The sequence below is a fragment of the Coffea eugenioides genome, chromosome 1 (genome assembly GCF_003713205.1).
Source record: "Coffea eugenioides isolate CCC68of chromosome 1, Ceug_1.0, whole genome shotgun sequence".
Classification (NCBI taxonomy): Eukaryota; Viridiplantae; Streptophyta; class Magnoliopsida; order Gentianales; family Rubiaceae; genus Coffea; species Coffea eugenioides.
This window is the reverse complement of record NC_040035.1, coordinates 42,491,029-42,552,923: the sequence shown is the minus strand read 5'-3', so window position 1 is coordinate 42,552,923 and position 61,895 is coordinate 42,491,029. Positions and strand designations below refer to the sequence as shown.

Here is a 61,895-nt window from a genome sequence, read left to right as displayed (position 1 = left end):
TCTGAGTTTTCAGCAGCATGATCAAAAACACGAGCCAATGAGGAGGGACCGATGTTCGATTTTTTGAGATAACCCCTACATAAACTAATGTAAGAGTACTGGAAATCCTCGAAAATTTTTCTCTCATTTCCAGCAAAACTGTTAATAATTTAGACTCGGTCAGTTTTTAAAACTTCAAAGGTTGAGAGTTTACTAGCTCAATTTATTCATATGTTAGCTTCATTGTCAGCGATATGAACAAGCCAAATGGCCATTCTTTTATCCGGAAAGAAAGGATTCTGATAAAATGTGTTGCTTTCATGAACAAAAAGTAGTGTATATTCAAGAGTTGTAGAAACGTAATCAGGATCTGGATCAACATTGTTGTTCTCATAAGATTTGGAGTGGCAAACTTGTTCCAATTCCTATAGGATTTCACGAGGGTGAAACTTTTTAATTTTCTTTCGATGAATGTAGTAGCATCTGTCAAAATTTTAAGGGTCCAATTTGACAAAACTCATGCCCCGAAACACACAAGAAGAGACCAATGTACAGTGGTAATAACCAAGGGCTTTTGTTCATAATGCAACCAACCATTGAGATTTTCTCCCATACATTACTTCTTTAAACTTCTATCTTCCTAAACTTGAGGAGCTGAAGATTCAGAAACTTCTCAACAAATTTTCACGTTAGTTTAAAAGGGGGTTGAAAACCCTTTCTTTCCTTCATCAATCACCTCGATGGTTGCATGAGCAACAATGAATGACCAGCATTGGACCAACTTCTCATCGTAACCTAGTATTTCTGTGAAGGAAGTATTTTCAATTATTTGGTCGCTGTGAAGTCCGTCAAGATTGGAAGGAGGAACATGTGCAAATAGACAAAGCATGCTTTGAGTCCCAATCCACATCCCCATCACCTTATGCAATTCTCCATCAGCATGGTAATAATTTTGGCGTGGATTCATGAACTATGAGCAGCAATGGCCCCTAATAATGCTGAACATTTACTGCATCCTTTGCCAAGTTGCTTCACTGCTGGTACAGGGAACATGACGTTTTGTCATCATTTCATTGGTCCCATATGTCTTGGACCTAACCACGATCATGTCAACTTCACTGATTTACCATTTGAAACTTGAGTTTTGCCCTTAGCCCTTTTGAGTTTGGACCCTTAAATTTCAAGTGCCATGGTGAATTTGCAGAAAGGACTGCTCAAGTCTTGAAGGTTAGAAGACCAATGTATGTAGTATGCACCACTGTATGTTATCCATGATTGAACAAATCTACTAAGAAATTGTAAACCTGCCATCTGCAGGGTGGAGCTGCAGAAATTGTGGGAATTTAGCTGCTGCTGCAAGCAGCAAGAGGTTCCATCCATACTGACGGGGTCCAGAGTGAATGAATGTCTTGTCTCTTATGTCTAGATTGTTTAGGCGCTTATGATTCGCGTGCAATCTTGAATTATTCACATGTTTTTGCTTCTTAATATTTACAAGAAAGTCATTAAGCCTTCATCTAAGTTCCAAGAACTCTCTGGTATTTTCATTGTGCGGAAAAGAGATAATAATTGAGAGTTTCGACAAACCATACCTCCCAACAAGACAGGAACTGTTTTCTGTCTTTGCTAAAACCAAGCAAAATATCACATCATGTAAATATTAGGCCAATTACTTTACTACTTTTGCCATGTAGCGAACTGAAAATGACAATCACCAGCGATAAGAAAATTTTTTTTCTCAAGGTAGTGCTTTTGGTTTGTACTACAAACGATATGCATCCAATTGAGACAGCCCAGAAAGAGATTATTGTGCCATTTGCTGCTGCCTCGACTAGGAAAAAGCACTACACATTAAACACCACCTAAATGTCAAGCGAATAAAATAGCCATGGAAACCGGTGGACAACCCCAAAGGCATGAGTTTCAACAGCCTTCGCCTGCATCCTTTCATGAAAGTAATCTGTGAGCTAAAAAGAATAATAACTACAACAGCAATCAATGAAAAGAATAAGAATTCAAGAATGTTTCTGATTGCCTTAATTCGAAGTGAGGAGCTACAAAAGTACAAAGTTGAGTGAAACAGAAGTTCTCAATGAGCGACTGGCTCTGCTCAAAATATTGGCCGCAGACATTACAAAATTGATCGTGTTTGTACAAAAAGTCAAGAGTGAAAGGGATCAAGTTTCTACCCAAAAAATAAAAAGTGAAAGAGGGAATAGGACGTTCTAAATTTGTATTGGTGTGTGGAAGGATAATATATTGTAGCTTTGCTCTCCATATTTTATCTCTTTAGCTAAGCCTTTTTGTTTGGGACAGTTTCTCAGGCGCGATCTAGTGACTGGAGTGCCTTGGCGATGTTTTTGTGCCACAACTCTCAAACTCCATTTGTTACCAACAGCTGGTGAAAAACGAACTACATTTGAAGTCTGTCCCTTTAATGGCAGCTCATGAAAGGGCAGCACAGGGGAACAAGGAGTAGGTGTTTTCATCTCCAATTTCCCCCGCTTCCAAATTGAAAGTGACTGCTGCAGCTTGGACGGAGCCTGAGAAACACATAACACGGTCAGTGATCTGAATTTTGTCCGTGATGAACAACAAAATTGAAATAAGCTTAAAGCGGTATTCAAGAATACCAATAATGATATGAAAATTGATTTCCGTATCTCCCAATTAAAGTAACAAAACTGTTTGACTATGACTGATACCTGCTCGAGCTCGTACATCCAATCATTTGCAAATTCATGTAATTTTAGATCACCGAATTGTAGTTGACATAAATCGTTGGATCACCAAATAGATTCAAACTTCGGGAAAAAATAGAAATGCAAATGCAATGTGTTCAAATGGAAGAGGAACAAGGAATTTTTCTTTTCTGTATTTCACAAGCTTCAGGCACATGCTAAGCAATGTATGAATAAACCCTTTACTTTGAGCATCAATATTACTCGATTCAAAGTAATCCAAGAATGTGATGCAAGGGTTATTAAACTCACAGCAGAAAGAAGCCCAGAACCACCAAATGACAGGGAAGCAGCAGCAAATGGAGATTTTCCAGCTCTTTTTCCTTTCTGGTCATTTTCTTGTGAATCCTGATCTCCAACTGTACCAAAACTGGAAGAAGTTATATCTTCTTCGTTGTCCACCTCCTCCTCCTCATCTTCCTCGTCCTCTTCCTCTTGTTTGGGTTTAATTGTCTCAACTTCTGTTGGTTCAGATGGTAAAATATCATCATCATCTTGCAACCCTAATTCAACTTTTTTCTCCTCCTCTTTCTGCATCCTCTTCAATTCCTCATCCATATCTTCAATGGCTTCTTTCAGACATATCTCAGCTTCTTTTAACTCAATCTCTTGTTGTAGTAGCTCAATTTTAGCTTCACTAGCTTTCTTCTTCTCCTCAGTCCATTTCTCCAGTTTGTCAAACATTGGTTTACATGCATTCTCTATGGAGGTAATAAGACGCATCAAAAAGGATTCCTTTTTGACATTGACTTCTCGTCCATAGAACTCATCAAATCCAAGGGGTAGGAATTCAGCCTTTTCTGGATCAACATCTTCTCCTTCTTTGAGAGGAGGTTGCCAAAACAGTCGAATACCATGTTCCTTGTCATCAATATAGTTGATAATCCTCCCAGTTGGTGTATGCAGGATGAGGGGATCTTCAGTATATATGAGTTTTGACGGATCCTCAGGATCAGGCTCAGGTTCTTTGTTAATCAAAATAAATTCTGGCTTCTCATCTAAGTGAAAAGAACACATACATTAACTAGCAAACCAGATGGACGGTTTACTCAGTAAGGAGACAAACTAGTGAAGTGAACATAATCTGTATAGCAGAAAAACTAATATCCGTGCAGTGAAAAATCTATGCATTCGCCTCGATTAATTCAACAAGTATTTCCAAACTCTAAATCCAACAATACCTTTCCAATTCCTCCAACAAAAAATCAACTATATTATTTTATAGCAAAAACCAAGCCTCGCGTTTAAATAATGCAGAAAGCAAAACTTATAACTTGCTAGTTTTCCACATTTTGTTACTTTGCTTATTTTCCTAACTAACATCATAAATGAAAAGACAATTTCATTCCTATATCAGAAGAAACTTACACAGATGCTAATTGGGCTAATAAAAAATTATCTTCCAGACAAATCTAGAACAGCTTAGAGAGTATCGAACTGCTAGCCAGTCCCAGAACATTAGGTAAATTCCAGTTATCTTCGCATCTCCTCTCCATTTCTCAAGTAACTGATGGGGAACCTTACTTGAATTTAGATAATTACATCGTGTTATCCAAATTCTATGCTTGACAACTTCTCCCCATTTTGTTACTCTGCTTGCTTTTCATCCTTACTGCTATAGCAAGACTTAATTAGATAAGCAAATGACAACTTTGTGACATCAGGGATCTATTCTGCTCCAAGTGCAACTGATTCACTGGTAAACTAGTGACCTGAGATGAATCAGTTTTCTGGTTCTATGAACAACCATGTCGAAAATATTAAGTACCGGACTCACCTTTCAGGCAAGTCCACACATATCTACACATGGTTCTTCAACATTCTCAGAAACAAAAATAGGGCTAAAACAAAGAACTCCACCACCAATCAATCCACTAAGATAAAAATGTAAATATGGAATCAACACATTGTAGACCAGATATTAAATGTTTATCTGTTTTCAGAAACAAGCTCAGAGAATGAAATTGGAAACTGAAATAGTCAATGATTTTGCACAGTTAGAGCCTGTGCAGCATCATACTCATTTACCTGAAGAAAACAGTGAATGTGTTTAAATATGAGATTATTTCAAAAAAATTATTTGGAATAATAATGCGGTACTTTTTGTGACATGATGCATGTGAGATAAAAGAAATGGTTGAAAGTTGTATTTATGATGCAAGCAGCATAAGATTTGCAAAATTTTTCCCCAAATTATGCTATCTAAATGGACCCAATCTACTCAAAAGGGGATTGGAAAAGTCATACCCTTGGACCACCAATATTCAAGTTCAGCAGGCATAGGCAACCTCAGTGGTGCTTTATAGAATGAGTTCAGCCACATTTCCCTCTCCTCATCCACCTCATGCACATACATTTTCCAATAATCAGGAACCTGCCATCCAAAGGCAAATTTTAATTTTCTGGAAAGCTCTAGTACTGAATATTTGACTACTGATATGCATCATCCAGCTCACTTCATAAAACTGATTGATGAAGCCTGGTGCCATCCACACATCATCTTCTTCATATAAATAGGGATGTTGAGGATCACTATATGGACCTCTCTCTTCTCTAACCACTACAAAGGCAAATCAAAGCAAAAACTGTATAAGTAAAAAGCAAAAAGAAAAAATGAAGGTCAATGATGATATATTAAAATGGTTATCAGTAAACAAATGTATATAAGGTCAAAGCAGCTTTAAGAGAAAATAAAGGCAATTCACAAAATTTCCACGGTGTTGAATATTTATACTAGTATTGCTCATGATGGGTTAGTTAGCATTCAATTAGACGGGTTGGTTAGCATTTCATATCCGATCAACACCACTTCTCCTCTAGAACATTTAAAGCACAAAAAGTAATCTTCCAAAATTAGCCATATCACCTCCATACTGCAAAAAAAAAAAAAAAAAGAGGACCAATAATGAAGGAGGCAAGAAGTACAACATACTTCCGTCAGGTTTATTGACAAACATCCTAGCTTTAGCTGCTGCTACTTCTGCTATGGCTGCATGCATCTGAAATATCATGGTGTAAGCAACATACAAACACCTGGAGTTAATATGTCGAGCAGATATGCATGTATATACATAAAAACTCACAGCTGATATATTGGCGTCACAACCATAAGTACCCTCCAATAGTTCTCCAAAATAAAAACGGCCCTGAAGTGAAGTTCACTGTCTATCAATAGATAATAATAGGTAAGATATGACAGTAGACACGAACATTCATAGTACACTGTCTTTACATGTTTACTACAATGATCAGAGAACTCAATACTTGAATATCAAGCACAATTACGTGCTGAAATATGCCTATTTGCATATGCAATTCAAAGAGAGAAACTCATAATTTATTGTGCACACACAGACAGACACCCTCAGACAAACACAAAGATAATAACTTTCATGTAATTTTTCTAAGAATGCAATTGCTTAGTTTAAGAGATGCACGAGATTAAGTGCCATGAACAAAAAGAAAGGAATAGAAGAACAGTCAAGTTCACGAAGAGCCACATTCATGTACTTACAAATATTGTACGCTCATTAACTTCATATACACCGCAACCATGCATTCTACCATGTTTCCATTGACCAGCATAGCGATACCGACCTTTCTCCCTGGGATCAAGATGAATCAATGTAATAACTTCCTCAGACACGAGAAGCCAACTCATACTACATAAAAAATTAAACTTTGTCTGCCAGGTTGTATTTTTTTCTGCTCTATGGAAAAGAAAGAGTTACATTACCATAAACTGACTCTTTATTGAAATTGCACAACCAAACCAAAGAAAGAAAAACTCACGGTTTTGCTCCAAATTGTTTAACCCAATCATCTCTCTCATAAAAAGGGATTTCATAATTTCCACCAATTAATTTCATAGTATCCTCAACATCCATTTCAAACCATTTTTTGTCTTCTGGAGACATATAATCTCTTTTTATTATTTTCCCTTGTGCTCGCATCTTTGCTTCAAGCCTGCGAAACAGACAAGGCAAAACTGAATACGGAATAAAAGGCTACTTGCACTATGGTTGCAGCTTATAATAGAACTAGATAGGACTGAATTAGGAGGTTTAGAGAACCATGAACATACTTGGACCCTGGCACAGGTTCTATACCAGGTATCTCAACTTCAACAACACCATGACCTTCCATGTTGTTCTGAAGCCATTCACCTTCATACCTGTTAGCAGAAACAGAAAATGTCTAAAAGATTTTCAAAGCATTATCCCATCCATCAAGCAAAGTGGACCATAAGAAGCAGAGTTACTATGGGATAAAGGTGTTTCATTACAATTACAACTAACAACAAACCTGACTAGCTCATCCTCAGCAACATAAACACCTTTGCCATGTGCTAAGTCATCCCATACAGTGCCTTCATACCTTGAATTAACAAAGAGGTTAGCATGGACGAAAATTTTTTGGAGGAAATTAATTTAGAATAACAAACTGGCTTATAAACAATTTCATCAGACTGTCTCTGGTCTCTGCATGTCAAAGCTTCTACATCACTTCAACTACAAAAGAAGAGACAAGAAAGAATAATTTCTAATCTTCCACATAGCATTACTTGATGTAATCTCTGCTTCACAAAGAAATATCACTCTCCAAGCTATATTCAAGCTAAAAGCCCAGAGCTTGTGGTCAATACTTAGGGTAAATAATAATTTGTCATATAATTATTAGATAGTTCAGTTCGGTAAATCTTTAGATTGCGCACTGCTTGTGATGAGGAATTTTATAGTCTATTATCAAGATTTTCAGCAAATTTTCCTCAAACTCAGCATTTTTTCCTTATTTTATTTTTTAAATTTTAATGTGGTACTAAGCAGTCAGGAAAAAAAGGCAGGAAACTGTATAACACGAGTAATTTGGACCACCAGTAATTAATTAAGCGAGGATTTCATTGAAGCTCACATGTTCTGAGCTCTGAATGCTGTAAAAGTTGAATCACCCAAGCATATGAACATGAAGCTTGGGGACAAGATAAATACTTAAGCATATGAGGTGGTACTCAGTACTCAAGACCACACTCAGTTCAGTAGTTCCAACTTTCTTTAGTTCCCTGAACTGCATTAGCTGTAAACAAGCAATGGAAAACATGTCGCTTCAGCACTCCGTGATATCAAAATTCCAATATATCCATCTTCTACCTTCTACTATAATGTACCAAATTAGCAGAAGTGATGGTGAACATATAATCAAATGAAGAGTATGATCGATAAGTACTAAAATGCTGCCCAGCTGCCCATTCCAATTTCATGTCCTACTCTACTCACACGTCCTATACGTTATGCATATCACCATGAAGCCAAAAAACCATGATCGTCTCAGGTAAAGAATACACAACTAATGGCTTTACAAAGCCCAACTATATTCAACAATCAGAAAATACCCAAAGGAAACTTTACTTTCTTATGGAAATATCCAACACAATCCAATATCAAGAACATTTATAAAAATCAAACTTTCTATTACTAAGTTAATCAAAAACCAAGAAACGAAACAAGCAAGATATTACTAAAAGACTTCAAAAACCTTTTATCATTACTTAACGACTGCTACTAGTGCTACTTACGAGCTGCCATCGGGGAAAATGTAGCTAACCCAAGTCAAGAACTCCTCAATTCTATCAAGCTCTTCAATAGCGGCCTTGGGATTGGAAATATCATAATGGTCATCAGGAATCACAGGAAAATGCTTCCTATAAGGCACGTAAAAGGGCGCAATTGGCGGGTCTCTTCCCTCGCTCACCATGTCCTTAATAGTTTCAATCTCATCTTCATCAGCCCAATTGGGGTCCCACCCCGGTTTGGTCATTTCCACAGGAGCATCAGCCCAAAGCTCCTTCAAGTCTTCCTCAGTCCAATTTTCTTTATCCTTGGGAAAATCGAAGAGGTCTTCGTGGTACACTATGTCTTCTTCCTCCTCTTCTTGCTCTCTTCTTAACCTCTTCGAAATCAAGACTTTCATGAACCTCTTAATGTTAGCTTCCGGAGTGTTGTTTTCTTCATCGTCTAAGTCTAAGTCGGCCTCCCCCGGGCGGGTGTATATTTCGGGTTCGGACTCGGAGTCCGAATCCGAGTCAGAGGAGGATTCTTCCTCGGGTTCTTCTTCCTCTTCTGGCTCTTCTTCTGGGAATTCGTCATCTGGGTTCGGGTCATTTCCGGGCTCTTGTGCTGAGTTTGGGTCGGCCATTGCTGCTGCTGCTGCAAGAACTGAAGAAGATAAGGTGCAGACTGCAGAGTGAACAAACAGTACGGCGTATTATATATAGGCGGGATAATGGGAATGCGAAGGTTGTGGAGGGTGATTTAGTAATTTTATAATGCGGATTTGAAAAAGAAACATGGCAATAATATGTTTTCCTATTATTCGAGAGAACTTTTGAGATTTTTTGGTCTATTCTTTTTTAGCTGACATAAGTCAATTTCAAAAATTGTTCTAGTATTATAATAATATTTTAAAGTGCTTCTAAAGATGCAATTCAAATAAAGCAATAAAATGTTTTCCTCTTTTAATCATAGAGAATTAACCTTCTTCTTAATTCATATAAATAAATTAAATTAAGATTTTTTTGTCTGTGTATGTTAAGTGTTTGTACAGGTTTAATTAAGTAATTTCTTTTGGAATTAATCTTTTATACACTGACAATATATACACTTTCACTATTGCATGCATGATACATAATCTAAATTTGAATTTGAAATCTAAATTTTGCACATGTGTCGTGCATCCAATCGTGATAGTGTATATATTGTCAGTGTATATAAGATTTACTATTTCTTTTTTTTATATGTATCCTTCATATTTGAATTTGACACACTTTAATTAGACTGAAATTTTCTTTCTTTTTTTATTTTTGAGGAAATTATTAAATTTAAAACTAACTATGTACTAAATCTGACCCTTTTCGCTTGTTAAATAAATTCCATGCTTCTCTTGCTAAAATAATAATAACAATAATAATGGATCATGGACGAAGCATCTAACCAAACTTCCAAAGAAATGTATTCGGTGCTTTCTTGGTTCAAGATTCCTCATCTTTATTATCAGTTTTATGCCTGTCTGCATGCAAGTATTCATTCGTGTTCTATTAAGAGAAGTCGTCCGTCATAACATAAGTAACAAAAAAACATTTTTTTTAGGGTTAATAAACAACATAAAAATACATGTGCAGAAAAAAGAATGACACGGATCCTGTTCTCCAAGCAGTCCTCTTATTGACAAGAATCTACAACAAACAATTGAATCGATTAGATCAAAAAAGGACCTTCCGTTGTCAATAAACTTTGCTTCAGTCATAATCCTAGTCTAGTTACGATTTTTTATCAGTTTGTGAATCAAATTATTTTACATCGTACAAAGTTATCTTCAATCACTAGAGTCGGTTCAATGGTCAGGAGAGGGTCTTTAAAGTCTTTATCACTATCAGATTTAAATATTTGAATTCTATGTCTAACAATTGAAAGTGAGAGAAAAAAAAAAGAAGAGTACATTGGTACTTATGCATCCATCATTCGAGTGTGTCGTCGTCACAAAATTATTCTTCTCCTCCTAATTGTTGTTAAGAAGACATGTTAACGGTACAACAGTGTCGTGAAACAAATCTACTTTAAGAAAGAGCTGAAAAGGAGCAGCTTTTAACTTGCTAATGTTTCTCTAGGAAATCCCGTAAATGTAAGCTATTAATTACCGAAAACGTGGGGCAATTTTATGAGTCAAATTAAAAAGAAGCATCAACGACATAAATAGGGATAAAAGCAGGGATTTTCGCACATTGTCTCTGAGTGAAATTTCTGATTTTTTAAAAAAATAAATTTATCATGTTAAAAATCTACACATTTCTCTTCTTCTTTCCATTGCTAATCTTTACTTCTAAATCCAAATGCTCTCCTGGTTCTGTCTGATTCTTGAAAACAAATTCTACAATTACAAGATGTTACGACAACAACACAAAATAGAGACCCCGCATAAATCTGGTCACCTGAAACTGCCATAAATGCCAAGTTCTCTAGTCGTCTCTGCAAGAATTTCAGTACGATGACAAGAAAATCACACATGCTTATAGGACCTCGAAGAACATATATATATGTATAGATTTCTAATAGTCTAAAATCACCAGGCCAAAGCCAGCTATATAGTATATGATTTCTTGAAATTTAATCCTTCCTTCAGTTTATATTGTTGGTGAATAACGTGATATATGCTCCTTCAAGACTTGTGATTTGCAATTCTGAGAGGACAGATGATCCACAGAGACATATTTAACATTTATTACCTCGTAAAGGTAGGTGGGCAACCAGTTGCTACAGGGATGATCCTGGATTTCCACCTTCAAAAACACTGCCACGACAACATTCTCAAATAAACAACTGCAGCAGCAAGTAAAAAGCACATATTGTAGTGAATCGATCAGTAAACTCAAAAGGTGTGAGAAGCAGAAAGTGTAGAGCATAGAGGTTTTTCTTGGGACACGCAGGTCGACTGATGAAAGACTGAATTGGTTAACCTATCCAAAAGAATCAAAGTTGGATCGGTGTCAGTTAAACATATATTCAGCTAATGCTATCCAACCCATGGGAAGGCAAAAATGAGGTTAATCCAAAAGGTAAGAGTAAGACTCCTCTAATCCTTGCAATTTAATTTACTCAAACCTGTATCCTGCAACCTGGTGATCAAGACAAGAAGTCCTAATTGTGCAATGCAAAAACTGGATGTACTTCTTGTAATCACGCATTCATCACTGCCAAGTGACAGCAACATCATTCTCCAGGTTTTGACCTACAAGTTGGTGACAGAACCTACAAGTTAGCTAGGACAAAACTATTACCTCCATAATTATACTTGTGCTGACAAATGTTTGGTGAAGATATGATGCTCATTATTGCATCGTACTTGCATTTCCTTGGGTTTACCCTCCTAAGATGGACCTCCAACTGCAACACATGGAACAATATTGTTATATATATTCAGATCTTTTACGCCTGAGGCTACGTTCCAGTTTCGTGTGCATGAAACTCTAAGCTTTTCAATTGCAATAACTGATGCAAAATTTTATCATCAATCGTTTATTCCCAACAATACTTTTGGGTTTTCAACTGCCTCTGTATCAATCGTTTGTCCCGCTGCAAGTCAACAGAGGTGCAGTAATTAACATCAACTTCGACAAGACAATGGCATACAAGCGAACAGTAATGTCAATACATTTCTCATAAAAATGGTTAAAAGTTCCATCGAGATCAAGGAGTTCATAAGATTGCGGAATTGGGGAGAAATCTGATAAAACATAGTATTAAAACGAAGTGGCTCGCTAGCGGCATAAGGGCTCCTCGTTTTTGTAGCTTTTAATCGGGCGTTTATCCTATTAAGTTATTATACCTGCGTGGTACAGAAGCCAAGGCACGTTAGAGGTGCCCCAAGAAACCACTGGACGCAGATTGCATCGCCCCCATACTAGCAAAAGTTGCCAGTACAAACTTCAGGAAAGTTTGAATTAGGCTGACCTATTTAGATGGTATCGCTCCCTACACCCAAATCAACCAAATCCATTTGGGTTGCAGTAGTCATGACTCATGAGTCCTAAGCGTTAATAATTTTGGTTAATCTTGATGAAAGTTTGAATTAGGCTAAACCATGCCAAAAAAGTTAAAAAAAGGACTTACACGCATAATTCTCAAACTCATCACAGAGTTTCATCCTGATCCAGATTGCCAATCTTCATTATTGCATCCGAATGTTCTCGTGGTTATGTCAAGTTCTTGTTTTGAAACCAAATTCTACTGGTACAACATGCTATGGCAACTCATCAAAATGAAAAAGGAGAGAGATGGATAGTACAACAAGGATACAAGATCCAAAGGGAGGAGTCATGATTCACGCTTCATCATCCCACTCCAATTAGCCCAGTGCACAAACAGCAGCCCGCCATATATATTGCTGGCAAGTCGCATGCCCAATGCAAAAGCCAGTGCAGCAAGTGGAACCTGCTTTGCTAGGGGTGATGCTTGAACCAATCGATCCAATCCCTTGACAATCTGAGAGCGGGAACCAGAAGAAAGTGGAAGGAGAACACCTGGTGACCAATGAGAATACTGAATTAAAGCATACGAATGCAGAGCAGCAACTCTTTGCAGGAGCAATTCAGAATGTGTCCTTTTCGGCTCGGAGTTTTATTCACAATGGTAGTCAATTGTGTGACATCACATGGTTGGTTGGATTAAACCAGAAAATCACATTTACCAAGCACCTAAAAAGTTCGATTTTTCATGCATCTAGATGGCCATCAAGGAAAAATTTAGGAAAGGGAAACCGTTAACTAACGAGGAACACAGACAAGTAATAGAGAAGAATCACAGATATATAGGAGATTGAACTGCTCTGTTTGGCTTATAAATGACTAAATCATCATCAGAGATAAATCTGCAGAGAAATGAATTTCTTAGGTTGAGTAGTAAGAGGTACCCTACCCCAGAAGGCAGCATTTTTAACTATGTAGGAAACAGGAATGCCCTCTTCTGACTTCTTGGTGTTCCTGCAACATCAAAGTAGAAATACCGCATAAATCTGTTGCAATTTGGAACAGCCATAATGCCCAAATTTCTAGTCATCTCACAGTCAGTATATAACTTCTTAACAACTCAATTCTTCAGTTTGCCAGCTGCTTAAAGGGAAAGCATGGAGGTGGATATGAAGGTATTCTTTTAATAAATTCCTGACTGAGGAAAATGTGATTACATTGTAACAGCTTATTGGGTCCTCAAAACTTTGCTCCTTTAAGTTTACCGTTCAAAATCCAGATTCTAAGAGCAAGATGAATTATTTAGGTTCATTTAGGTTCTGCTAATGGCACTGAACAAGCTGAATTATTTGAGACATAAACCAAAGTTCTTACTGTTTAGATTTTGAGTAAGAACCTCAGAATGAGTTCCAACGATGATGATAGTTTCTTTAACTCAGTATCCCCATACATAACAGTATAACCAGACCATCAAATGCTTAAAACCACTTTGTTTCTTAGTGTAATATTAAGTGGTAAGAAGAGGTTGTCCAATTAGAATCTTTACCTATTACCAGTCATGACAAATTTAATTATGTTGTGACAAGTAAGCCCACAACCAAGTCCAACAGTGCCAAACAAGATACCCTGTATTAAGCATGAGAATTATGTAGTCAATGAAACAGAAATAGGAAACAAGAATCACACCCTGAGACTCCCATTAGGTATCACACAAGAACTAGGAGTGCAAGAATGCAATACAGAGAAATCTCCAACAACCAAGCTCGGCAAATATAAAGGGAAACAGTCTATATACAAAGATTTATTTAATAGGGGATGTGATCCTTTACTTCTTCTAATCTGCAATTCCTGAAAGTACTGACAGTCAATAGATACATGTAACATTTATTACCTTGTAAAAATAGGCAGCAACCTGTTGCTCCAAAGAAAAGTTGAATCCTGGACCTCCACCTTCAAATATACTATCATAAAAACATTCACAATTAAGACGTTTAAATACTCCGTTGGAACAGCAAGCAACATGCACAGATTACACGAACTTAGCAAACTCAAAATGTCCAATAAGAGAAGAGGTTATGAACAAAGAGTTTTTTCTTGTGAGATTCAGGACAGATGCAACCTTATTGGGGTGAAATGGTCAGTAAATTTTAGTTGAAAACCTAATTAAAGAATCAGTATTAGGGTCCATAACAATTAAGATGTATACAGCTAAATAGCTTCCAATGCTTGGGGGTGGCTAGGGGAAAAATGAGGTTATGTATTTCTGTCATTGAATTGGAAAGGGAAAACTCCCTAATTCTTGTACTTGGATGTACTCTGCCATTTACTCATAAATGTATCCTGCAAACTGATAACTAAGCCTATAAATCCTGATTGTCCAATGCAGAAACTGGATTTACTTCTGCAGGACATCACCCAATCATCACTACCTAAGGCAACAACCTGCGGGATTTGACCTACAAGCTATGACAATAAATATTACCTCAATAATGCTCCTTCATATGTCATACATATATTCCCTGGATTTGCCATCATAAGATGGACTCCAAACTGGAACATATGGAACACAATTATTCACATCTTTTATGCCTGCCAGTACATTCAAGTTTGTAAACATGAAACACTGAGCTTTTGAATCACTATAACTATGTTTCAATTCATTGCTCAGTGTTATCATCAGCAGTTCATCCCAACAATACTCTTGGTTTTCAACTACCCATTTACAGATTAAAAACGATGTTTCCATACAAGCCAACATGTACGCGATCATTATTACTGAGACAAGATAATAGAATCAAACAGTAGTAATGTCAATGTATATCTCATAGAATTAGTCCAAAAATCCATCAAAATCAAGGAGTTTGTAAGCTTGCAAGATCAGAGGAAAATCTGATAAACAATCTAAAAAAAGTGGCTTGTGTCCAAAGAATATTAGTTTGGAAGCTTGTATTTGCACGTTGGCCCTAAAAAGTATTATTATACCTGCTTGGTAGAGAAGCAAAGGCACTTTGCAGGTGCCCCAAAAAACCACTGGAAGCAGATGATAGTGGCCCCATACGAGCATAAGTTGCCAGCATTTTATCCAGAGCAATGTTGGCTGCCACCCCAAACAGAATGTCTACAGCGAACAATTTAGACCAAAACTCCTTCCCCTTCTTCTGAAGTCCGGAAAATATTGAAGAAGAATAGCGAGTGACCACCTACAACACATGATGATAGCAAATATTAAAAAAATAAAAAATTGGATAAACTAGTGAAACCAAAATGGAAAGTTGACTACAAAAGGCCAGTGTACAAGCTAGATTTCAACCTTCAATCAACAGCTTGTTCCTCGAAGTTTACATAAGCCGCATTTTAGCATATTTCAATACTTTCTAGCAAATGCAAGGCAACACAGTTGCACAAAGAATGGTAATCATGCTGGCTGAGATCACTAAACTTTAAGAATCCCAAGTATATCATATTGAGCATTTTCACGAGAAAAGTAGGCCGTGACAAGCAATGAACAGACCCCAAGCCCAAGCCCCACGTCTCCTTCTCTCATCGTCAAAATAAGAAGAGGAATAAGAAGCTGAAACAACAACGGCTAGGGACACCGAACAATGCTACAAGAACTAAAGTGAGCAATTTAGTCTTGCCAAGCAACAGAATGAACAGACGTGAATAAATTGCCCTACAATTTCTTCACATATTTACCTCTGTCACAGCTTTAAACAGAAATGGATCAGCAAGCTCAGGATTTCTAAGTATCCAGCAGGACGTCATCAAGAAACCCACAGGCCCCATCAACCCCTGCATTTCATCGAACTAATTAAAATCTGGGCATCCGAAAACTCTTGCACTAGAATTAATTAAGCAACAACAGTATGCAGATGTATGAATTGGTAAAAGAACTAGAGAATTTCGAGCCAACAAAAAAAATTTACCAGAATTGGGATTTCCCTATTATCTTCTCCTCCAGGACCACGGCCACCACCTCCAGACGGCGGCGGTCTCCCGTTGCCGCCATTTCCTCCGCTTCCAGCGTTGCTGGTTTGCTGACTCACTTGGCCACCCTGAATAATTATTTTACAGTTTGATTGCGAAATATTAAAGGTATAAGCTGAGTTACAAATTGAGGGAAGGTGACGCCCAAAGCCGCCAAATCCAAACATCCCATTCTGGGCTGTAGATTGGCTCGTTGAGGATTGGGGCTGCGTTAGGAAACAAGAGGATTGGAGAAGGTAGGACATTTGTAATAATTAAAGAGGGAGCACTGCAGAACAGAATCTCTCGTGGAAAGTAGCTTTTTAATGTTAAACTGAAATACGGCGGAAATCCTGGGACAGAGCCTTTTTATAGAAAGAATCTGAATATTTGTCCTTGCGTGCGGGCAGTTTAGTTAATGCTCCTAGATTTTGGAAACCCGGAAAAAGTCGGCGCAGGAGTTGGATAATAATAATAGGCCCCGCTTGAGTTTGACGCCAGATTGGAATTTGGTAGACGTGGAGTTTCGTTTCGCACCCGGGCACAAGCCACCAGCCATGGGTTTTGCTCATTTATTCAACACAAACTACTTACCTAACTCCATTTGTTTAGAATGTGTAAATTACTTTCACTACTGTTTCAACGCAGTATACATACTGAACAAAAAATTTTTTGTGCATTAATAACGAGTAATCCAGTCTCCACGATTTTGTTTTTGGCCAATCTTGCAACTGTCTCTACACTTAATCCTGGCATTTTGGGTTCTAACTTTCTGAACTTGGGAAATGGATATTGGACACTTAAACGGCCTGGACTTGCCAAGTTTACAGCTTTTTTTTTTTGTTTTTTGTTGGGGGGAGGGAGGGGTTCCCAAATGAGTTTTGCAGGGAGAAAAGAAAGAATTCGAGGATCTCGACGACTCTGTTAAAATCCCTTTGCATTGCAGGGACAAAGGGAAAAAGAGTTTGAGATTCTTGATTTCCTAAACAAAATTTTTATCAGCTCCTAAAGTCATGTTTTGAGAGGTTAAAGTTCAGAGTTTATTCGGTAAACACATCATAGATGAGCTTAAACGGGCCGAATCGACTAGGGTTGGAGTAGTCTCATTCAATATTAGTGTTAAACATTTTGTCTAATTGAAGAACTTTGACATAAATTTCAAGATCATATGGCAACAATACTAAATATGAACCTTGCACCTGTGGGTGGCTGAGAATGGCCCCGGACTTGATGAATTTTCACTGTCTAAGCATGTAGTACTTTGTGAAAGGTACATCTCTTTCTCCACTTGGCTGGTTGTGCATGCATATAATATGAGACTAAAAGGACCAATTTTGTTTGCTTCTTGAATGCTACTAATGTGTTACTATATTGAAATTAGTGTATTTTTTTTTCCATCTTTAGACAAGAAATCTTTCTATTCATTGAATTTTCGCCAATAATATATTCATAGTGCAAACATATTGGTGGCTGAATTTTAAAATCATGGCTCGTGTATACTTAAACGGAGTACAGATCACAAAAGAAAGAAAGTAATACCTAAATGATGATTTTTTTTTGTCAAAACAATAACATTTGTATTGATTTAAACTTGATATTACAAGTATGCTTTACAAAAGAGGCAACCTGCCTTCACAATCCTTTCGTGCTAGATCTTTTATCTAGCCCGGAAAATTTGTTTTCCGATATACATCATTAACTGACTTCAAAGCGAATTTTGCTAGCCTATGACACAACTCATTTCCTTCTCTATATATAAAGGAGAAATTGCATTCATCAAAAAACTCCCTCAACTTTTGTATATCCTCCAGAATCACAGCATAGCTGCAGTCGTTGCAGGAATCTGTTGTAATGCAGTCTATCACACTTTTGCAATCCGATTGTATTTCAATCTTCCTCCAACCTGCTTTTTTTCCTAATTGCATAGCTGTTCTGATTGCCAAAGCCTCCTTTAGTCCTGGTTCTCCTATCCTTTCCTCCATTATGGCCCAGGCTTTCAGGATCTCTCCTTTTCGGTTCCTAGCTGATGATGATGACGATAACTAAACCGGATTCCAATTTCGTTGGATCCTTGGACGGCCCAGAGTTGAGAGGTCATAGCTGATTGCACCAGACCTACGTGAGCCCAATCCAATCGGGCTGGTGTAGTCATTAGAGTTAATTATTTTGTTTAGAGTATGGATAGCTTGTTTGTAATTTACTGTGTAGGTTCAACCTTTAATTTTATTTTATTTTTTGTGTTTTTAGTGGCTAAAGTTGATTTTTCAGAAATTAGATGTTCTACGTTCAAATTCTCTCTTCCTTGTGGGTCTCTAAACGTGTAACCAAAACGTTAATGTTCGTGTGCACCAGCAAATGTGCATATTTAATCTTTGAATATTTTCTTAAAATTCTCTTGCACTTAATATTATTATTGAAAAGAAATTGGCCAAATATTAATTGGTCATACGTGAAAACCTGTCACCAATTTGCCAATTGGAGCTGTCAGTAGTTCAAAATGATGATGGTTGAGATTCACTATGGACTAAATGATTGGTTATATACTCCACTTGATTCTTTGGTCAAAGGACATTGATGCTAGTGAACTAACAAATTGTGATCCATCATAGTACCCAGTTGGGGGAGTACCTCCGAGAAGGTTCGAATCCCGAGCAAAACGGTCGGTGAAAAAGCTAGACAGCCTCTCCTGACCTGCAGAGGATTAGTTGGGTCATTAGATATTACCAATCTGAAGACCCAGATACCTCTGTGTTGCCAAAAAAAAAAATACACCTTCTTACACTTTCAATTGATAAGAAAAAAAAGAATTCAATTTATCACCACAAAAAAAAAAAAATGGAGTCAAAAAATTACTGCACATCCTTACCATTGTTGAAATTAGGTGCCATTCCTCAAAAACAAACTATTACTTTCCTATAATACTAAAACACTTCCCTGGCACAATTGAACCCTTTTAAACTGCTAGTTTAAAAAAAAAATCTACTATTTTCTGACAAATATAATTATAATCATTTTAATATCTTTTTATTAGTTGCATACGCATTGGTGTGCGCTCAAGCACCAATAATAATAAGCAATTCTAAGCTCCTTCTAACGTTAATATCCAAAGTAGTCGTAGTTTTCATTTTAGACAAAATTTCCAAAAAAGAAATAATAATTGGGGCATTGAAAAACCCCTGAACTTTAACATATCAGAACCCTTATCATGTTGGGCTTTTCCTATCCTATCATTGGTTCTATCCCTCATCGTCTTGTATGATGGCATCGTCTTTTCTGTCTCTCTCAATCAGAACTTTCACAAGAAATAGTTTTCCAGATTACATGAATAATCTCTTATAAATAATCTTTTTCCTAGATTTTGTCTTTGAAAGTGTACAAGAACTCTTTGTAAAATCAGAACTTAAATAATTTGTAATTCGTGCATATGGTAACTTATGAATTATGGTAACTTATCTCAAAATTTGATATTGGAAAATTAAAAAGGTGTTTTATAGTAACTTTTCATTAAGGATGACCAATAAGAAAGGCAAAACAGTTAATAGAGAGGAAGGAAAAAATAAATAAAATGAAAATGATGGAAGTTTGGGTTATGCCGCTTTAGCTAACTGTAATGAAAAATTGGCCTTTATTCTGATTTCTGTTAGATTGACATACCAAACCATTATTTCCATCTAAGCTCAAAATAATTTCATCATCTATCAACTCATCCTTCCTTCCTCCACCCCTAACCAAAAAAAAAAAATCATCCTTCAAAACACTAAATACATGTTTTCAGCCCAAAGGGGTCCAAATCTACCAACCTTAAATTTTAGTTGGGAATTATGGCCATATGCTACGAGTTTTTTTCACAAATAATATGTCAATATACAATTTTAATTGAGGCCAGCATCACCAAATTTTATGTCCTTTATATATAGGATAACTTCTTTATACGCTATCAGTGTATAATTTCTTTTTTTACTAGCAGATTTAGGTCGTCTCACTTAATACAAAATTTAAACTTGAAATAATTTCTTTTTTCACTAGTAACTTTAGATCATGTTACATAACATAAATTTAAATTTAAAATTCAAATCATGCATATGTGATATACATTTAAAACTATTAGTGAAAACAAATCATTACACTGTTAGTGTATAAAAAGTTGATCTTTATATATACCATAAAACAATTCGTAAAAGTTGCCAAAAAAAAAGTAGGACATTGGACAACAAACTGCGTCTTTCATTTTGTGTTGTTACCCTTTCCTTGGGTTTTTTTTTTTTTTTTTTTGGGGGAGGGGGGGGGAGACGGGATTTAATTTGTATATCCCTATGTAGCAATTGCATTTCCTTTGATATTTTCTAATTTCGACTTGTTAAATTTGGTTCTCCATATTATACTCTAACGTAATTGGTTCGTGTAGTAGTTTTATTATGTTTAAACAAAAGGCAAAAAAGTAGTATGCGATTGAAATATGATTTTGACTAAATGAGATTAAATTTAGAATAAATTGGCCTTTGCTTTATAATTTAGACTAAATTTGCACCTCTCTGTGAAACGAAAATTAGATGAGAGTCAACTAGGGATTTATCATATTCTCCACATACTTTATGAGCTTAATCAAGTCTCCATATAATTTCTTTCAACAGCGCAAAGAAACACACGCACCCAGAATCTAAGGTAATTCCACCAGTTTACCCAAAAGACAATTGCTAAGTCTCCATATAATTTCTTGGGAATAAAAAAGTAGGCCACACAACTTTAGGAATAGTTTTGTCAGTAATGGTTTGGGCCAAAAGTGGGCAACAGGTTAAGAACTCAGACCAAGGCCCAGTTCGGTTCTTTTCCTTCACGTGATCTAAATAATATCACACATGTAGCGGAAAAACTGAAAACCTTCGAAGTCATAACCCAGAAAAGAAAATCATTTTGACTTTGGGTTAAAGATGCTCTATCTCAACATTCTTTGTTTTTATTTTTTCGTGTAAATTAGATTAATTCGAGATGTAATTATGATGATACATCTATTCATTCATGATTACATTGTAATTTCTACAAGAAAAATATAATTCACTTAAATTGCTCCAATTGTTTGGATTATTTAAAAGACATTTGAATTTATAATTCACCAATTATCAAATTATATTTTAAACAATATAATAATTTATTATTTACAAATTCAAATACATCCTAAATAGCCTAAACAATTAGAGGGATTTGAGAAGATTTCAAATCTTTCATCAAATTCTTAAATCCAAATGAAGCCTAAGTTCAAACTGATTTTGATCCAATTAGAAATAGTAATTAGGTCAATAGCAATATACTTAGACAACATTTGATTATTTCGCTTAAATAAAACATTTGATGATTTCACAAGATATCGACAAAAAATTCACAAATTCCCACAACTTTTTCCCACCACTTGTATGCATTTTAACGCGAAGTTCTTTTCATTATGTTTTTGTGTCTCTTTTCTATTAATGAAAAAACACAATCATATACAACCAAAATTCAGTTTGAGTATTAAATATGGCTGGTCATATCTAGCTTATATATTGAATAACAATTTAACAGAACAATAAAGAACAAGATTTTACCCCCAAAAGAAAAAACCATAGGTCATCGGAGAATAGAAAGATGGGGAAGAAAAAGGATAACTTAAACATTTTTCCTCTCTTTATTTCTTTGTTTAGGGTGTATGGGCTTGGAGAACAAATTCAATATTGGTACTCTGAGTGTGCTTGGGTAGTAGATTATTTGAAATAAATTTTTGAAAAAAATACTGTAATACTATTTTGAATGTGAGATAAAAAATGTATTTATAATACAAGCAAATAAATCTATCTTTTCATGTGCATCTATTAATAGCAACTAAAATTCGGAGAACAGTAAAAAAAAGAATGCAACAGTTCTTTTTTAACCCAGGATTTTTTTTCACTAATTGTTATGTGGCTTATCAACATATATAGAATAAGAGCGAGTGGGGGGTTTTGGTCTGAGGCTCTTTTTTCGTCGGCCCTCGTTTTCGTCGGCCCTCGTGCTGTTCACGTGCCAGGTTTAGGTCTGAAGTTTTCGTCGGCCCTTGTGCTTGTCACTTGCTCTTTAGCTGAGTTTCGTGGTACGATGGCGTTTTGTATTTTGGCTGTTGAATATGTTCTTCCAACCCTACTTTGTGGCGCCGTCTCTCATCTCCTCCTTTTCTTTTTTTCCTCTCTATTTTCTACCTTCATTCCTCTAGGGTTAGATACACCTCTTCTCCTCAGACTCTCTCCGTTCCCTTCCTCTTCGTCTCTATTTTTCATCTCTATTCCACTTCTCTTTTTCCCCAGCCTCCTCCACCACCCCTATCCCAGTCTCTTCTACCCCTACCGTCTCTCCTTCCCTTCTTTGAAGGCGTTGGCCTTTCTCTAGGACCCAACAAATTCTTCCCCACACTCATAGCACCTGCTTTTATCCTTATACACTGTCGTCCTTGTAAACTCCAGGCCGTGCCATTATCAGAAGCTATGGAAGCTGTTAGGGTTCTGTCATTTAGGACTTTCTTGTCAATTCCCTTCACAGCTTTTATGGCAATGTCTCGAGACACGAAGAGGATGAATGCGACGCCTTGGCTTTGGCGGGTGCCACTGTCTTTAAGGATGGTGACTTTGGCTACTTTTCCAAAGGTGGAGGAATTGTGTGAGTAGTCTGGATTGCTCACGTAGCCTGTTTTGATGGAGCTAGGCCTCTGCTGCCGCTGCGCTTATTGGTGCCGGACGAGGAAAAGGAGAGCTAATTATGCGGTGGTGCCGTGGAGGAGTAGTGGTGGTAGAAGGTGACTCCTTAAATTTGCCGGTTTATTTTCGTTTCCATTTTTTTCCAATTTTTAACCAATATGTCCTCCTTTTTTTTCCCTCTTCGAGATGATCTGAAAGAAAAGCTTCAACTCCAGATCTTCAAGCTAAAGTGGTAGAGTGAGGTATGCGTGATTTTCTCCATTTTTTTCCTAATTATTTCATTTCATTGGGATTTTTTTTCCTGATTTTTTCCTGAAGAAGAAAGAAAAAAGAAAATTTTTCTTTTTTCCCTTTTATTTCTTAGAGTATTTTTTCCATTAATTTGAACTAGGATTTACTTATTTTTCTAAATTTGTATGGACCATCTAATCATTTTCATTCGGTGCCCTTTATTTATTATTGGTGATTTTTATAAATTGAGTGCTTAACTTTTACTATTGTAGGTTTGACTGTAACAATTCTAATAGCTATATTTTAATTTGAGTGTTGATACTGCTATAGCTGAGGTACGTAATGTTTTTGGCCCTTTTTGGGTATTATTATTGAATTTTCCATTCTTTATGGGTTCAAGACGTAGTATTTTTATTACAATTGAGGTTGTTCAAGAAATCCGAGCCGATATTCGGCCTCTACTTTTTGTTACTTGTTCAGTCTTCTTTACTGACATTAGTGGAATGCTAATAACGAGAGTTGGAGTGCTAATATGCTAAACCTTTAAAGATGGATGATTATTTTCTGATCTTTGGACATGCCTTTGGTTCCCTTCTACATAATTTGTGTTTTTCGTCTAGGATTTTTGGGTAGGAATCTTTATTAGTTTTGGGAAATTTTGCTTACATTTTACTTCCTTAATTTTCTTGATTTGAACAGAGAGCAATAAACCTTTGTCCTAAGCTACAACCATAAAGACTATAATTTGGTGGATCTCATCGTATTACAATACCACACCAATAGCAAAACATGGTTTCAACAATCTATCCGAGGACGAAACTCTCTTCACCGAGTTCTTAACTCATTGAGTGGACCTTTTTAGGCTTTAAAGTTGGACTACTGGTATAAGGCTGCTGAATTACATTTGGTTCAGACTGCAGTTTTTCTTCCTTAACTTGTGAAAAAGAAAGTGTCAGACATTTTGTTGATGTTAGGATACTGCTGCAAGCACCTGATTGCACATGCATCAATCAAATACCGACTAAGACCTTTGGTTAGAAAAAGGGATGTTGCTCTATAATGAACTTGGAAGATATAGGACGGAAAAACTTGAATTTTCCAGTCTTGAACTTCTGTCATAAGTTAAATTCTATTCTTTTAGATCTTAGGAGAGTTCCCCAATTGAATTGAAATTGGCAAGTACAGTTGGGGTGAGATCAAATTAAAAGAAATAGAACTTACCGTTTGAAGTCAATCAAGCTGTCATGGATTGGAGACTGTTGGGAATGTACTCAGAAAGGGTAATGCTTTTGTGATATCATTTCTGAAGTCATTGAGGCATTTGCATACATTATTGAACTGGAAAGGTAGTAAGAGCAGAAGGATTTTTTTTTTTTTTAGTAAAAAATGTGGATAAGCGATTTGCAAAATCATAAGGATGAAATAAGAGAAATGAGATAGTAAGAAATCACAGAAAACCTCTAAAGAATAAGCTTGCTAGGCTCATAAATGTTACTTGAATTCATCTGTTTTACTTTTTAAATCAGTGTGTTTACTACTTCCTTGTATCTTTCTAGAGTAATCTATACACCACATCTTTGGCTGATGATCAACTATGGATGTAAAAGGCCATTGGTATTTCATTCATACGGTACTGAGGTTCTGTTTTTGGCAGGTTTATAAATCAAGTGAACGCAGTCGTGTTCTTGCTATTTGTGGTCCTGGCAACAATGGTGGCGATGGTCTTGTAGCTGCTCAACATTTATACCACTTTGGGTGCAAGCCATACATTTGTTACCCCAAGCGAACTGCCAAGCCTCTCTTTTATGGTTTTTGTTTTTTTTTTGTGTTATTTTCCCAACTGTTTTTTACCTTCTGGGGTTCCATAAACAAGAAAGAAGAGGAGGCGTTTCTTACTGTTTTTTTTAATTCTTGTTGTAATTGTTTGTTTTTTTTTGTGTTATTTTCCCAGCTGTTTTTTACCTTCTGGGGTTCCATAAACAAGAAAGAAGAGGAAACTAACAGTAACCTTCAATTAATTCTGCATTTTAGTAGTATAGATCTGTAGTCCTTTCGATTTCTGGACTCTTATTTTTCGTTTGAGAAAGAGCTGCTAACAGTGAAGCATCTTATGTCCTTTAAAGTACTGCCTTCATTATTTTGTTATTTTTCTTCATTTTTTTTTATTTTCCTTCATGTTTGAAAGAGCCTCCATGTTTGAATATAGCTATATTTGTCCCTTCGCTCTTATTTTTGAGGCTCTTCATCAAACACCACTATTCAAAAAGAGCCTCCATTTTTTAGCTATAAAAGCTTCGTTTTCTCTTATCACTATTTCACATCTGCCTAGCAAGTGTTTGATAATTGTTGTGTGTCAGGATTTACTTCCATGGCAGGAAAAGCTGCAGTGAAATCTGTGGTGAAGTCAGTTGGCGAGAGAGAGAGGAGGAGGGGGAGGAAGGTTCGATCCACTAAACTTGAAAAGGTTCGATCCTCTACCGAAATTTTTCTGGCTGCTTTTCAAGTTTATTATTGCTAATTAATTGGATTACTGGAATAGACAGGTTGTTGCAGTTAAGCAATTGGATAGAAATGGGCTTTAGGGTAACCGAAAAATTTTGTTTGAGGTTCTTATGTTCAGTCTTTTATATCACTCTAACCTTGTAAATTTAATTGGTTACTGTGCTAATAGGGACCAGAGGCTACTTGTCTATTAGTTCATGCCCTTGGGATTATTGGAAGATCATCTTCTTGGTATCATTTCAGGCATTCTTGTTCATTATCTTGTCAATTATTTGCGGTTTAGTTATTGCATGTTCATCAAGAAGTCCATTCCATTTTTATGTTGAATTTACATGTTTACTGAAATTTACAAACTGCATAAACTTTCTCAAGGAAGGCATGATGACTGTGTAAGTTTTGTTAGAAAGTTAATTGGGTTTTTTATACTTAAACTAACTTTTATGTTGAAGAGTCCAAATTTTCGAAAGAACTAAAAAATATATAAACAATCCTATTCGCTTAGGCATGATGTAATTCTAGAAGTAAAAGTTTGAAAGATTACCTTTCTTTATTGCAAGTAATTATGCTATGCCTGGTTTCAGTCAGTTTGAATATAAATTCTGTGCTGGGTTTCATTTTTGCTTGATGAAGGTGTCTAAGCTGCTGGAATCAGAGAAGTTGATGCTGAAGGATCTTAATCATGAATTTGAAGAAAAATTAATTCTCTGAGTCATTAAAAAAATAGTTATTAGGTTTTCAAGATCAGGTTGTAGCAACTTTTTATTTTTTGAAGCATATATGTCTACATAATCTACAAGGAACATATGGATAAGTGGGAGAAGGAGATTCAAGAACTACGGTTGCTTGGTGCATCAAATGAGAAGGCTAATGCTGGATATCTACTTCAGAATGTTCCTGATCAATCTTGGAGGTAAATTCTGGCACCACTTTGTCTATAAAAAGGAACACATTAATTGGATGAAATTAATAGCTTCTTATTAACATTGGCATCTTTTGAGCTGCAAAATTGTAATTAAGAACTTAGAAAAAGTGTTTGAGGTTGTTGGCTGCAACATGATGATCTTGACATCAATATACAGAAGAATGTGGCAGTATCTTCTTGTTGTTTTTCTCTTTTTAACAGATATAGCTGATACCAATATCAAATGATGTATTTGGACTTGTGGGATTGACGAATCTGTAAAGGATGAAAGTTTTACAAATTAGCTTTGCCATCTTCTGTTTAACATGATACAATACCAATCACCACTATTCAAAACACCAAACTCTCCATTCACCATTCAAAACACCAATCACCACTATTCTAAATATATGGAGACCACAACGTATAAAAGCAGATTTTTGACCATTTAGAAAAAGCTTATATCAGTTGCTTCTGGTGTATCATCTGGACTGACTGCCTGTATCTTGTGTAAATGTTTATCCAGAACTTGTGAAATTTGTGGTGCCCCTGCGATGAACATTGCTGAAGAACAAGCAATTGAGGTGAACAATGGCACTGGTATATAGCTACTGCAGCTTCAACAGCACCTATGGTCTTCTCCGACACCCGAAGTTACTGCCATGGTCGTCGTGTCATGAATTTTCTTCTTGGGTGCATGGTTTTTGCCTTTATAATCTCATGGTTTTTTCACTTTAAAATACTGCCATGAATCCAGAAGAGGAGCAGCATCTGGATCAGAGCACAAAGAGATCTTCACATGTGTGTAATAGGAATAGGCAGTATAGTTTGCAACAATAGAAGATTTTAAATTGTTTGCTACTGGGATTTTATTTATAGTGTGTAAATTATGCTGAGGACTCAGTACCATTTCTTGCTAATTGTTAGATTATATGCGAGAGATGAAATGATTTGAGGTGTTGTCCTGGTGATTGATGACTTCTTCCTCATTTGGCCACGCACTCCCTGGTGGTATGGTAGCCTACCTTTTTTTTTTGGTCAAATGTCAATGTGGTAGTAACCTCTTATCTTACTTTTGCCTTTTCAGATGTCGTGTTTATCTTTAGTTGATTTTTTCAATGTATAAAAGCGATTACAACATTACTATTCAATACAGAAAAAAGGCCTACCATGCATATTCATACTGATATACAAAAAAAAAATTTGCGTGCCATGCTGGATAAAAGAAGAATGTACCAAAATTTAATCACTTCCTTAATCAGTACATTTGGCAGGGCATATTGTCTTTTGGTACCTACGCGATGCGCGCGTTTTATACCTCCTAGTGTTCATATACAATTTTAGTTAAAGTCCGCATAGCCATAGGTACCTATTGAGTATTGACAACACTTCCTGTCCTTTATAGAGTAAAGGGCTAACGTCAGAACCCTCCCTTGAGGTTTTTTTCTAATATCATTTGGCACCTTTGAGGTTTTAAAAATATCATTTACCTCTTCTAATAATCGTAAAAAAATTATATTATCTCTCACTTGATATATAATTCACATATCAAATAAATGGAGTTCAAAAATTTAAAAAAATAAAAAAGAAACGAAAGTCACTTTCTTCTCTCACACATTCTCTCTTATTTATTTTTTTGGATAACTATGCAATATTTTATTTGTAAATTATAATAAAATAAATGTTGTTTATCTTTTATTTCTTGTGATTATGATAGAGTGGGATGTAATTTATTTACTTATTTTGATTTAATTTTTATAATGATCAGTACAATTTAAAAGTTTGAGCATGCATTGAGAAGAAGTTGGAAAAAAATATAAAGTTCATAAGAGATCGGTTTTGAGCATATAGAGTTAAACTGGCGCTAGTGTACTTCTCTGCAAATATCTTTTTATTTTTTTAAATTTATATTTTTATGGGTTATAGCATTATGATGTAATGGTACTACTAGAGATTGTTTTTTAGATGATAGTTTTCTTGAATTAGACAAAGTGATTTAGAAATATTTTTGTTTAGCAATAAAAGGGTAGTTTAGAGTTTTTAAAAATTGTGTGTTACACAAATAACAAAGGAACGAGAGGTAAGTGATATTTTTAAAACCTCTATTGCGGATACTGATATTATCCCTACAGTAAAACATATTTAAAAAAGAAAGCAAGTTGGCAACACGCAGTCTCTTCCCATCTATATATGGTGTTGTCCCTTTTTTCTCTTTTTCTTGTTCCGGTTCTTTTTGTTTCTTTCGGGAACGGGATTTATTATGTACGTCACCAGGCAGAGAATGTAGTTCCTTTTATCTGTTTTATACTCGTCAAATTTGTGGTTTCTGGAGTTTAAACTTGGACGTAATTGGTCTATGTGTTTCTATAATTTGTGATTTCATTATGTCTTCTTAACTGTACTCAAATGGAATGCACACAAAAAAAAAGAAAAAAGAAAAGAAAAGAATGGGATCGAAACATGATTGGCTAAACGAGATTAATATTGGACTAAACACCCTTTTGGCTTTCTTTGCTTTATAATGATTACAACAATTTGCATCTCTCTTTTTAAACGAAAATTGGATGAAAGCCAACTTCGGGATTCAGTCAAATTCTACTTTTAAGTCTTCATTTAGGATCTGGTCAAGTCTCCCTATAAATTTCTTGGCAATTAAAAAGTAGGCCACACATCATCTTCACATCAATAATGTTATTCGTTGCTCTGGGCCAAAAGTAGTAGGCAATACGGCGTAAGAACTTGACCAAGATGCAGAGTTTGGTGAGCTTCGAGATCGATCATAATGCAGTGGTAGAGGCTCAACCATATATGCATGCTACTTCCAATAAAGTGCAGCAGATGGTGATTTTATTCCTATCATATTGCAACTTAAGGTAACCCTCAGAATTGCAGAACCTAAAGATTTTTATTCTTCTGTATTTGGTTCTTCTTTTCACGTGATCTACAACGTCAAACATATATATATATATAGTAAATCTTATCTGCACTGACAGTATATACACTGTCATCGTTGAATTTATAACATATGTATAAAAGTTGAATTTCAAATTCAAATTTTACATAATTATCATTCATCTAACGCTAACAGTGTATATATTGTCAGTGTAGGAAAAATTAATATATATATATATATATATATATATATATATATGGTAGGGAAACTGAAAAAACTTCCAAGTCATAAGCCAGAAAAAGAAAATCGTTTTGACTTTGGGTTATAAGATTCTATTGGTTTATTTGATTGATCCAAGTGAGACCCGTATATTAAAAAATTGGACATTGCATTCTCACATAAATTTTTTTCACAAACCAATAGCAAAAGATCCCAAGAAGAATATTAGAAAAGAAAAATTCCATTTGCAGAGCCAAGAATCTATTCTGTGATTCACTCAACTAGAGAATATCGTGAATCACACTAAATTGTCGATTTTAAGATGCAAGAGGCTTCAGGCAAACTTCTTTTCATCTCGTTTCTGTGTCTCTTCTATTTATGTACACAACAATCATCTACTTACAATTTAACAAAATAAAAAGAACAAGATTTAACTCCCAAAAGAAAAAAGATGGGTGAAATGATGAGAATAGATATAAGGGGAAGAAAAAGGATAACATAAAATTCTTTTCTTTCTTTCTTTCTTTCTGGGACAAGTGGAGGATCAGCTCAACGTTGGTTCTCTATCTTTTCATGTGCAGTTAGAAATTGGTCCACTAAAAATCAGACCCCAACATTTCTTTGTTCCTAAAGCAATCCACGAGTATATTAATACAAGGTCGGGAATGGTCCGAATTGGGATCATATATTTCTTTATTTCCATTGCGACTTTTTTTTTTTCTGTCGACACCTGATTTTCCATGCAATTGCATCGTTACTGTATCTCACCATGGAATTCTTCTTCCATTATTGACTACTAGCCTACTTTATCCATTACAAATTGGGACCACAGCCACTCTCAATTCCTGACTGATGATCAATCCCACCACTCTTTTGGCAACGTTACATGCTACCCGCATTTTCTTTAGCATTGTCAAAAGAAGACCACACTGAACCAAGGCAAAGGTCAACAAATAACAAGTAGGAATCCAAGAAAACAAAAAAAAAAATTTCAAGAACTCAATTATCAACCTACCTACCCCGAAAAAAGGTTGGATTGAATTGAGTGATATGACGAGAGAAATTGTAAATAGAAGGTTCTGAATTTAAAATCTCCTACTTATTTTAACAAAAAAAAAAAAACCGTGCTTGGATTTTGAATTAGTATGTTTAGACACATGAAAATGAATAAGTTATTGCTGATTGTATGCGTTTCTCATAACAACGAGGCAGCTAAAATTATCTCAAAAAACTACACCATACATGTAGAAAGAAATGAAGGGAAGAACACGGTTTTATTTTTAGTTTGGAGACTTGTTCTACCAATTTTCTCAGTCAAAGTCTTCTTATGTACTAGTAGATATACTTCCCTATGCCTCAGGAGGAGGATATTCTTGCGACCACATTTCTCTTCTTTGATTTAATTTTCCCTTCTTTAATTCCTTTAAACGTGTGTACATTGTGGAAGGGTTTTTTATTTAGTTGTTTTGGACTCTCTGCAATATTATCCCAATATTCTATTCACTATTGTTATATTAAAAATAATCATCACTTTATATATATCCTACTCTACTCTAATCTATCTAAGAAAAGGTCCAACTAAATCCACGAACGATCGATGAGAATTAAACAACCATCGGATCAGACTGATACAGTGCGCACCTGCATGAATTTTTTAGCGGAATCACTTACTTATTATGACAACTGATGGAGGCAAATTTTGAAAACTTAACCTCCAGTCAATTGGTGGGAGCCACTTAAGACTTGGTGGTGGGTAAAAATTTGGAGCACCCCACTTTTTTAGTTTCTTCTTCCTGGCAATACTATCTGAGATCAGGCCGCCCCAAACCGAAAGACGATGCTTACAGGTTACCAAATACTTCCATGAAGTAACAGTACAATAGAGTATTTACCAATTATCACGCGGTAAAAGTAAATTGTAGATCATTGAGTCTAAATTCATATCCCAGCGAAAAAAAAAGGGGTCTAACTCCAGCTAGACTTTTCCCCAGATTTTTAAATTACAGAATTCACCAAAGGTTTTCTGAAAAAATAAACAGAGAAAATAAATACGGAGTGACACAATTATTATAAATTTTCACCTTAACCTCCGTTTATTGGAAACTATACTAGCCCGGTTTCTTGATGCCCGTGTCAACGGTTCTAGAACGGAGTCTCGATACTTGCACGGCAAAACTCGAGTCCTCCCCCGTTTCGATCGAACCACCGGCTCCATATCTTCGTACAAATCCACCGTCCAGCATTGGTTTCTCCGTTTATTGTCATTAACACATGGCTTTTCCCTCGAGTCCTGATCATTAAGATCTTCAAAAGTCTGCTGATTCTTCTCATCATGGCTTTCCTTAACCTCCCCGAAGATCAACTTAGCAGCATCAATAAGCAACCCCATGTTGTCAATCTCTTCCTTAACAGCTTGGACTTCTTTTTCTTCGACATTTGGCGCAAGCCCTTTATCGGAGGGAGTGGCGGCGGCCGGAGATATTGGTGGGTCCTTCAATTCTTCTTGTGGTGGTGGTGGTGGTGGTGGTGGGACATCTTTGATGTCATTTTCAGACAATGGTTGGTTTGGGATGGTGAGAATTATGTGAAGAATCTTTTGGAGACAGAGTTGAGCTTTGGACCTTCCGCAGGTGTCGGAGAATTTGGTACGAGGTTGATCGGAGTGTTTGATTTGTGGTTGATGAGATGATGGAGCCATTGAACTTGAACTCGACCTCGAAAAGCCTAGTTCTGAAATTTTTGTGTGTGTGTGTGTGTGTGTGTGTGTGTTTTTTTTTTTTTTCCTAAATGCGAATGGAGAGAGAGAGAATAAAAACAGAGGAAATTAGAGAGTCGAGAAATGTGTTGCTGCAGAGCAAACCCGATTCTCGTGGTATTCATTCTTTTACATCTACTATGGTACTAACTAGTACTATAATTGAATGCTGCCTGGAAATTATAATCGAACCCTCTAGTTTTAGATGTATTACGATACTTACACATAAGGTTCTAAATTTTGGCATTGCATCGTGAACAATTATGGAATCAGAATGTTATGGAATTTTAATAATCGATTAGAGTTTAAACTGTGTTGCAAACAGTGTTTTGATAATTGAAAATTGTGCATATTTTTAATTAATTTAACTTTATTTTCTATTGTTATCAAGATCATCTGATTCTGAATCGATAATAGAGTGTGTAATTCTGTTTAATCTTTTTTATTTTATTAAATACTTAAGCACGAGTACCATTCATTTCACCCCTCCGTCTCAAGCATATACACAAAATCTTCACATAAATAACAAAAAAAAAAACTCTTAATAATCGATCTGTTGCACAATTATATTGTATCAAAATCGATGAATACACTTAATCAAATATGAATACGTATAAAGTTTTATAGTCATTTACCTGAATGAACTTTTCTAAGCATGATGGCTTGGCCCTGAATGAGGGCAAAGTCAATCTACATGTTCAATCTCATATGGGATGGATTGGTGATAATCTCAAAATGTCCAATGGCTTGTTGCAATTAAAGAACAAAAGAATGAAGTTAAGCGTAATTTAGCTTCAGACATGTCGCCTGTTCGATTTGGAAGCTTAGTAGCCCCACGAGTCACGACGACTGATGTCGTATTTATTCCACTTGCCTTTTCTCCATTCTCCTCCTTCCTGTGACGTAGCTTCCATTTGCCAGGTCATCCGATACCTGGACGAGTGCAATTGGATCATATGCGACTCCTCGACACGAGAGCTGTACGATCGGTGGATTCAGGATTGGCACCAAAGCATTTTGTCATTTTATGCTTTCAACGTCAAATACATAAAAGATCAAGAAAAAGAACTGCGCTTTTTGGCTAATTAGGCATGTTTCTTCGTCTGGAGTTCTCTAGGCCAGTGTTCAGAAATCCTCTAATTTGTGGGCTCCTTTGAAGGAAGGCTTTAGGATTTTTCTTAAGATTTCATCTATATATATATATATATATATATCGTTGCATCATTTTTTTGTTTGAATTGTTATTTTTAAAAGTTTTAAAAATTGAATTGTTATTTTTAAAAGTTTTACAAAATATATATATATATACTATAGTGATTTGATATATGTGAAATAGAGAAATGATTACAAAATACGTTTAAAGAAAACATAAAAGTTTTTTAGATAGAAAATTGCAATTGTTTACAATCCCAAAATCTTTTTCTGCATTTTAGTGAGTATAACGTTTGTAAATTGTCCTTGAGATTCAAAATATTTTATGTTCACTCATTTCAAAGATTCTGTTTAAAGTTCCTTCTCTACCGTGGATAAAATTTTTCGTTTCCACGAAACGAGGAGGACTATGGATGAGAATTGACATTTCGAAATATCAAAAGTGGAGTAAATTCTTGAATTATGATGAAAAAAAAAGAGTTTCTACAAGTAAGGCTATTGGTAGAGGCGTTTCTAAAATGAGGTTGTTCGCATTTGTTGAATGCGAACTTACTTAGCTCGCATTCGGCAAATGCGAGCTAGGATTTTTTTTTTTTTTTTTTTTAAAAAGTACCTCGCATTTCTCGTCTCTTTCACCTAAACCCAAAAACAGAGCTCCGTTCTTTACGTCAAACATTCGGCATTCAAATCCATAAGCAGAGGGGCCGAAATTGGAACGAAACTTTGCACATCCAGCTCACTCTCTCGTCTTTTGCGTAGCTAGACACCAGTCCAAGCTTCCAAGAGGAAATTGCCCAAAATCCCTCAATCTCTTTCTTTCTCGTCGGTTGTTGTCCGCCATTGTTGAGCTTCCACCAGACGCCATTTGCACGCCAACCAGCTGCCATTTCTGCCTCAGCAGTCATCCCCAACCAATTTTGTCACCCTTTGCGCTGCACATTTTCTTTTCCCTTCACAAATGGCTTTCAAATTCGTGGCTGTGCATCGCAAATTGTCTCTGAAGTATGTGGCTTTGTGACTATCCTGTCTGGAACATTCCTTCTCCACAAGACCAAGGACATGGGAGGTGTAAGCAGCACTAGTAACACGCCCGTGCCATCTCCTGTATTCCTGGCATCACGCCAGAATTCTGCGGTCTGAGCTTTGAGATGAGATCGCATTCTGCGGTCTGCAGTCTGAGCACAGTGACCTCGCATTTAAGAGATGCGAGGTAACTGACCTCGCATTTATGAAATGCGAGGTCTGGTTTTCTTTTTTCATTTTTTTTTTGGATTTCGTTGGAGGAAAATTCAAGAGACTTCGCATTCAGCAAATGCGAGTTGAGGGAGCTCGCATTTGCTGAATGCGAAGATCCCTTGGACGGAACCCCACGCTCAAAATGCCCCCTTTGTAGAATTTTTTTAAAATTCATTATAATTTTAGAAATTTCTCTCAAAAGTGTTGTGTGAAGAGAAGTGTTTAATTATGTTGCGTTTTTTTTTTTCTTGGAGCAAATTTAAAATGTGAAGTATAGCATGATCTAATAATCACGCTTAGAAATGCATGCCTTGGCTAAGTTGGCTTGCACGTATAGCAGGCTAGTCCCCATTTAGGGCAGCTAGATTAAGGTGCCAAGGCACATAATTAAGTGAATTAATTAACAATTAATTGGAGATGCAATGTTTTATTAGCACGTTTAACAAGCAGTTTATTCTTTTAAGCAACCTTCTACAAGGGGTGCTGTCTGATTGTGATTTGTCTAGTCAGGCATCCGTCTAAAATTCCTTCTTTGTTCATCTTTTATATTTTAGGCTAGATACCATCAAACTGTTTTGTTCTTTGTTGCAGCTGAAACACTAATTAAACCGAAAAAAGAAAGAAGAAATGATTTTGGATGAAGGGTTCTAGAAGTAGTACCATGTAGTTAAGTTGTTACTATGGTTCCTGCTGCATTTTCTACAATTGGATTAGCACTTCAAAATTATATTTGATTAAATTCGTTGTATTACCACAATTTGTTGGCTAACTCATTACAGCTTACTTCCTAATTGCTTTAAGTTACTGAAACGGGTTAAAAAGTTCTGAACAAATCAATAACAAAAAAGTGTCAAAGTTGGAACAAGAAAACAAAACAAGTTTAGGGTTTATGTTGGATATGCATATTTATTGGTATAAATGACTAATGAGACGCTCTTCCTAATTGCATATTTATGTTGGCAGATGATTTTTACTTCCAAATGTTACAAGTTTTTGTCTTTGGCTTCCAAATGATAAGGGAAAATGATCGATTTCATCCTTCACATTTCACAAAAATATTCTTTTCATTCTTCACTTTTAAAAGGAAGCAATTTCGTCCTTGACATTTAAAAACTGAAGTTCTTACATCCTTGAACCCAAATTTCAATCTGAATCAAATCACCAATCAACCTGATTACAAATTTTGGGGGTCTAATTGATAAATCACTTAGTTAACTCAACTTGATATTCATGTAAAATTTAATGAACCCAAAAATAAAAAATAAAAAATTATAACATAAAAAAGAAAGATTAATCTTTCCTATATTATCATTGTATACACTGACGGTTTTATGTACCGCATATCATTTCAATTTAAATTTAAACATCAAATTTTGTATTTATGATACACATCTAGATTCGCAAGTCGATATACTAACGGTGTATGAAAAGATTTACCCAAAAAAAAAAACTCTACTATTCCAAGACAAAGAATGGTCTTTTATGTTATAAATTTTATTTTTTTGATTTAATAAATGTCATGTGAATATGATGAAATTGATCGAGTTATCTATCAATTCTATTTCCAAAATTTATTAATGGGTTATTGAATAGTTTGATTCAGATTGAAAATTAGGTTCAGGGATGTAATAGTTTTAATTTTTAAATGTCAGGGACGAATTTGCTTCATTTTAAAAGTGAGGGACGAAAAGAATATTTTTGCGAAATGTGAAGGATGAAACAGGTCATTTTCCCTTTTTTTTGAATGGCTCAAAAGTTACAAACAGATTATCTCAAATTTTCGCTGAGCATTGTTTCCAATATTACTTATTTTCACCAGTGTTAAATACTCCACAGAGAGGAACTTTACAAAAAAAATTGAAATGCCCAAAGTGCATCCAATATATGAGGTTTTTATTCAAAAACAACCTTTTTAAGCCTTCTTTTTTGTACATTAATAAGACATATGATCATTTTTTTGGTCAATAAAATAGGTATGGGACAGGATGTTTAGCTGATTTTTTTGAAACATATTTTTAATCAATATCCCAAAGGTCAGCGGAGAAGAGACCTGAACCAGGAAAAACAGGTTCCCTTTTCCACCAGATCCTATTCAATTGTTGGAAGAATAACTTATCACCATGGAGATTGGACTATTTTGATGTAGACTAGCTTTAGACTTTTAGTTGAGAGCACAAAACAGCATCTTAACTACAATTGTTTTTTTTTTAAAAAAAAAAAAACCCCCCGTAAAATTGAAGTAAAAAATTATTGTAGTTATATCTGCACTACAAAAGTCAAGGGAGAAATCTCAATACGAGAAGAAGACGGTCAAAGGGATCCAATATTCTATACTAGCAGACAAATATCGACGTCATGGTTGAATTTTTTGATTAGTAAATTTAATCTCGAAATTATGATAGGTCTGAAATATTATCTGTAATAATTAGACGTTGACCAGATATTTGATCAGCTAGCTATCGAGCGTACAACTAAAGGCGGAGTGACGAAGCTCTCGTCCAAGTGCATTAATTATGTGCATGTCCATTTAGGCTTTATATAATCAAAACCCTAAATTATATAACGGAGAAGAGTTGACGCAAATTCTGTACATTTAACAGTAATTACTTTGGCTTAATCCACCACTAACCAGTCAAAATCTTAGCAAAGCAGCTGCGTCAGTTGTTAATTAACTGTGACTTTAATTAATTATTGATATTGACAGGATAATATGTGTGTGAGGTGGAGATAAGGTCAAGCCAGAAATTTCCCACGCAACTTCAGAAAAAGCAACGCTAGTTAAAATAATGAAATCAATTTTTCACTGAATCTAATTGTGAAAATCATTCGAGATTTATATATACATATGAAAATTGATGCGCTTTGGGCTATCGCTGAACCTCTTAGATTTGAAAATATAACATAAACCTATTCGATGTCGAAAAGAAAATGTGACACATCAGTTATTCGAAGTTTACTGCATTAAATTCTGCTTCGTTCATAACATATAATTGTTTTAGACAGAAGGAATTAATATATCCCCAAATGCTTTAAAACTGCAAAGCATAAGACTTAGGGTGTTGATGTGTGGGTTGTTGTATATTTCTCCCTGGATATATACATACATACATACATATATATATATATATAGATCTATCCACGACGTTAAAACGGCTGGTTTATGATTTTCTTTTCCGTCTTCCATATGTCTAGGTTTTGTTTTCGCATAGAATATTTCATGCGCATGCAACTACGTAAAGAATAACGTAAGCCCAAAAACGAACATAACTCTTCGACAAAATTCAGCCTCATAAAATAGAACATAGAAATTTGCTTCCATCAATTTTTTGAACATATCAACACCTATAGCTTAGGAAGGACCATGCCAAAATTCATCGTATCCCTGTTTGGTAAGTGAGTTTTTTGAGTGTTTGTCTAAAACTTTACTGTAGTTTATCGTAGAAGTTTTTAAAAAAATTTTTGAAATGTGTTTTTTTTGAATATTTTGAAATGTACAGTTTAAAATTTTGAGAAATTTTTTGAGGTTACTGTAGCTAAAATTTTTAAAAAACTTGTAGCAGACAAACTTGGCAGAAAACTTGTCTCACAGACAAGACAGCAAGATTAGAAGAATTGATGAGGCAAGGATTATTCAAAGAGATGAGTAGTAAGAGTAGCTTTAATTTACTGCGCTGGAGCGTGGTCCATTGTCTCAAGCCAACCCATTTTGATGTAATAAATTTGGGTGGAACCCTATGATTACAAATCATGTATGTTGGAGATAAGTACTGCATACGTAACTATATGACTGTTTCTTAGTTTTCGCCGTGCATTTAACGTGCTAGGTCCGGTTGGGGCGCTGGACCGGGCCGAAGTGGGGATTAGTCGGGCCGCCTTTACGGACTTGACCCGGACACCCCACTCCGTCGACAAAAAAAAAAAAAAAAAAAAAAAAAAAAAAAAAAAGGTACTGCATACGTAGTGGAGCAGTACAAGTTGCTTCCAGTAAAAGAGGAAACAACAAAAGTTGTATACATCGTAAGACTACAATATCCCCCACTGACAATATCATAGAGGCATTATGCTTTCTACAGGACCTCAGAAAGTTCAGCTGTTGCAGGAATGTATTGGACGAACTTAGGTGAATATGTATGCGCAACATGAGCAAATATAGGTGAATATTGGACAAACTTAGGTTACAACCTTTCTCCTTTTTTATTTTTTGGGGTAAGATTACAACCTTTCTCTGATTGAAAGAAATATGTGAGGTCTGTTTCAGATTATAATGTAGTATATCTGCCAGTAATATTTGAGATAAAATGGTTTGTTTTTTTTAGCATTTAAAATTGAAAATGTACCTACCAGGGTGCCCTTAGCTTCATATATTAATCAGTTTTATACCTAACTTCAAGCAACAAGTGTTCAGTTCAGCTTGCTGTTTAGTAAATTGGCTGACCAAAACAAGAAATCCAACGACGCACGCCACCCCATATTAGGAGACACCCATAAGGAAAAAGGAAAAAAGGCTCAAGACAAGTGATGCCTTTTTGCCTCGATTTGAATAGAAACATTTTTTTTTCTTCAATGGAAAGAAGACACTTAGAACTCAGGTTAGGTGCAAAGTGAAAACTATTGAAATGTTGACCAAATCATGTTATTCCAAATCTTGAGTTAAGGACTAAAGTATCATGTATCTAACCGTTCGAAGTAGAAAGGATGTGGGAAGAAATGAAAAGGTTAAAAAAAAGGTTTAGGATTAAAAGAACTTGTAAGAGACATTTTGCCATCTATCCTTAGATGCGTTTGTGTTACATGTTTTGCTGATCTAAAAAAAAAAAAATTTCAAACGTGGGGAAGCATTTTGATTTTGGCGAGGGAAAAGTGGTTAAGACTGTCTATTCCTAATAGTTGAACTAAGCATTTTCGCAGTTCTTGGGAGAAAAGATAACCCAAAATGATCGTCCAACCTTTACATTTAAGGGGAGTTCTAAATGTATAGTGTGAGTTTATTCCAATAGCTTTTCTTGAGATAACTAAAATACGCGTTTCTAAACTTCAAGCTGTGCTCATGCTTCTCTTCTTTGAAAAATTTCCCATTTTCGATTAGCTTTAGATGGGATAGATAGAAAATTCATGGAAAGTTTATTACGAAGGAGTAGGATGAAACTTGAAGGTGAAGAAAAAAATTATACAAAAAATTAATTATACCTTGCTGGGAATAATTTTGGTACTGATGTTAGGCTTTGACTGTAGAAAATAATGCATCCTCTCTTTTACTTTGTCCTTCAAATGCATGTACGCGAGTACAATAAGGGCAGAAGACTGCAGGATTTTTTCTCAATCTGTTTGCGGTCTTCCAAGCTTCCTCTCTCAATTAATAAGGCTTTGACATATTCAACAAAACCAAAAAAGAAAAATCCAACTCAAAAAAGGGAAAAAAAAAAGAAAAAGAAAATGCTGAACTGTCTATCCTTGGAGGGGTCTTTTTTATATATATATATATATTTTTCGTCAGAATTCTTTTGAGCGTTCTTTCTACCATCTCCCTTTTGTCATATCATCAGACAAACAAATAATCATTTGTCCAAAACCCACACCAACTTTTCCGGAAATTGCTTCCTGCAGAGCCATTTCCCTAAGGGTACTATTATTGTCTTTATCAACCGTGGAAAACCAGCTACTTAAATCCTCTCCTTTCCTTGGCATTCCTTTTTTTTGTTTATATATATATTGCACATTTAACATAAACACAAAAAAAAAAAAAAATTTTCTAAAAAGGGGGCACTCATATATTCTTTAGCAAAAAGCAACTAAGAATACCTCTTCCACCCAAGCTAAACAATCTTTGACCATCATCACAAACAGTTCAACGTAAATAAATTTTGAAAAGTTAAAACAAAGAAGCCCTAAAAGTATATAATGACAAAGAGCAAAGAGAAAAAATGGAACAAAGAAAAAGAAAACCATCACAATTGTCATAAAAACACAAAATGCATGTAAAGGTCTAATGCTCAAGTCTCCATCGTTATAAAATATTTACAAACAATTGAAATGGAGAGATCCTAGTACTTATCACCAAATTCTGAAAATGTACTAAAACATTATTATAAATTGTTGTTTTTTTCCTGTTTCCTCCGGGTACTTTTGACGATGCTATCACTACAATGGTAAATTGGCAATAAGGCCGAGTTACCAATTGTCTTTGTATCACCTGGTGCTACGTCGTTTAGAAGGGACATGCTTCGATGATGATGATGATGATGATCGGTTGTGACGCGAAGACAGATTTGTTATTGGCTCCACAAACGAGTCTCGATATTTGTTGGGCAACACCTGAGCCCTCCCCCTTTTGGTTCTCACCACCGCCGTCTCCGTCACCGCCGCCAAAACTTTCTCCTTCGCCACGGGCTCTTCTTCCACTGCTTCATCTTCTGCTGCTGCATTCTTTTGAACTTTTTCTTCTTCTTCACATTCTAGATGCAGCCGTGGATTTCTAGCTAACTCATGATCAGTGGCTGCTGAAGTAGCAGTACTTCTATTATCCACCGGTGACAACAACTCAGCGGGGTCCATTGGCTCCGACGGACCATCGTGGCCGGAAACAATCCTGACTGCGTCAAGAAGCGCCGCCAATCTTCTTTGCCTCTTGTTTTTATCTTCTTCTTCATCTTGTTTCTGTTCTTCTGGGCCCACCTCCAACACTCTCTCATTGTTATCTTCTTGAATTGCTCCCCCGTCGCCGGCGTAACCTACCGGGAACTGAGATTCTCGATGATGGGTCTGATCAGAATAATCAGTCCCGTCTTCTTCTTCTGGGTCCACCTCCAATATTCTCTCATTGTCATTTTCTTGAACTCCTTCCCCGTCGCTGGCGTTAACTACCGGAAACTGGGATTCTTTGTGATGGGTTTGATCAGAGAAATCAATCTGCTCCTCCTCCTCCTCCGGAGGTGGGGAGAGATTCAAGTCGAAGTGTAAAGAAGAACCCACGTTGTTCCTTTCAAGATTAACTGCGGGCCCCATCATTTCGTCAGAAACATTAATTAAAACTGATGATGACGACGTTGTTGTCGAAGAAGAAGAAGAAGAAGCCGATGCAGGCGATTGATGATGAGGAATGGGAGGGGCTTGAATTTGATAAGTAGAAGAGATAGTTTGGAGGATTTTTTGGAGACTCAATTGAGCCTTGGAACTCCCCCGACTGCGACCGTTGATGCTGATGCTAGCATCATGATGATGATGATCTGCCATTGCTGAACTGGAAGGAAAAAAAATAAAGAAAACTAAAACTGATAATCATAGAATTTTATTTCAATTATTTCCTTTCCTTATTGGAAATGAAAAACATCATTATGGTTTTCGGTGGTTTTCTTTATTCCATAGCAAAATCTTTCTCTCCGTTTTCTTTTTTCCCTCCCTCTCTTCTAATGGGGCCTGTGGGGTTTCTTGTTGTTTTTCTTTATGACAAAAATACGTTTTTTAGTGTTCATTATATTATATATAAGAATAATTTTGCTAAGGCACTGTTCTTGACAATTTGACGCTCTGGTATTTGTTATCGATACACTCCTCAATTTTCTCTGCTAATATTAAAAGCTAAAAATAGCATTTTATATATATTGATATTTGACTGTGATTATAACATGAAGGAGAGGCATGTTTTTATATAGTAATTGATGTTGTCCAAAAGAAGAAAAGTCGAGAGGAGTGACATTATAATATCAAGGAGTTCCCATACGAATTTTTTATTTTCTTTAGAATTTTTTTTTAATTTTATTTTCTTTAGAATTTTTTAAAAAAAAAAAAATTCTAACAATTACTGTTGAAAAATTGATGGTTGCATGTAATGATAGTCTACTATTTTGGCTTTTTTTTTTTTTTTTTTTGGCTGATTTGGCTGGTCTTATGCCACGAGAGAAGCGTGGAAGTGTGAGATTGGGTGTGTGTCTAGTAAGCATCTACTACTACTACTAAGATATATGGGAGATGTTGACTGAGAATTGAAAGTGACCCAAGGCAAAAAAATGTTTACGCAAAAGTACATTAAAGAAAAAAAAAGCGTCCATTTTATAATTCAATCTCTTTTCTTTGGCAATTCCCTCCTTTTGGATAAAGGCATAAAGTAAAACGGGGTACAAACCATAATGAGTAAGTAAACTACTGAAAAATATCGAAATCACTTGCTGTTTTTTGAGATGTTATTCCAATGATTTAATGGCAAAGGGTTTTTAAATATATTTCTTAGATCAAATTTCAATAACAATGGTGAAATGAACCCCTTGTGTAACTAATACTTTAAGTTGATTATATTATAATTAGAGTTAAATGCATTAAAGTCTCTTGAGCTTTACCCTCAATTGTATTTTGCCCTCCTCAATTCGATAAATATGCAATTTGCCCACCCTGTTTTATGTTTTAGGACAAAAGTGCTCCTTTCATATTGATTATTATTTTATTTCTTTTTCACCTTTTTTGCCCTTTTTCTACTTGCCCCTTTTTAAAATTTTTCTCCCTTCTCTCATCTGACCAACTACTTTCTTATCTTTGTTATTATCATTCATATATTATTTTTAATCCTTTTAAACTTATGCTTTATTTATTTCTATCTTTTTTATTTTTTATTATTTGAATTAATAATGATCATAAAATCTATGATATAACAAAGTATATGTTATCTATGTGCATAAAATATTCATATATTACTTAAATCAATATATCTAGAGTTTAGAATAAATTAATTTTTAATAACAATAGTAGCAAATTCAAAGTTTAAATCGTAATGACATAATGGTTAATCAACTATACATAATAAAAAATAAATAAAAATTGATTAGTTACTTGTTTTAGTATATGCTTTTAAATATTAAGTAATTTAACATTCTAGTTTGCTAATATATTTTTAAATAGCCAAATTGGTAATAATATACATTTTTTATTATGAAAGACAGACATCATATTTTTTATGATATATAGTTTGTCTTAAATTTCTTTTTATTTTTTTCGTTCTTCCCCAAGTGAGTTTTTCCATCCATAATAATGTAAATTAATAAAACAAGAATGAAATAATAAAGTAAAAGATAGCTACAATATCTTAATAAGCATATAAATTAGTAATACTAATAAGAAAGTGATATGAAAGAAGTGAAAAAAATAAAATAGTAAAAAAAGGAAAATAAAATAATGAAAGATAAACAAAAGAAAAAATAAAATACAAAAGTAAGGGTACTTTTGTCTTAAAATATCAAAAAGAAGAGGCAAAGTCCCTATTTTATGAATTTAGGCGAACAAAGCACAATTGAAGATAAAGTTCGAGGGAGTTTAGGAGGGAGGAATGGGTTGAATGGTTCAAATGAAGGAAGTATAAGCAAGAAGTTCCGAGTGCGAACCATCCCACTTACACTATATAAAAAAAAACCCTTATAATTATTGTTTCCTTTTCCTTTCAAACAAATGCTTGATGATTTAATTACTAAAAACAAGAAATAGACAAATTCCAACTTTTTGACCCAAAAAAATTCTAACAATACAAAAAGCTTTTAGAAAAGTAAAAAATTGGAAATAGTCGAGAAACATGTGAAATATAGCTTCTAAAATTGTTAGTTTCACCTAAAAATTTTAATATAATAACGTTGCCGCCAAACATTAGTTAGAAAGAAAACTTGTTCAAACTATTGAAGATTAAATACTTTTTCTTTGATAAATATAATTTTTTTACATTTTAATACTATAAACCTCACTTAGGATGATTAAATAAAAAAGGGAAAAAAATAAGACTCATTTAGTTTGTATACCATATTTTAAGTGAAATTATATTATGTAATTGGCTGAATTGTTGAAGTAGTATAATATATTCACTAAAAAAAAATTATCTCACACACATATATACCGACACACACACACATTTCACACATACATAGATCATACACGTGCACACACAATCTCTCTCTCTCACATATTCATGCACACTTTCACATATATATACATACTCTCCCTCTCTCATCTGCCCACACTCTCTCCTTCCAACAGACACACACGTGTCACATATATGCACACAATCTCTTTTAGTTACACTTTCACATTTATACACATAGACACTCTCTCTTTCCCTTACATGTATTTTGTTTTATAACATGCACTTTTAAGTATAATTTCTTCATCAAATGCATAAAATATACGTTTTTCTTTTCTTGCACACACACATTTTCGCTCTAAAAATACACTCTCTTTCATACGAACAGGCAAAAATACACTTTTCGCATTAACATGCAATTTCTTAGTAACAAAAAATGATATTTAAAAAATTAGTGTCATATATAAATAAACACACAATATTGCTATTCAATTGTATAATACACATAGAATAAGATATTTCACTTGAATACTAGCAAGTTGGCTATCGACCACAGTTGACTTTATAGATTTCAGTGAATTAAGACTTCAATAATGAATTAGTTTTCAGATTTCAGATTTCAGATTTCAATTTTATTAAACAGCTCCCGTATTGGATTGAAATAGCGGCCAAACTTCAATCATTTCAATGGCTAATTTGGTAGCCTAAAAAAGATCAATTCGAACCTAGTGGTTTGACGGGACTAATGGATCATTCTTGCAGATTGATTTGCCTTTGGTTCATGTATATGATTATGGACAAGATTGGAATTATCAATGGTGGTTAATAAAAGAAGGGTTCATCTATTTGGTGCGAAATGGGCTCGATATTATTTTTTTCGCAAAAGAATAAATTTCTTTTAAGAAAATATTATAATTCAGGAGGTGGATGGTTAATTCAAAGCACGAATAAATTGATCTACTTTCCAATTTTTATGTGCTTATATGAATCCTTAAGGCACCAAATACAAAATAATAATAATAATAATAAAAGAAGAAGAAAATTAAAGTGGTGGGAGTGTGGAATCCGGACTTTCTACGTGAGGGGAAAGACTTGCAAAGTCTTGTTCTAACAATGGCTTTGTGAAAACGTTGTTTTCGGTACTTGCAACAACCATTTCTTTGATGAAGATTGGTCTGGGGAGTGTGGACCTGTTCTGTACGTAATGCACTTCGCTATTATACCATATACTTGCGCTAGGCATTGCTTCAGGTAATGTTTTTGTTTGGAAATCTTTATCCTCTGCAATGTGATACGGGCCGAGGCACATGGTTACGGACCGAGAGTATGTATAGAGCAATCAATTTTCTTAATAGTCACAGACACCCCCCGGCTACTTAAATTTGAAAACGAAATTGAGAGTATATATTGTTCGATCCCTCTTTCAGTACTATTTCCTCAGAGCAGCCACACCCATTACTTCGCGTTTTTGGCCAATGATTATCGATTTTCTTCTGTGCTTTAGAACCGAATGTTCCTATTCAAAGTTTTAATGAGATTAATAAGAGATACCTCACTCAAGCATTTGTCTCAATTGATTTTTATTTATTTAATTCAATTACAAGATTAATTGAGGCTAGTTCGTTTTTCTTTACCCCATCTGGGGTGGACCAGAAAAAAATTTTCCAGTTGAGGTCTGGTTGATGAGTTAAGAAAAAGTCGTGAGGATTATACCAAAAGAAATCATTAAGTGGATTTATACGCTACATTAATTAGTGAATGTTGGATTTGAAATGCGATAGCTAAATTGAACATGACATATATAATTTATGAATGATATGCCACTAGGATGGATGGGATTTTAAGGGATTCTTTGGCATAATTTACATGTTTGCTTTGACTTGGACGACGATGCAAAGTGGAAATTTCCAAATATTGTCGCAAAATTCAACTTTTCTGTAGATGGTTTGGTGGGAGCATTTCTAGATTACTGCAAATGAGAATGTGGTACTTGCATCAAATGCCTTGCCTAGACTTCCTTATCACATAACCTCCTATTGTACCCACGATTTATGGCACTTATATATATATATTTTAACTTCCCATGTTGTCAAGATATGAATAAGATGATTTAGTTTGATATGATGAACAGTTTTATAGTTTGTATAATCCTGGAAAATAAAAGAAAATGACTGAGTAATCTACTTGTGAAGGATAAGGACATTGAGGAAAGCTGATTTTGATGCTCCTCTAACAAAGGTGAATGTGCTTCTTGTGCTTGTTAAAGAGGCACACGTTTCATTAGGGTGCACTGAAGTTGACAAAAACCTCTAGCATTTCTTTCTTCAAGTTTGATACATTGAAAATGTAAGATCATTTCTTTACTTGACAAGGAGTTGCCCTCTTATACAGAAAAATCTAAACAAGGCTCAGTTAAGCACGTTTCTGAGCCAAAGATGTCAACCATCTGTACAAATCGCGTATTGGCCAAAATCTGTAATCCTGTTAAAAGATTGATTTCATTTGACATATATAGCATATAGCAGAATTGCAGACTTGCTGAGTATTCATTTTGCTAGCTTCTGATAGGCTTCGTTTCTGCATGAACTAGTAGAGTGGGAACTGAAGTGTGGAAGTAGTATATACTCTCACAGCTGCACAGTAGACTGTCCTGTCCGTCAATTTCTATACACCATCGCCTAAGAGAAACGGAAGCAAATGATTTTGAAACTTTCAATGTGTATAAGAGCTAATTATGAGCAGCAGACTTGAGAGTTACTGCAGAAATGAAATGAAATGAAATGAAGGAGTTCTCCTTCATGTTTGTTCTTGGATTACTGGCCAACACATTACTTGAGTAGCTATTGCATGACTACATTTCTGTATCCTAACTGCAGATTCTTTTTTTCTTTTTTTTTTATTCAGTCTTTGCATGGGGAGAAGCTGTACCTTAGATTATGCTGCTTTAGGACGCCCTGAAATCTAAACCAGATATATAGAAAAATTATTGGGACTTTGGGAAGTGTTATATTATCTTGTTCTAAACTTATAACAAGAAGCTGATGCTGCTGCTTGCACGCAAGGAAATTTGCCCGGTGACAACACTGAGGTAGACGTGCTCATTTCAATCCAAAAGGTGGAGTCTAATCATTCGACAGATTTTAGTTGCTACAGCCACTATTCTTTTCCCAAGTTACTAAGTTGATTGCTTCAATTAATTAATTTGTTAGGCATACTAGACTCGTCAGTGAATGTGTCTTCATACTTGAAACATGTTGTCAAAATTTGCTGCTCTAAAACAGTTTACTGCAGTACTTGATCAGCAAAACATCCCATCAAACCAGAAATGAAAGTAAATTTTGGTCCCAGGATCTTGAACTGATTCTTTGTAATGAAGAAGACAAACCATACCGGCCCATTGTTGGGACATCAATCTGCCAATTATCTTCAATTTCAGCATTGAAACAAGAACAGAAAACTAGAAATTCATAAAGGTACGACATGAATTGGAAAAAGGTAATCGAAAAATTGGTCTTTCAATGTCGGATTTCCATTATCTGAGAATACAGAACTATAGTACATTACATTCTACTAAAAGTTACTGAAATTTTGCAGCCAATTTTACAGGGCACATGCTTATTACTTGCAATGATTTTATAAATACAGAGTTTTCATATTCAAACCTACTTTAAGTTAAGCGATATCTAATACTGAAAAAAATGTTAATGTTGATCAAATAGATAATCTTGGATAGCTTATCCAGACGCAGTGGTGTATTAGTATTTTTTTTGGGGCTGACTGTCGCAGTTTTCTTCCGTGCGGTAGCTGGAACATTCTTTACAAACACATTATTGAAATATCACCGGTCCTCCATAAATACCATCTTGAATGATGAAATTTGTGCAAGACTCGACTTGACCTGATATCTACCAAATCCGAATTTGGGCAAATTCATCACACCTAGTTGGTCAAATCATAACACAAAGGATTTTGAAATCAGTCTCAGCTATATTTTTGCACACCATTATCCAGTGCAGCTTTTTTTCTTTATGTTTTGGTGATTAAACATTAAGATAAATTTACTGTTGAACAATATCGGAGGATAGACAAGGTGTAAGTTGTAAAGGGTTCAAAGAAAAGATATTTCTAACAAGTATCCTTAATACTCATTAAACACTTAAATTATATTTAAGGTGCATTTGATAAAATTGAAACATAAAATATGAAATTTAAATTCAGCAAATTACTGAATTGTCAAGTACTGAAATCCTAACCCTAACATTTAAGCTTATTGTGTATTGGAGGGGAGGGTTAAGGTTGGTTGGCAAGGTAGAAGGGATTATAAGTAGGAGATTTTGTGTTCAACACTTTTCACTTACAAAAAAAAAAAAAAAAATTTCTATATTAAACGATAAGTAAATAATTTATTATTTATTTTTTAGAATAGTTTTAGAGTACATTTTATCTCGACAATTCATAGCCACATAATTAATTAAAATATTATATATTCTTTTGTTATCAAATGTATTTGAACATATTTAAATACTTTTTCGAGTTAGTTTTATTCGAATCTATCTTAATAAGTGTCCCTTGTGGCCAAATCTGTAATGACAAACTAAGTATTATTTTTTTAAGGGGACAAATTAAAATTATTTAGGCCACAATTACATAAATATTGCACGATTCCTAAATCTGCATCCGGTATTTGGCGTTTCTTGATCGCCCACAGAATTGAAGTACTTGGAAATTCGCAGACGCCTCTTATGACGCATGCTAGCAAATGGTGTCCATTATCCAGCAAAAGGAAAAAGAAAAGCCAAAGACATATAGCGTCCTCAGGCTCCACTTCCCAACTGTCTTCATTGAAACTGTGTAAAACGTCTACTAATGATGACTGATATTAAAATTTGTCTTAAACATAGATGCCATCATCATAACTTCTCAGCTCCAAGCTTTAATAGATGAAGAGGTGTAAAAATTAATAATGGAACTTAATAGTTAATAGGATTTATCAGCTCAGCCACAGAGGGTAATAAAATCTATACTGCGTAGTTGTAATTTGTAAAATAACTAGATGCTACTACAAATTAATGAGTTCAAATAGTTACAAAAACTCTGATTTGCATTTTGCCCACCTTCAAGATCTGTGGGAGTTCACATACTCCGCCTGAAAGAGGACTGCAACAAGGACACAGAATCCTAAGACATTTTTCTACATACAGCACAATATTGACTTCTTGAATTCAAAAACTGTTGCCTGTTTATAACTTCTAAGGCCCCTTATGATGCTGAGTATAGATATAGTCCAGGTGAGCCTCTGCAAGAACCCTTCTGTTAAAGCACTCTCTGTCTCCATTTTCACATTCTTCCAGCCCCATCAACTTCTGAAAAGTATTTATAAAGAAAAACAATCAGTTAGATAAATAGGCATTTGAGTTTTAGTGGAAGGAAAACAAGTAGAAGGTTGAGGATATTACCTCAATAGATTCTGTGGTTTCCATGTTCAGAAAAGAACTTTCATCTGCTACAGCATAAACATTGATTAGCTTTCCTTCTCCTGCAAAGAGTATAGAACCTCATGTTGTTGAAGGTACCCATTTAGATATTAATCTCCAGTGTAGGGAAAAGGGAAAGAAGTATATATATCTATGAGCTAAATATGACAAAACTTACCTCCTTTGCTTGCTAGATAACGAGCAGCTATCTGTGAGGAGGCGAGCAGGAGAATCATTAGGATTAAGAGAAGAAAAGAAGAAAAATTTCCGTGCTTCATGTGTTTTTCTGGCTTTAGTTTTAGCTAAGTTGATTGTATAATCCTGTGTCTGTGAAAGAGAGACTTTGTTTGAGGGTAAGTTTCTGTGGGTATGTGTGTGTGATTGTAGGTGTTTTGGGAGTTGGAGGTGGTGAAGGGGCCAGATGCTCGGTATAAATACATAGACTTGCATACAACAGAAGGCACAAGGTCCTTTAAGCCAACGGAAGAAGGCCCCTCCTTTTTTATTTTTTTGGGAAGAAAGTGAGTGTAATAAAATAAAGTAACCAAGATACAGTAATCCAGTGTTTGGTCCAAACAATGCAGTCACCAACACATATGAAGGCCCCATAAAATGCGGTCACGAAGTTACAAAAATGGGATAATTTCAGAAACCTCCCATGAGGTTTCTAACAATTTCACCGAGTTCTCTTAAGGTTTGAAAAATTACACATACCTTTTTTTATTTGATAGTTTTAGTAACAAAACTTTAAAATAATACTGACTTGGTCATATTTTTAAATGAATATCCAAAAATGCCCTTGTGTAATGAGTTATAATTTACTTTCCTATAGAATTATAAGATTATTTAATGTAATTATAAGAAAAAGGATCCGAATTTTTCATATTCATACCTATTATTTAATAAACGACTATAATAGTAAATTTATCACTATGATATGATACTTTTGATAATATTTTATTATGAATTTAGATAGAGGTATGTATGTATAATTTTTCAAACCTCAGAGGAGTTTATTGAAATTGTTAGAAATCTCATGAAAGATTTCTGAAATTATCCCTACAAAAATTGGCCCAAACAACCATCATCTTATTTTATGCTCTCCATGCTCAAGCGACAACGCCACTCACTATCTATAGAGAGAGAGAGAGAGAGAGAGAGAGAGAGAGAGAGAAGAGAGGCTTGTTTGCTTTAGTCATTGTCAAGATAGTGGTCCAAGTAAAGTTCAGACAATCCAAAAATCAATGCAGTGTAGTGGCTGACAGAATCAAGTCATCCACAAGTCAACCTTTTGGGCATGCAGACAACTGTTTCCCATCAAGATTTTCCTTTTATACAATCCATGGACAAGTTCCCTTCCTTAAGTACTAAATTAAGGTGTTAATATATTCTATTTTAGTGATAGGCACTATAGCAAACCAAATTAAGAAAGTAATCGACTCTTAATTACACGGATGAATCTAATTGCTTCCCACATGTATGCAACCAATGTAGTGGCAACTCCACCTTCATTTAGTTAAATTGTCAAGTCATTTATCAGCTGACCATTTTAAGTCACACACAAGCATATGCATACATTGGCATCTGTTACTCAAGAATGGTTCAATACTGCTATCCTACCAAACTTCATCCTTTACTTGATGGAATGGGAATGGTGGAACACAGTACTGGACATGGAATACTACTGTATTCGTTTTTGGGTTGAATTTGACGGGCAATGCAATAGTTATCTAGTGAAGTTTTGAACTTTCAACGCCTAGTGAACAGTCAGTCAACTCTCACATGCATGATTCCTTTGGACATGGGGCATCGATGTTTCAAATTTCCATACAGATTACAGACTAGTGCGCTCGTTATTCTCCAATTTGGCCTCTCAGTTATGGCATGATTTTCAATGATGATTTGAATGTTTATGTATTAGCCGAAGGAAGATCACGTTTGTGCATGTAAACAATTCCTAGTACTCCATAAAGAATGTTAAATTTTTTTTTTTTTTATAGATTTTGGATACACTAAATAATTGATTTTCCTAGTGCTCTATGATTTGAGATAATTCCCTCGAAAATGCAGCATACAACAATACTTAAAATGTTTGTCTGCTAGTTCCAGACAGGTCTGGTTAGAAAATCATGCATGTGTTCAACACACAAGAGATACTTAGACGATATATATCATAATGTGTTCAACTGCTGATGCTTTGGGACTTGATAAATTTCTTTTCTTTGACGACATACAAATTTCCATCCCAGCTATCAGTTCTATATATAGTGTGCTTCTCCTTCTCCCCATGTTATTATTGCATGGTGAATGATGATTTTGCACTATAATGGGAGGATAATGCTCTTTGAAGGTGGAGCTTATAAGCATATGATTTTAAGTACCCCCACAACAGGCATGGTCTGCAGCCTGCTAGAATTTGCTTTCGTATATCACTACTCACTAGAGATATGTAAAATGTTTCTTTTTTTTATGCGCCAGTAATCTGTATAGATATCAAGATTGTGTCCTACACATACCAACCACTGATACATATTAACTTGATATCCATTGGTTTGAATCCTCTTCCTCCCTCTTCCCCTCTAATAATAATATGTGGCTCATGTTTAATTTCGTGGACTATATATATATATATCAATTTATTAGCTTCGCCTGCCAATAACCTAATTATTTAGTGCACGATTTAGATTAGGATTATTGGATGATATATGCGAAGGTAATCTATTCTTTTGTGGACAATCTCATTCGTCTTATAAAAGAAGTAACTATTACTGCAGTTCTTTCTTTTTGGTTGACAATCATCAAAAGGGCAGATGGTTTAACTCTAACATTGACAAATTTCAAAAGAATCTTTGTTCCCACTTTAGCTTTATGTTTATGCCTTTGTCAGTAAAGAAGCCCACATTCTGATTACATTAGGGCAACTAACCCAACTTTAAAGCACAAAAGCATCTGGTATAATACTTCATTGCCAGAGAACAAATTAATCTGTTCGATGCCTTTTCTTCCTTGAAAAACTGTGACGAATAATTTGTGGGTGTGGCTGTCCTTGGCACCCCTGAAAGTTTGTGTTCCCTAAAGAATAGTCACTAAGCTTTTTCAACTTATTAAAGATTTGCAGGGCAGGACTTTTTGCCATGAAAGTCATCACATTTCAAAGCCAAACTCCTGCCAATAATTGATGTCCTCCTGGCTACATGCTAAGCTTGTGTCGGTGATTATACTGGAGTCCCCAAGCAGCTGATAAGATTCTTTTTTGGTGAATTTACCCTTATATTGCTAAGATAAATTTTTCCCTTCTCAAAAACTTTACAAGGTTGTCCATATGTGAAGGGATTTATTGGACACAACTGTCATGTATTGAAAAATGAAAACATCGAAGGACACTAGACTGTAAAAGCACAAAAACGTACTGCCGAACTAACCTGGTGAGGAAGAAGACAGTTCATAACAAGCCTTCATAAGAAACCTGCACCTGCATGAACGAACTATTTATGAGAGAAGCAGTATATTGAGTGGATACCTTTAATGGCATATACCTTTATTTTATAGGGTTCAAGGGATAGGTGATAAACCACTTAGCTCAACTCAGTGGCACCAAGGTGGGTCTTAAGATCCTGCTTGGGTTGTAGGTGAGGGTTTAAATCTCACCTGTAGTAAAAAAAAATTCAAGGGTTGTGCCAAAGCACTTCCTTAATCTAGTAAGGTCTGTGTACCTACTAACTCCTAACACAAAACCTTTTTAGGCTCCCCTCCCCTCTAGTTTAGGATAGATAGGTTATACACTAGTTGTCGTCTCAAAAAAAAAAAACAAGGGATAGGTGATAGAGTGTAGAATGATTATCAATAACTTTTCACTATTATGGAATTGTTAGAGATAATTGCCACAACCAACAGGGGTTGGTCCGAGTGGTAAGCGGCTCGGATTCGCTTAAGCAGGTCTCGTGTTCGAGTCCTAGTGTATGCAGACACTCCTGTTGGGAGACTCTCCCACCATAACCAGGTGCGCGACGCGGGTCGGGTCCGGATTAGTCGGGGCAAAGTTTCGGATACCGGGCGGGCAACCAAAAAAAAGAAGAGATAATTGCCACAAAACTAGTATTTACCAAATTATGGCTGGCATGGCATAAGTGGTTATGTCAAAATTCATAGTTTGATGTATACATTTCAGTGTTGGATGGGGGCAACTCCAGCTCATCCATGTCCCAAATAGAAAAACGGGCCAGGTAGTGTACTGCCAAATCCATTGAGGTTATTGACGTACCAAGCCTATCACAAAGTGCAATGTGCGCTGGCACTCAATTTGATTGCCAATCATCAAAATGGCTACTAACTAATCACAAGAACAAGTTCCCATTTTGGCCCATTTAAACAGCAATTCCAGTATTTAAGTTTGATAGACATATGTCGATTTGTGCTATGATTATACCAAAGCAGTACTATAATCTTTCATTTGTGGAGTTGAAGAATGCATTTCTTCAAACTTTGGGCCCCAACAAGATAGGCATTAGCAGAGCCTGCTTAGGCCTGCTCGGCTAACGGACCAGGAATTCAACAAATGAAATAGACTTGTCTATTTTGTGGGGGTTCAATCTGGATAGTTTTGGGCTTTTCAGTTTTCAGAGAAATGTATTAAGGCTATTCCATAACTTCATCAACCCCGTTGGTTGGTTGATAAATGAGAAAATCGTTGAAAATGTCCCTCGTATTTCATTAAATGAATTTTTTCGTTCCTCACTTCTAAAATATTAATTTTATTTTTATTATAAACTCAAGTCAGCAAAATTTAATCCCAACTTAAATTTTCGATCACTTTTTAGTCTGAAATCACTAGTTAACCCACATATAATCATCTTTTTCTGGTCTTTTCAATTTTTTAAATAATGACTTTACTCACATACCCAAAGGAGCCTCAAAAAAAAAAAAAATGGAAACTACAAATTTTGTTACCTAAAAGCCCTGTCTTAAATTTAGATACACAACAAGAAGCCTATCTAAAATCCCCTCCCTTCTGCAGGGAAAAGTCAAACCAAACATATTGACTGAGAATTTAGTAGTTTGAAGTTCAAAGCATCTTCACAAGCACACAGACGTTTTAGAGAATTCTTAAATCAAATTTGTCTTCAACCTAATGCAACTGCAGGCATGACATAGAAACCATGACATCACTCTATTACTTGTTCCTTAAACAAAATTAAAAGGTACAATGAGATTTTAACAAGTACTAAATCAGACAACTTACCCCAGGGACCACTATTTAACAAGTACTAAATCAAAAAGCTAATTTTGTTTATAAGGGTTGCATCTAAATTTTGACACCATTTTCATAATACAGAAGAATTTGAGGCAAGATGGTAACTGGGCATAGCTGCAAGTGAGAAAAAGTCTTCCTCTTTGTTGTCATTCTTCGCCATATCCACCTTTGTGGTTTGTGCAAGAACTTTCCAGGGATGCTTCCAATTAAGCTCAGCAGGAGCAGGGTAACTTTCTATCCTTCTTCCCATGGACCAAGAAGGGCCATTTCATATTTGCTTTAATTTCTACCAAACTTATAAAGACAAACCCCAAAATTTAAATATTAGTCGTCTTGGATGACTTCATCTCACCAGTCATACAAACTGCAACAATACCTTTCTTTAAGTTTTATTTAACTAATACCACTAAACAAACAAACCAAAGGAGTAGACAGCAAAGAAGCTGTTGGTTGATTCAAACCTTCCATACATATATCTCAACCACCAACCTCTGGTAAACCAATCTTATTGAGTTTTAATTCGACAGCAAGTTTTTAACAAGATTAGTGTTTTCTTTTGTTTTAATCACAATTTGGTACGTATTTGAATAACATACATGATACCAACCCACACCAAAAAAAAACAAAAGATAGAATAATCTTGGAAGAAGTTATACACTTCTTTACCTGTTTAATATAGTACTAGTATTTTCTCTACCCCTTGAAAGTTTATTCTGATGTTATCTCCAAATTTCTGAAATCTAATCATTCATATTCTTTCTTGCACCTTAGGTACACTGTCTAAGAATCTCACCTTCTACTGTTTCGCAATTTGAAGTGGTCAATCAAACATAAAAAAAAAAATCCACCAAATGTGCGAGTTCAACAACTTCATGATGCCTTTATTATCAGTAAATTTCTTTCAATATGCCTTTTTTTTTTCAAACGAAAAGTGGAAAGATCTTTAAGCGAATCTCAGAGCACTGTGATCAAGAGTAGGTGTGAAGATTGAGATTTTGTCATTGCTAAAGGTAGGTGAAGGCCATTTCAGATCAAAACAGTGTGGTGTCCATGTCAATGATCTTTAGACAATCTAAAGCCAAGTGCAAAGTCATTAGACTAGTGCAACATTTAACTTCTACTGTTCGTGCAAATTATCTCATAGTTGAATATATATATTCAGATTTTTTTGAGTTATCCCACAAATTGTCAATTTTTGGCCGAAAACTACTGCACCATTTTTCCTTTTCAATCGGAGTAATTAGGTTTTAGTTTTCACCAACCACAAGTAAGAAGTCGCTAATCCAGATGTCACTGAGACAAAATTGGCAAGCGAAGGAAGGGGTAAAAAAAAATATATATATATAGGTAAAGACTATATTGAAACACTCTTGTCGTTTTCTTTGTTAACTCGTCATTGTTGTTGTGTTTAGAGCAAAATCTTTCCAAGTTTTCATTCTCGAGAGACATAGAATTTCATGTTTGTCAAAATTAATCAACACGCCATTGTTTTTCTCTCGAAAATATTTAAAAGGAAGAGGAAGAAAAGCTGCATGTTTCTCTCAGATCTTGCATATTTCAAATTGCTAAGGTTCAGATCCCAGAACGTAGAGATTATGAGTTTTAATTATCTGCTTCCTCTCTGTTTCTTAAATTCTATCATTTCTCTGTTAAAAAAAAAACATTCTTTTTTTTAAAAATAGCATATTTCTCTCTTCTTTGCAAATCTTTTAATATTGTCAAAAACAACTTTTAATAGGCGTGCACGGGCACACAGTGCTCTTAAACTCAAGAATTTCTTTTACTAACTATGAACGAAAGGTACTATTTACACCTTGTTGCATTTATTTTCTAGTATTGAACATTAACAAAAATTACTTAAGGAAGAGGAGCTTATCTCCCCAAAAAAAAACTCCGTAGATTGTTGAGCTCATTGAACTGACTAAAATTATTGACCAATAAATTTCAGGTGAAGACCATCATACGATTGCTAGTGGAACCATTTTAGAACGGTTTTATCTATTTGAACAAATCGTAAATCTTTTGTTCAATTGTATAAATTAATTTGAATTCGATGTAAATCTGAAACAATTTTTTGTGAACACCCCCCCCCCCCCCCCTCCCCCAGATTAGTCATCAACCTTCCCAAACGACTGCAATCGTTCCTGTTCCTAATTTATCAAATTTTTATCCGACTTCCTGGAATTTAAGTGTGAACACTGACCCGGACAACGTCCAAGTAATTAATTAAGGTAGTTTTCTGAGGGGGAAAAGATGAATCATTTACTATAAACCACGTTTAAAATTAAACGACTTGAGGTTGCAGAATATGAAATTATCTTACTGCAAAAATATTAGTTTTTTCTAGACTATTATTGATCAACTGCCTTCTTTATACTGCCTCAGTTTAATTTTTAATTGACCATGCCTATCTTCCTTATTAATTTATATCTTCAAACAAAGACCTAGATAACACTTAAACACGTTTATTTGCAAGCGCAAGAATTTGTATTTAAAAAAAAAAGGATTTTTCTAACAAATGCCCTTCGTTAAGACACCTACATTCCATCTAACCTATTATGTATATGCACACATTAATAATTGTTACTTTCTCTTGCATTTATACATTTTTCCTAGTTAATCCCTTGCATTTATACACTTTCCTTAAATAATCTTATATTTCTAAAATACTAACACCTGAAATATATTTTAATGAGTGCCCATAGGACACCTATTAGACAGACCATTTAAAAAAAAAAACACTTCTATCAAGATTTGACCCTGAAACCCACTATAGCAATCATGTTAGAGTAAAAAATTAAGGTTCTAGTTCAAGTGCTAACTATTTGAAAAGGTAAAGTTAATTATGGATAGTTTATAAATACAATAGTGGGTAATAATTGTTAATGTGCATTCACATGGTAGGTTATGTATGATTTAGGTGTGTTAATATGGTAGGTTAGGTACTCTTTAATACTGACTAATTATTTATACGGTATTGATTTAATTACTAGCACTTCTTAAATATGGCAAAAGCAAAAGAAAAGAAAATGAAGGCAAAATTTTATTTATGACGCCCACCTCTTATATATTTGCTCAAGAAATATATTCGCTAGTTGATCTGACAGATTAGAAAATGGACGTAGATTTTCTTTAAGTGACGACATTCACCTTAAGTGCCGAGAAGGTCTTGATCTGACGACTAATGTTAAAGACTCAAAGAATTAGAGATTCTAAAATCAAATCTTTCTTCTCCCTCCCTATTTCATAAATCTCATCACTTTCCTACTGAAAAATAAATAAAGATGTCCACTCTTGGCTGCATTTTTTTTTTTTCCCAAAAAGAACGGATGGCTTTTGTTTCATCCATCCACCTGAACAAGTCATTTGGTGTCTATTGATAATTCCGGTTCAACTTAAAATAAACAAATACCAAACTAGGGCGGCCATTACATGCACATTCTTTTTCCCTGAAATTTCCACAGTGGAAAAGCCACAAATAACACCTTGAGAGTATATGATAGTGTTATAGCAATTGCCTGGACACCTTGAGAGTATATGATAGTGTTATGTTTGTGGTTTATTTATTATTAAATTATTGTTGTGTACTTGTTTTCTTAGTAGATAATATGGGTCCGTTTGGATTGTAAGTTATTTGGGATATTTTTACTGTAGCACTTTTTGTGATGTGATGTATGTGAGATAAAAAGATATTGGGAAGATAAAAAGGTGTGTTGAAAATTGTAATGATGATGTAAGTAAATAAATTTTGGTTAATAAGAAGCAATGTTTACTTCGGGTCTAGATCCCAACACAAATGAACCACACTGATGTATTAATACTTGGATATCTTGTACCTGTTTGCTTTCGTTTATAAATAATTAATATGGTCGTTACAGTGGTGGCAAACACAAGAATTATGCGTTTGTTAAACATAAATAATGATTAAGAGTGTGTTTGATAAAATTGAAATCTGAATCCATTAAATTATTAAATTGAATTGTTAAATACTAAATATGACACATTTGAGTATATGTCACGTTACGTGATAAGTGAATAGTTCATCACATATTTTTAAGAGTAAATTTTGTTTAAAAATTTCAGTGCCGCTTAATTCATTCGGATATTCAATTTTTTATTATCGAACGCGTTTGAATATATATGTTAAGATCTGAATTCATTAAAATTAAGTATTGAATTGGATTACTAATCAGGACCTAAAAGGTGTATCAACGGAGTTGCAATTGCAATATCACCATGTCCCTTTCGTCAGTCAAAGGGAATCAAATTCCAAAATTGTTGCCAACTTTTCAGCAAAATAATACAAAAAAATCTAAATTAGTATCGAAAGACAAAGAAAAGGATTATCCCTAAAATTTCAAATTACATCTAGGTAAAAGGAAAAAGAGAACAAAAATAGTTATACTGAATTCATTAATTGCCCATTGGAGTAAGATGCTATAATAATAAAAATAATACTACGGGTTTGTTTGGATACTCCATTTTTTTAAATAATATTTTGCTTGCATCATAAACATATTTTTCAACTCATTTTTTTATATTTTAAATTATTTTTTTATCTCACATACATTACATCGTAAAAAAATTATAATAATTATTTTAAATAATACTCCATCAAAAGGTAACAGTGGCATGTCTTAGTACAAAACAAGGTAATGTGGCCAGGAATGGAGTTACGTCACCAAAAGGTAATGTGGTCATGTCTGTAGTACAAAACAAGACTAAAGAGCCGAAGAAAGAAGGGTGATAGCTTTCAGGCTTCAACCACCAATAAGAGGCACACCTTTACCTACCGCAATTACCCTTCTTGCCCTCCTTCACCAAACCTTCCTCAAGATCTCTGACAAGTAATAAATCATAAAATAAAGAAAAAATCATGAAAATTATTTAAAGAAACAAGAAAAAATTTCTGTCCCTTTTCTAATGAGTTTGTCTATGCTCAATGCAAATGGAGCAGTAAAGTCTTCAGTTTCTCTTGGCTCATAGAACACCTCGTATTCTGTTTAATATTCTTCGAGAATTCAATAAATAGATATGTTCTTACTTTTCTTTGATTGTTTGTGTTGTGTTGCTAAGGATGACGTTTTCCTTAATAAAACAGCATAAACCTTTTTATGAAAATCACCTAAAATATATTTCTCGAAGTTACATTGGCCGAGAATTCTAGTTAATGGCCAAAAAAAAAAGAAAAAGAAAAAGAAAACGCAAATGAAAAATGAAATCTAAATTTTTTTTTCATTCATGCCTAAACCGAATGCTAAGATGTTTCATAGTGTTTGGATACAAAACTTATCCCAAATAATATTTTGCTTACATCATAAACACATTTTTCAACCCACCTTTTTATATTCCCAACCACCTTTTTATCTCACATACATCACATCACAAAAAGTGCTACAGTAATTATTCCAAATAATATTTCAAATAATACCCTATTCAAACAAATGTACTAGTACTAATCGAATGAAGAAGGGCTTCTCATGCTCGTTGAGATGAACTTGAGAAAATTCCTTCAACTTTACTTTTCAATTTTGACTCTATTTGTGCTCTATGGCTGCTTTGCTTCGTTTTCTTTAAAGCTCCCTTAATTTCTCAAGTTAGAAAACTGTTTTTTCCACCAAAATTTTTTTTTAAAAAAAATTCTCTTACTTGGAACGTATTTTTTTTTTCTTTGATTATTCAACTCAAGTGATAGTTTTCTACCAAGTTAGCTATCTCTACCTTCCAACAAGTATCATTTCACCAAACCACAGGAATAAAGTATTATCATTTAGTTTCCTAAGATGGTAGGTAAGACAATTGTGGATGGTGAGAGGTATGCCTTAATTGCTGTATACACGCATGCTTGCTTGGGCAACAAAGGGGTTTTTCAAACAACTTCTCCTTTGTTTTTTATTTGAAAAAAGTGAAGGCAAGTCGATAGTTTGGGAAGCCAAAGTGCCTTTTAAATTTGTCTTTTAAAAGTCTTTTTCCATTACATCTAATTGATGGAATAGAAGATACTTGACTAAGATATAAGACTATATTAAAAGGTTAGCCAAGTACGTCCAACAAAAATAATAATATATTTCCCGGAAGACATTAAACTTCAAAAGCACGCTTTGTTTGGACAGCCATTTTAAGCAGAAAAATTGCATCGTTTTTCGCGATCATATTTTTCTATTACTTTTTTTTTTCACATACATCAAATCGCTACAATAATTTTTCTACAAAAAAATCTAAGAAAATGCAATCCAAACAAATAAGCACTCTAAACTCAATTCAAGGGAGCTACAAACTCTAATTCTTCCAAGTCAAGTTGATTAAAATAGGTCTAGTTATTATCGATGTGACCCTTCCAAATATATCTGAAATTAATTACTCCCTCCTCATACTTTTTTTAAAATAATTTTTGTGTGTGTATATATATATATATATATGCATCTGTGTGTGCAGATACATATACATACAATGCTCATTTAGCAATTTAGAAAGGCGAATAAAAATGATCAGCAACTGCTAATAAGCCATAGGTGAAGCCAAAAAAGGGCAGTGTCCTGAATTGAAGCATCCCT

General features: G+C 34.9%; 3 protein-coding genes and 2 long non-coding RNA genes across 7 annotated transcripts; 2 read left to right on the top strand and 3 right to left on the bottom strand.

Moving 5' to 3' along the window:
* Positions 1-1,978: 1,978 nt before the first annotated feature.
* LOC113775994 (protein TIC 100) lies at positions 1,979-8,945 on the bottom strand. The gene is made up of 11 exons (XM_027321066.1): positions 8,293-8,945; positions 7,026-7,097; positions 6,805-6,894; positions 6,513-6,686; positions 6,235-6,325; positions 5,804-5,866; positions 5,653-5,719; positions 5,177-5,280; positions 4,968-5,094; positions 2,973-3,718; positions 1,979-2,522 (listed from the first exon to the last, which is right to left on the bottom strand). The coding sequence occupies exons 1-11, from the start codon at positions 8,910-8,912 to the stop codon at positions 2,205-2,207; spliced, it is 2,472 nt and encodes an 823-aa protein (XP_027176867.1). The 5' UTR covers positions 8,913-8,945; the 3' UTR covers positions 1,979-2,204.
* Positions 8,946-12,387: 3,442 nt separating this feature from the next.
* LOC113780610 (protein RETICULATA, chloroplastic-like) lies at positions 12,388-16,488 on the bottom strand. Of its 2 annotated transcripts, XM_027326395.1 has the most exons (7): positions 16,161-16,488; positions 15,931-16,026; positions 15,217-15,434; positions 14,126-14,195; positions 13,781-13,860; positions 13,184-13,248; positions 12,388-12,789 (listed from the first exon to the last, which is right to left on the bottom strand). In XM_027326395.1, exons 1-7 carry the CDS (start codon positions 16,464-16,466, stop codon positions 12,584-12,586), a joined length of 1,041 nt encoding a protein of 346 aa, XP_027182196.1. In that variant the 5' UTR covers positions 16,467-16,488; the 3' UTR covers positions 12,388-12,583. The 2 variants fall into 2 exon arrangements, with proteins under 2 accessions (XP_027182196.1, XP_027182201.1); XM_027326400.1 differs by lacking the exons at positions 15,931-16,026; positions 16,161-16,488 and adding an exon at positions 15,674-15,873.
* A 5,734-nt stretch (positions 16,489-22,222) lies between these two features.
* LOC113780401 lies at positions 22,223-25,717 on the top strand. Of its 2 annotated transcripts, XR_003469523.1 has the most exons (5): positions 22,223-22,996; positions 23,085-23,140; positions 23,402-23,464; positions 24,784-25,593; positions 25,673-25,717. It is a non-coding gene; the product is annotated as an uncharacterized LOC113780401 (long non-coding RNA). The 2 variants fall into 2 exon arrangements; XR_003469524.1 differs by lacking the exon at positions 23,402-23,464 and having other exon boundaries at positions 22,224-22,996.
* A 24-nt stretch (positions 25,718-25,741) lies between these two features.
* On the top strand, positions 25,742-27,604 carry LOC113780395. The gene is made up of 2 exons (XR_003469522.1): positions 25,742-26,541; positions 27,059-27,604. It is a non-coding gene; the product is annotated as an uncharacterized LOC113780395 (long non-coding RNA).
* Positions 27,605-49,573: 21,969 nt separating this feature from the next.
* LOC113777213 (putative phytosulfokines 6) lies at positions 49,574-50,538 on the bottom strand. Its single transcript, XM_027322250.1, has 3 exons — positions 50,269-50,538; positions 50,073-50,152; positions 49,574-49,979 (listed from the first exon to the last, which is right to left on the bottom strand). The coding sequence occupies exons 1-3, from the start codon at positions 50,366-50,368 to the stop codon at positions 49,866-49,868; spliced, it is 294 nt and encodes a 97-aa protein (XP_027178051.1). The 5' UTR covers positions 50,369-50,538; the 3' UTR covers positions 49,574-49,865.
* Between the last annotated feature and the right edge of the window lie 11,357 nt (positions 50,539-61,895).

Bases quoted from the DNA above. Each gene is read 5' to 3' on its own strand.
- LOC113777213 (XM_027322250.1), bottom strand. From the start codon at position 50,368: ATGAAGCACGGAAATTTTTCTTCTTTTCTTCTCTTAATCCTAATGATT. The intron at 50,153-50,268 runs GTAAGTTTTGTC...TACTCTTTGCAG, and splicing joins TTATCTAGCAAGCAAAGGAG to GAGAAGGAAAGCTAATCAAT. The intron at 49,980-50,072 runs GTAATATCCTCA...AATACTTTTCAG, and splicing joins AAACCACAGAATCTATTGAG to AAGTTGATGGGGCTGGAAGA.
- LOC113780610 (XM_027326395.1), bottom strand. From the start codon at position 16,466: ATGTCCTACCTTCTCCAATCCTCTTGTTTCCTAACGCAGCCCCAATCC. The intron at 16,027-16,160 runs GTAAATTTTTTT...GATGAAATGCAG, and splicing joins ATAGGGAAATCCCAATTCTG to GGGTTGATGGGGCCTGTGGG. The intron at 15,435-15,930 runs GTAAATATGTGA...CATGTGTTGTAG, and splicing joins TGTTTAAAGCTGTGACAGAG to GTGGTCACTCGCTATTCTTC.
- LOC113775994 (XM_027321066.1), bottom strand. From the start codon at position 8,912: ATGGCCGACCCAAACTCAGCACAAGAGCCCGGAAATGACCCGAACCCA. The intron at 5,281-5,652 runs GTATGTTGTACT...TTGCCTTTGTAG, and splicing joins TGTCAATAAACCTGACGGAA to TGGTTAGAGAAGAGAGAGGT. The intron at 5,095-5,176 runs GTGAGCTGGATG...TTTGGATGGCAG, and splicing joins TCATCAATCAGTTTTATGAA to GTTCCTGATTATTGGAAAAT.